Genomic DNA, 51263 nt, shown 5'->3' on the forward strand with positions numbered 1-51263 from the left:
TAAAGCAGATCACATGTACTGCACATTGTGAAGAAAAAGGAGAAAAATATGCAAAAGACTTAATTTGATGATTTTAGTTCTTTGAGCAATATAATTAAAATGTCACTTTACTTGATGGCTTAATGAAAACCAGCAATAAATTGATTCGATTGTCAAATGAAATGCATGTTAAGGTTCAGACTTCTATCACATAACAATGAGGTGCTTTGTGTGCCACGCAGAGCTGAACAGCTCAACTGTTTGTGTGGTCGTCTTCCAAACAAAAGGTCGGCAAAAGTGCCCTTTGAGACACTGAACTTGTTCAAGCAACTTGTTGATTTGTGTGTGACTGCAGAGAAAGTGCTGCTCACTGTATAAATGGTGCATCTCTCTCTCATGTATGAATCCATATATATATATATATATGATAAGAAGAGCTGTATGATTGGGTGAATGAGAAACATGTACAGTAAACTGCTTTATTGAACTTAGAGGTTTTAAAAAAAAAAGAAAAAGGCCGTGCAGGTGTGGGCCATTGACTGGGTCATAATATTGCAGGTGTTCAGTAACCTACCGCACACGAGCATTTGTCAAAACATGTATTTTATTCATTTATCTTAAAAAATTAAAATAAAGTGCTTTTTATGTACAATATAATAAAAACAACAGTCACAATCTCAATGATACAAAAAATACAGTTCACAATGTTATTTGTACACAACAAATAATTAAGAAAGAATAAATCATGCAGGCAAGACCACATTTGTCTAATAGTTATTCAGTCAACTAAGCTTATGGTATTCAGTACGCCGAGGCAATGCCGTCGTGTCCCATGGCTGAGCCGATGTGGAGGATTCTGGAGCTGTGCTTGCACCTTAAGACTATATCATGCAGCACAAATGATTCATTACTTCTATTGTGCTGTTTGTTTGTAGCTATGACCATTTCAGCTAAATCCTGAAAAGACGTTGCAGCCGACTGCCTACCGAAGCCGTTTTAGGAAAGTAGACTATAGAATATAAAGTTGGCTACGTTCATATCCAGTACAGAATGTTTCATTACTGAGGAGCTACTGAAATGACCCATTGTTTATTGTAATACCATTCGCTTTTTATTTAAAAAAAACAAAACAAAAAGCATGTCGATAATAAATACCAACGTTTCTCTTTTTGTAATATTATCCAGTGAGGTTTAACTGTATTGTATCTTTAGCTTTTTCATGTCAGATTACGGAATATTATGGTTCAACACAGACCTCTAGAGATGTCATTTCCTGTGTTTCTACAATCACTTTTTACATAATCAAAAGGCGACAGAATGCGACAACATTTTTAAGCAGCTTCCAGCCTTTTATGCAGAGAAAGTTAGTGGTGGCTTTAAGGATACTGTAAATTTACTACTGACCCGTGTTGTGATGTGGAGTAAGGTGTGCCCACTGAGGGCTACAATCACGTCATTCAACACTTTCCTGTTGGTGAGGTCACTGCTGGGTAGAGTACAACGTAGCACAAGGCTAAAGGCAAAGCAACTCGATACCTACTGTGAAGGCATTTATTTGTCTTTTTTCCTTTGTAGTGCAGTTATCCACCAAGCACTTCAACACAGGTTTCTGAGAATTTAGAAAAGCAGTCTTGGTAGAGGCGAAACGATTCTCTACACAAAGGCCTTTACAATCGAATTCGTCATCGATCTGTTGTGAAATAAAATCCTTGGGTTCATCTGTTCAGTCTCAGCTTGCAATAGGAAACATTCTTAGAAACAGCCTTTGGTTTCTTGGTGAGAGTTGAATGAGAAGTTTGATACTCATATTTGTACAGTGAAGCCCCTTGTCTGCACCCATAGAGCTCACTATATCACTCTTTAATGTACAACAACCCAAGGATGAGAATATGTTTTCAGCTAAACTATTGGCCCAAAACAATTACATCTTGGACTCTGGCTACAGCAACGTCAGGTTGCCAGAAGGCGTTAAGTGTAGCTCATCTTTGCATGCAGCAAGACTTTGTTCTCCACTAAAAAGAAAAAAGGAGAAAACAGAAATAAAAATAGAAGGAAAGAAAAAAAAAAAGAAAAGAAACAACAACAAATTGCATTCCATTTCCCTCCATTTGGAGTCTCAATAGCAAGCCAAGCTAACCAGCTATTAGCCTTAGACTCATAGAGGTGGTCTGATGGCAACGAAATGATGAAAGTTCCACCAAAAGTTTAATTTCCTACTCGATAACACGTCAGCTCTGACATCCACGTTTTCAGTCAAGCCAGGAAATGACTTGAACTCTAAAAGAGCTAATTTAATCCATTAGCTTTACTCTCCCACCAAGCTTTCACAGACTGCTAAAGCCTCCACTCCTGTGAACTTTACTTTTGCGTCCTCATTTGGTATTTGCTTTGTGCATCCGTCTATGCATTGGAATACATGGCAAAGCCAAACCTAAAGGCATCCACACTTTGTGCATCATATGCATGCAGTTTGAAAATAGAGGCCAGAATTAATGCGCAGATATGATCCGTGTCAAACATCTCATCAAACTCTCAGCAATAAGGTGACGTTTGCTTATTTTCATCCATTTCAAACCTGTTATTGAGGTGGATTAAAAAAAAAAAAAAAAAAAAAAAAACTCCTGTTTTGATGTGCTTGATAAAAAAAAGCATCAAAGTTGCTGAATTGACAGCGTGGTGAAATGTATGCTGAAGTTAGCAGTAAAGCACTATGAAAAGGTTTGAAAAAAAAAATAAAAAAACTCAGTGTTCACTCTCTAGTTTTAAGACTACCTCTACAACACATCTTGCACAAGGTCCCTTGAGAACACACAATATTAAGCACAGGTACCGTATATACACAACAAAAACTTAGACCAAATAAGGGAAACACTGACCACTGTAGCGCAGTATGCTGTGCAGTTACTTTGTCAATTTGTAGCAGTTACGATGCATTTTGTCATCTGCTCACTGTCTGATGTAGCAAAAAACGTTGATACCGGGATACATACTGTAGAGTTACTTGATCAATACAGTGAGGTGGCGACGTGGTGCCATGCTGTCCTTATGGCCGTGTAGATGGTTCTAAATCTAACTTATAGAACACGGTCAGCTTCCCACATCTTTGGAAATCTCTGCTGAAGTCTCAAAAGGTTTATGCACTGTGAATGAAAGCGTTTTGGGATGGCTGCACTGGTCCCCGTTAGAACTAATATCTAAAAATCATCATTCTTAGCAGCCACACCGCTGGTCTCTTGTCTCAGTAGTTGCATTATTAAAAATCAGCCAATGGTACTGAAAGGTGCAAACCTGTAACCCTGATTACTTGTGCTGTCACGTTAGCATCCCCTTGGCCTCTGAGTGTGGTGAATGCCGTGAAAGTAAGACATGTAACCTGGCTAGCTGGGGGTGTAGATTACACAAAGTTCTTTGTATCTACTCGATTACACCGTGGAGCTGTGGTCTGGCGACGAAGCCACACACTTTTATCTCTTCCCTACCTACAGCAATGTTTGCCATTAGTTGTTCTCCGACTTAAAGCATCTTGACTTAGATTATAAGCACTTTCCCAAACCAAAAGGTTTCTACTGTTGGTGCCAGTCAAGCTCAGCGGTCTCCAAGTGGCTGTACCTGTATGTCAGTAAGAAGGCAGAAGAAAAACTGGAATTTTAACATCCACGTGACATTCAGTCTCCACGCCATGTCCTTTGGCCACAGTTCGATTTTACACGAAGATCAAATATTTTGCCCAACACATTCTTTGAAGTTTTCTCTGAGCTAACAGTCTTGGAGAAATTCCCAACTTGAATTTCACATTTATTTACTATTAGTGCCACAATACTTTTTTTTTTTTTTTAGTGAAACCCAACCCATGGGTCCATCACCATGTGCTCTTCAACAGTGATCAATGCTAACACAAAGCATGAGATGGGCATGAGAGGATGGCACTATTGCATTTAGAGAAGACAATCAAGTTATTCCTGTTTTTTTGGCACAGTACACACAATGATTTCAGTGCTGCCCTGAACATGTTATAAGGTGTGGATGTCCCCATTTTTTTTTTTTTTTTAACCCCTCACTAGCCTCTCTGCAATCGCAGTGTCAGGTCTCTCTTTTCCATATTCGCCTCAGAAAACTGGGCACGCGTGTCTCAGTCCATTATTTACCATCATGGCACCTGCAGGTTAATACTGTAGAACAAGTCTGCCCCAGATGAGAAGAAATGCAAGAGTCGCCCTAAGCTGGTCCATGGCAGTTTTGTGTGAAACACAGTCTTCATACAGTGATGACATTTACTCAGCAAAACAGGACAAATGTGTGTCTGACTTGCTTCCATAATGTGTTGATAACAATGAAAAGGCATTACATGAATAATATTCACCTAAACCTGAACGCTTGGTCACCATATAGCTGTAGCTTGGCTCTAGTGTGCATAATAACAGAAGTGGGGGGGCCACCTCCTGCAGAAAATGTGCAAGATTACTTATACTCAAACAGGCCTGGATAACTATCAGTAATTTAGAATTATTTTCTCTTGCTGGAGTTGTGTGTGACAGACATCTAGACTGAATAATTTACTCGCGTATACCTAAGAGATACTGTGGTAACAGAAGAAGGCCTTCCGTTTATAGTTTTATTATTTGCTTTACCCCTATACTACCCGGTCCAAATGTTCACACACACATATGGTGTTAGTGCCCTGCAGAATGACTCAAAAACAACTGTTAAAATTATTTTCAGCAGCTGCCATGGTTTGTTATCCTGGTTGAAACCGGAGTGTCATGCCGCCTCCTCTTCTTCTTCTTCTTCTTGCCTTTAGCAGCAAACCGGAACAACCTCTGGCTTTGGAGTGGACATGGTTAAATGAAATGACCTCCGCATTGATCACAGAACTAAGATGACTAAAATAAAAATTGTGCTGTGATGTAGGAGGATGTCCAGTGCTCCTCTCCTTTGCTCGGTGGCCTGTATCCTCATGGAAATGCAGGGTTTCGTCGTTTAGCGAATGCTGTGCTCTCATACGATAGAGTCTTTGATCTCTGAGCCTAACCTCACTCTGGGCCGAGGGCAGGTCGGGGAGTACTCCACGTGGCTCTCCTTAACGTTAAGCGGCCGCCGGTCGGACGACTCGGAGAAGCTCTTGCTGTTGTCCGGCGAGGACTCGTGTGTGGGGGTGCTGCAGATGTAGTTGTCATTCAACGTCTGGTAGCCTTTGTGATCCGATGTAGAAACTGGGATTGTGTTGCCATTGAGGGGTAAACTTTCAGTGGGCTTTCCCACAATCCTCGGCTTCTTCTGCTGCATGTTGGGGCACTCGCCCTGCTTCAGCATGGACTTCATGTGATCTCGGTTCCTGTAGATAACGAACAAGGAGAACACCACGAGGGAGAACGCCAACAGCGCGCACACCACGATCAGTTCGTTCCAGTACGTCTTCATGTGGACCTGCTCAGAGCGAGACACGCCGGGCATGAGGATGGTTTCTTCTTGTGTGACGTGAGGCGTGCGTGAATGACCGATCAGAGTTGTGCTTTCCTGGCGGGGCTCCGCCCTCACGCAGTAGTTGGCTAACAGCTGGCGGAATCCTTCCTCCTCAGACCAGCACTCGTAGGTCTCCATCTTGTGGGACTGGGCCACCACTACCAGGTTGCCCTCTGGGGTGGCGTAGAGAAACTGGCTGGCGCTGTCACTGTAATGCCACCTTCTCTGCGCCAAGTTGGACCGTCGCTTGCAGGGTAGGACTCGAAATGTGTTAGCTGGGATCGTGATGAGTTTGCAATGGGAGCCACCTATGGAAAAAAGAAAAAATAAGAAAGAAATTGTTTTAAAACACTCAAGATCCCTTTAAAAAATGGCAGATATGTGAGGATAAACGTGGGACGGGGTGGGTCCTTTTTCCTTCATAATAATAATTCCTTTATACAATTATAATTACTATTATGCATGTAATAGGATAGAGTTAAAGCCCCTTGTCCACACTAAGGGCTTAAAATGAAATGTTTAGTAGGACCACCTTTATTCTTCAACACAGCTTGAACCCTCTTAGACAAGTTTTTTCCTTTCATTTCTTTAAGTAATCTTCAGGGATAGTTCTTCAGGGTTCTTGAAGAACATCCCAAAGCTCTTCTTTGGATGTTGGCTGCCTTTTGTTCTGTTCTCTGTCAAGATGACCCCACACTGCTTCAATAATGCTGAGGTCCGGGCTCTGGGGAGGATTCATCACCCCATAAGACCTGTTGCCACTGATTGACAGTCCAGTTATTGCATCATTTGACATAAATCAGCTTTTTCTTCCAGTTTCCCCTTCCTAAAGAGGCTTCTTGACAGCCACCCTTCCATGGAGACCATTTCTAATGAGGCTCCAGCCGGCAGTAGATGGATCAACTGAAGAGCCAGATGCTTCTCTTAGGTCCCATGTCAGGTCTTTGAAGGATTTATTTCTTACTTCTTGAGGATATTGCGTTCAGATACTATTTAGACGACAAAAGAAGTGGCAGGTACAGCAGTCACTCCAGCTTTCTCCAATTCTTAAAGTAACACATGCCGAAGATGTGAAGTCTTCAGCTAATAGCTTTTGGAAATCACTTTCATGGTACAAAAATACTATTTTATGTCCGTCATACCGTTTTTGGTATTTTCATAGATGCAACTAAAGAAAAATTTAAAATTGGCTCTTTGCTGGGTTATTTGTTATGTGTAGATACAATACCGGCTCGGATCTTCAAGTTAACTGGCTTTTTTAACGCTTGAATGACTCATAAGTCAGCGTTAAGTGGCTTAAGAAACAAAAGAGACATTCTTGTGAAAATGGTCAGATACAAGGACTGGATTGAAAATATGAAAATGCAGCCAATGCTCAAAGAAAAAAAACAAAAAAACAAAACTTTGAATGACCTTCAGAAAGCCTGGAGAATTTTCATTCACGAAAACTTAAAAAGATGGCAAGAAAGTCCGGCTGCTTGGAGGCAAAATATAAAGAAATGAGGGGTGGATCAAGACTTTTGCACAGTGCTGTATGTGTATCAAACTTTTGCATCTACTGCAACTACACAAGAAAGCAAATGTTGAATGTCCAATGTCCCATTGAACTGCTGCACAGGTTGTCATGTAAGGGTAGTATACACTACGGAGCACGGCTGCATGACAATTGTTACCCAACTTCATTTTCAGAAATGACATGTTTCATCTTGTCTTTGTGCACGTTGTTTTTGGGATGCATCAAGTAGATCGCAACACTTGAAATTAGAGACCAGTGCGCAGACTGAACACACTCACGAGAAGCCGCTGGTCTGGCAGATCTGGGGCTGGAAACAGTCCTGTTACAAATCGCTGATGTGTCAGCCTCCTCCACGTCCTGCTGCCAGTGGCTGAAACAAAACATACCAACGAAAAAACAACAGAGTGAGGGGAAGCAGCTGGAATTACAGGCACCTTAGATGGACTCACCTCCTCTTCCCAAGCCCGTTATTTCAAAATCTGTGTGCACAGCTTTATCAGCGTGACTCACAGACCAATCCTCTTTGTTAAAAGCACAAGCACAGGCACATGACTGTGAGCCAAGTGTTTATTTCATGAGTTTGTCTGGGTGAATGTTCACAACATAAAACTGTGGTCGTTAAAAGTGAAATAAAGTGCATGTCGTCCTGTACAGACAGAGTAGCAATGTTTGTGTGACTTAAAGATCAGTAATACAGGACTTACTGACATTCATCATTCCAAATAATAATAATAATAAAGAAACTTATTGACTTTGTAAAGACTGACTTTTAATCAAGAACCACCTCGAATTTTTGGCTTTGGAGGCAAAAAAATAAACAAATAAATAAATAAAATGTGTCAGCTCTTTAAATGGAAACTATTAAACACCAATATTGTGACACCTTTGGCTAATTCTAGAAGGGCAATTCCTGTCTTAGAATTCAATAGATTTCACGTCTTTGTTTTATGACCACAAGTCTGTCAAGTTAATGGCATTTCTTTGGATTTAACATGTTAAAACAAAATTAGGGAACGTGGTAATTACAATGTCTGCATTGCCAGGCTAATGCCGTCACGGTGCACTCGCAATGACGCCTAAATACCCAACATGCAGACTTTTAGCCTTGTTGTTTTCTTACATGCATGTTCAAGCTACTTGGTTGCTCCGATTTTTAAAATTCAAGGAAAAACTGGGAAATGATGAAGTTCAATTCCATACATTTTCTTAAATGTTTAACCCTTTTCAATGTAAATATAATATTCAAAAAGAAAAGAAAAAGAAAACCACAATTTTGTTATAATAGGGATATAATAATAATAAAAGTAGGGATATTAGAAATATTTGTGGCAGTACATGTCAGACAGTGCTAATGACCTTACTCTACGGGACTTCTCACCTGTCGGGGGGAGCCATCCTGACGTCCCGGCACAGCCGCCCGGTCCAGGCGCAGTACGGGTCTCTGGACAACACGCACTCGCCGCAGCTCAGGTAGTTGGAACAGTTGGCCACGGGAACCTCCACCAAGCCCGAGTACGACGACACAAACAACAGACCCTGCAGAAGACGGAAAACATCTGTGAGTGCGTGTGCAACACAAAAGGTGAATTCAGGGCAGAAGAGGCCTTCTGCTTCTGGTTATGGGTTTCTGATTTCAAAAAGGGGAAACCATGTTGAAACAATTACTTAGGAGAAACACAGGGGCACAACCTGCATAATGGGCTAACTCTGGCCAGCTGCTTTCTGTCTTCAATCCAGCCGAGTGGAATTTAAACTTTGTGATAACGTGTTCAAAATTAAAAGAGTGTTAGTTACTAAACTAATTCTATTCATTCTCTTGCAGAGCGAACACTGTTCCAGTTGACATGCGTTTAACACATGATTTTCCCACCCCATGGCGCAGTCATCCTAACACACAGTGTACCCCTTCTTCTCAAACAAAGTCTATTTTTAGGCCAGCTTATCTACTGATGCATTAGATAGACATCAAGTGGATTCCGCCTTACTCTTTCATGTCCCTATTTGGAGCCAAGAATATACTCGCAAAAAGAATCTTAGACTTTATTAGAATTACAGAATGGCAGATAAGATTACAATTTGGCAGCACTGGGTAGAGGAGAGATCTTTATGTAATAAAGGGAGAAAGGGTAATGAAATTTAGCTCTGGCTAAGATGCCAGAGAGGATAATAAATGCTACTCCAGACAGCGCTATAACTTACTGCAAAACTCAATGGATTGGCCCCAGCGGGGGAAAATAACTGCAGCCAGAGTGTGCTCTTTCACATCCTCATTGATTGAAAATTAATTAACGTTTGATAGAAACTGAGAAAAGACCGTACAATAGTAACTATCACATATGTATATTCATTTGTAGCATCTGCACTTCAATTGGTTTCTACACTAAATCGCTTTATTTACCCGTTGAGGATCGAGTTCGATGTGTTGCACAGGCTGAGGCTCAGCGAACAGAACCATCTCCTCTATGATGTGCATCTTATCATTGGCATTGATGGCCTTGTGAAGCTTTCCATCATCTATGAGAAACAGAAGTGAGTAATAATGTGGTCACGATGAAGCATATGACACCGTGTTCCTCTCCATGAAAGCGATTTGCTGTCGTTTCGTGACAAGCTGCACCTGTCCCAATGAAGAGCACGTCGTAGGCCCGCTCCATGCCCTGGATCTTGTGAACAGCGATCTGGGTGTAGTGCACGCTGCGTTTCAGCAGCAGCGGAGCGCTCCGGATCACGCTGTCCATCAGGAAATGGTCCTTGACAAAGTTGAGCACTTTATCGGGCATGTGCAGGGATGACTGGATGCCCATTTGCCTGGCATGGTTGGTCACACACTGCAGAAGAATGAGATGAGAAAAAATACATATTCAAGTTCACACATACAATAATTACTTCCAAATATTGTTTCACTGTTATTTTGCCTTACGATGTCTTTTACAGTCATACTTTGGCCTCATCTCGTCAGTCCATAGATGCCGTTAATCAATCTTAATCAAAAGGTTTTTATTGCTTGCGGTGCTTAACACTGAATCTTACTGCAGACCTGAGTTTACGTTAATCTGTACGACTCTCATTGGGAAGCCACCTTCTTACCCCACGACGGTGCTGCATTGGTACCCCCAGTCCATACCAAACTGCTTTTAGTGTCTGTGCTCTGAAAACATGGAAGTCTTTACAATGGACCCTAAAAATGGTGTCTTATGAAACCTTCGGTCATTTTTAACTCCTTATTCTGGACCTTTGAACCCAATGCTTTAAGTTAACGCTTTGTTGCATCTGGATGCATTACCTTTACAACTTTTATGTTAACTTTTATGTTAACTTCAATTTAATTGGAGTGTTCTTTTTGCTGTGTATCCCCGTTTGTAATTGAAAAAGATGGGCTATATATTGTTAGTTTGGAGGCATTTTTAATGCTCAATAAAACATTTTAGCAAAGCAGTACTTTTGGATCCCGTCTTAGAATAAAGAAAATAAAAGGACAGCATCTGCCGTCAGGCTCACAAGCTGAGGAGCCCCAGGCTATATCTTTAGGTGGTAGAAGCCTACAATACACTTTTAAAAGCATGTGATAACTAAAGCACATATCCCGGCAGTATGACAGCCTCTGATTGTAGCCGTTGTGTGAACTCTGGTTCCTCTGATGTCATTTGAATGCACAAACTGAATCAAAACAAGTTGTACTGTCGTCCTAAATGATATTTGTCACAAGATTTCGCCTTCATGACTCACCGCCCCGGGCCGTGGCTCTGGTACTTGGTGGTTGTAGGTGTACCACTGCTGGGTCTCCCTGTTGACTTCACGGTAGCGGCCGCTGAAGGCTCTTTCCACCTGCGCCATGCTGAAGGCACACACAGCTGAGCTTCCTGATGCTCCTTTATACCTGCAAACAAATGGACAAATGTAGAGTTTTAAGGATTTTGACTTCTGTGAAAATAGCATTTGGCAGTGTAAACTGTTTAGGGTGTTTTTGGGGCTCAGGAAGCCGTGTGTGACATAAAGGACAGCTGACATACAGCGCGGTCACAGTTTGAACCACTTCCTGAACTTGTGTCTTACCACTGAGAGGTGAAGACGCCATAGAAGACTGTGCTCTCCCAGCTGTCTCCCATGGGCTTCAGAACAAACATGTCCTGGATGATGTTGAAGGGGAAGCCGTCGTCAGGCAGGGAACACAGGAGCTGAGCCTTCAGGAAGGTGGTCCATTTCTTCTGCAGCACTCGCTCACCTCCCTTGTCACCCTGAGAGGAGATCAGGAGATTCAGCATGTTGCAAAAATATCAAAGAAGACCAAATGTCCCATGAATGATTTCTCTGTGGGAGGTCGAAAGGGACATAATCTTTCATTTGGACTGTGGATGCAGGCCTAATGCTGATCCAGTCGCAGGAGAGGACACGGTCAACAGGAGCGTGTTTCACAAGCAGGTGAGCAGCAGCGGTGGGTGGGAGTTTGACTCTGATACAAGTGAAAATCGGATTTCAGCCGGAGAGGTTGCAGCTGCAGTGTAAAAGATGTCATGGTCTCTGAACACACGCCAGGACTTCCAGAAACAGGAGGGAGTCAGCTAACCGTTAGTAAGCCCTCAATTGGAGTTTACATTTACCGTTTGAAGCCAACAGGAACAGCTACTTAATGAGATCGCAAACTATTTCAGATTTAGGTCACTGCCATTGACATAGTTTGTAATCAAAGCTGTTTCCAGAAAAGTATACAAGGCACACTTGTATAATGAATGGGGGCTTACGGAGCAGACTCTCAGCTTTAATTTCCATTTAAACTGGGGGAAGAATTTAGGAATTGAACATCTTTAACATTTAGAACGATGCTTTTCAGAGGCTCAAACGTAATTGAACAGTTGAGTTGAAAAGCTCCTCGTGAACAGACGCAGGCTTTTTGTTCATTATCAACCCATTTATTAAGAAGGTTAAAGCTCCAGAGATGGAAGTTGCTCTGAACCCACAATATGCAGTCAAATGCTTTCAGTGCAAATGAAACAAGTAATGTTTTGGCTAATAAACTAATTCAATAGAAAGAGTTCAGGAACATGAACCAGTGAGCTCTTCAACATAAAAAGTCCATGACAACGGTTTACAACAGCCATAGATGATCAGAGGATCTTTTCCATAGCTGAAAAGTTGCCTACAAGCTTCAATAATAGAAAGGCCAGATGAGACTAACCAGCTTAAAAATCCAGCTGAACCTACGCCAGAATTATGAGAAGAAAAATTAAACAGCGATCCAAATCATCTGTGAAATTTTTGTTTCTATTGATCATGTGACAGAAGATGGATGCATTCAAATGAATTCTGAAGTGTCCATACATTCTGATTTAACTACGCCTCTCTGTACAGATGGACAAGGACCCAATGCATAAAACGCATGTGAAAGCAAACCAGGAGCTTTTGAAGGCAAAGTAGTGGAATATTCTGCAGTGACCAAATCACCCAGTCTAACCCGGGTCTTACAGCCTGTGGTTTTGTCATGAAGTGAACTGTACGCTCAAATTCACAACTGAAGACAGCTGCAGGCCTGGAAACGTATCACAAAGGTGGAAATCCATTCTTTGGTTGCGCATGGGTTCAAGGCTTCATAAAGGAACGTGCAGCAGATTCATGAGAGGAAGCTCCTCTACTGTCAGACAGTAAAAAAAGTTAGAAACACATCACAAAGTCCCAATAAATAATGTATGTTGCAATTGATCTGTGGCTGGAAAAACCCAGAGTATTTTGAAATCATGCTGCAATCTATCCCCTTTGTGTCAGAGGGTACAGTTGAAGTCAAATAAGGAAAAAAAAATACTGGTGATAGTGACCATTCATGACCGCTTCAATAAAATAAGCCAAATAAACAGTAATCAGAAACAGGATTTTCAATGTCTTCATGAAATCTGATGCACTGAAATCCTTTCCTGTGGTGGTACAAAAGGAGTTAAAAAATATTTTACAACCAACTCCCCACATAAAAAGAGCTCAAAATATCAGTTCCTCTTTGAAGGAGAGGAAATGGAAAAGCAAAACAACAGTAAGTTATTAATTACAGCTTTGAAATCAAGATCAGTGGCTCACATCTGATGTCTCCCCCAACACACAGATGAGGTTTTCACTCCCAACAGCTTTCAGATGAGTTAGCCATTACTAGCAATTATCAAACCGCTTATAAACACGCACAGAAAGGCACTCCCCCAACACACTCCTAGCCAACGAGCAGGAAAGCGCAGGAGGAGCCGAAGGAGGACCAAAACAAGTGGTCGCGCCCAATCTCAGGGCAGTTACACTGCATCAGATCCAAACTATCCCATGAGCAACTCCTTCAAAATCCAGAAAAAAACTCTTTCATAACAGTAGAAAGAGAGAATCACCTTTGGGGAGATTAAGTTCAAAACTGGATCTACCTCCTCCTTTTGTGTGCTGTCACACACAAACAATCACTGCGCTCGGAAGTGAGTTGAACCCTTGAGGGACTGATGCAGGGCCTGGGAGCCAATTACAAGGCTGCTCTGGCAGTCTGTCTGTATAATGAGGAGCCCACATTCCTGCTCTCTCAGCTGTCCACGGCTTGTTGTTGCTGTGCTCTGCTGCGCAGCTTGTACTTTCAATCGCTGCAACCACTCCCCTCTGATAGCTGTGCCCTCCAAAACGCTTCTCTGCCCCTCATATTTTTTTTTATCCCACTTAAGATTCCTCTTGTTTATCAACTTCAGGAGTAGGTGAACACGAGGTAAGGAAAAAAAGCTGGTGAACAGGGTTCATAATCTGCCTGCTTTCCCCCCCATCCCTTAGTGAGCACACCTGAATAAACACAAGAAAGAGGGAGTGGAAGAAGGCAGGGGCACAGATAGGAAAGGAGGGAGAAAAAACAACAACTCGGAAGCAGGAATTCTTGGCAAACTCAAGTAAAGCAGTAGTTAGAATACTCCCAAAAAAAAAACAAAAAAAAAACACTCATTTTGTTATTCATTTAAAAAAAATATATATATATATATTTATCTTATCTGATGAGAAACACATTCTCCTTCTAAGTGTATGCCAAGATGAACCTACACACCGGACGTGATTCAGATATCAAATACAACCACAGTCCAGTATTACTGGACTACTTGGCCTGGGACACGGGAGGAAATAGTGTGTTCTTTCTGTCAGTTCGCACAAGTGTGTGAGATATGGAGCCTGCTGACAGGGAGGAGTCGTCATACCTCGGTTTTACCTAACCCTAATCTGAGTTCAGCCCGCTGTGCAGGCTTACTGCATGAAGTGAAAGGAAAAGCTGGATATCGTGGTCGTGATGTAGCTTTTTTTTTTTTGACCTTTACAACGGCAGCTGCAGCAACAGTCAAATAGAGCTAATAAAGGGCAGATGAAACCTGCCACAATTTGTGGCTTCTCAATATCGGACACAAATTTAAATCCGTCTGGCCAGGTAATCAATGCAAGTTTCTTTTGCACGCGGCTAGACAGTAAATGGGATTCTTGTAAGCATTCATCGACTAAATTAAGAGTACTAATGCGGCACGACTGCAGCTCCGAAACAGCGTTTGAAAAGACGCCATGAAAGAGGGAGCTGCTGCATTCCAGTGGAAAAAAAAAAGGCACTTTACAGAGGAGAAAAGCTATTCTTCTGCCTCTCTTGCACAGTTCAACTGCAGCAAGTTGCCACTGTCTGCAGGGCCTTTCTGTCAATGATTTCCATATATAGAACCCAGGAGGTGCTCTGCCGGCTGCAAGAGGTGTCGCAGCACAGAGTGCCAGAGCCTTGCAGGACTAAGTCATTAAGCTGTCGCTTGAGATTACATGCTGTCCCCACGATTACTCACATTACTGCCTCCATGAACAGGAGGCATCAGTCAGGGAGGGATGCTGAGTGCATGTACATCACAGTTTCATAGCGTTTTAATTGATCTCATAATGGGCGAAAAGGGGTAAAGTCTGCGGCTGTTTATCAAGGTTGATCGACCAAACTAAACTGTCAAGGAGGTGGGGGTCAAGGCAGCGTAGATAGTTTAAATGATCCGAGGGACATCTGCAGTTGCCACAGTTTGCATAATTTGCCTGCAACAAAAAAACAGGCTCCATTGCGGGGAGGAAAAGGCATTTCATTTTGCTGCGAAGCACCCTTGAATACTAATAATGCCTGCAAAGCTCAAAGGGCTGGTGGAGAAAGGCGAGGAGCTGGTGGGATGGACGAGTGCAGCTGACATTGTGAGGGAGATGGAAGGAGAGGGGAATATGACATTGCAGAGAAACGGGAGAGAAGGGCAGGAGGGAGGGAGGGAGGGAGGGAGGTGATGATTCAGACAAGAGGAAACAAAGTCTGCTGAAAACATGTTTGTACAGTCAAATAGAGAAACCTTTAACGCACCAGCGATGTTTTTCCATTGCAGCCAAACAGGCATGACACACAGTTTAACGTTACCAAATGTGCTTTTGACACGGGAGCGTTCCATTTTGTTTTGAGGCAATTGTATCAGGATGAATGACAGGAGGGACAAGCCCTGCTGCACCTCTTTCTTTTGCATGACCATCTGGTGTCATCACCTCACCCCATGAGTCTTACCTTACACACGCGAGCAATCCTCGACACGATGGTGTTGTCAAAGAAGTCAAACTCTTTTCCCGCCTCACTAAAGAAGAAGTAAATCTTGTCGTCGTCGCCCATCGGGTTGCCTACTGGCTGACTCTCCTCGATGTAAGCCGACCCGACAAAGACCGGATCTGTCAAGAATAGAAAACATGCTATACCTTTATCATTAACACAAAAGGTTTTGGGTTTTTTTTGCCCAGCTGTTTCGTCACTTTTGCAACTTAAACTTGGAGAGAAGTCGGAGAACTCCGTCAAACAATCCCGTGAGAGCAGAGGCGACCAGATTCTCTATATAATTGTACTCAGATGTCTCATCAGGAGCACTCTGCATGGATTACCAAGAGATAAGAAGACAAGAGAGGCCTTAATTGTGCGCAAAGTGCAGTTTACTCCGGCAGGAGCGATGGCAGCCGACTGAGGCTGTTTTGATGTACATGTGTGGCAGCTGATAGGCCCGGACTCCCGCAATCTACGAGGGCTTGTCTTTGCTCTCTGCCTGCACGCATTAGTGAATGCGCCTCACTAATGATCGCTACTTTATGGAGCTTATCTGTTTTGAGGATGCGTAGAAAGAAAGAAGGAAAAAAAAAAACACACACATGGGAGTTTACCTTGCAGCCATTTTAGGGAGTTTTCTGTCTTCAGTGCAGTTCCTTGACCCAAGCTTTTGTAAATGACTGGCTCATTACCTTGGAAGTTACTGACAGTACCAGTATACAACTCACCATCTGGAAGAAAAACAAAAGGAAAAGACGAAGATTGAAGTCAGCCTGCTATAAACAAACACTAATTATGAAGAAGTTATAAGCTGGAGATGAAGTCAGTGATAAAGAGAGCTGTTAGCGCCATAACAGAACAGCGAGTGAGGAATAAGACCACCGCCCCCTCATATCCACTTCAATTACTTACTAATTGCTTGTTAAAGAAGTTGAACACAAACAGTGTCTGTTTGTGTCCGGCTATTTATTAGAGAGTCTGATGCAGACAAACAACATTAGCAGCCACATCATGACTCATTACCGAATCAAAAATGCAGCAAACATCAAAGCGGCTTCAGAAACGTCTCTCTTCCCAAGTGGAAGCCATTCACAACAAGCGTGTGTGTTACTACATACCAACAATGATGGCCGTGGATTTGTACTGTGGATTAAAAGGACAGCGACTGCGCCCATCTTCCATCACGATCTCGCCCACCTCGTCTCTCTCCAGTGCGAAGGTTGACGTGTTCTGAAGACAATCAGCCACAGTCCAATTAAAACTCGACTTAGAGTGAAAGAGTGAAAGAGATAAAGTGAGGTCAGCGGCTACAGATAGTTCACTGACATTTTGGAAGTCTGGTCACTTCGAACATACTGTGTAATGTCGCCCTGACAGATTACCAAGCCTAAGCTTTTTGGACACTGCATGCAATTTTTCATGTTTAAATCAGAGCATCTGTAAGGATTGTTCATTTTAACGATGCACGTCTGCTCCAACAAATGCTAAAAGATTATTCCGTCTGCTACAACAAATGCTAAAAGATTATTCGGATTAGTCTTCATTTTCATTATTACCAACAAATCCAGTCATCTTTCTAATCAAAGTGTAACGCTCTTTATTCCTGCTAAAGTTGTTTCACCAAGCATTGAGCACAGCCCGAGAACATTAATTCCACTCCTTTCCTCCTGTATGCTTCTGTTGCTGTAAATGCTGGCGAATGTGTTTTAATCCCTTGCTCAAAATAGTTCCCGAAATTCTGCATCTGCTAAAAACTACAGTGACCAGCTGTTGCTACTTTAAAAAGCTCCCATGATATGCTTTTCCACGTATCTGAGGGTACACCATGGACAGGTCACCAGTCCATCACAGGGCCACACAGAGACTCACCCGCACGGCTAGGGTCAGTTCATGGACACCAGTTAACCTAACATGCATGTTTTTGGGCGGTGGGATGAAGCCAGAGTACTCAGAGAGAACATGCAAACGCCACATAGAGAGAGGATCTGAACCAGGAAGCCTCTTGCTGTGAAGCAGTGAAGCCAACCACCATGCAGTGATCTCTTTTTGGTTGTGAGGGCAAGTTGACCCTTTTCAGATTCCCCAAAGACCCAGCGATTTTGGATGAGTGGTTGCGGTTTGTGTTTCCTGGCTAGGAACATAGGCGAGAAAAGGTTTGGGTTGTTCGCTATGCTGAGAGGACGGCCGCTTTCTGAACAAGGACCGGTACGATGCTGCCTTCGTGGGGAGACTGAAAACTCTTGGCTGTGCCAACACTAAAGGGGCACGAGCGTTTACCTAAAGCGGTGAGTAAAATCATTTAAAATGCCTTTAAAAAGAGGAAAAATTGTCAGTGTTTCCTTACTAAAATAAATATTTCCTTTAAATGATATATTTCTTCAATTCCTACTGAAATTTTTTATCCCCTCCCCCAATGCAATGTCATGGGAGACTTTGTTACTCATTTAAACCAAAAGCTTCTCAATAAATGATTCCCTTTGTAGCAAATACTGACAGGAAGAACAACTCCTTAAAGTATTCAATGTACACAGTGAGTGACTAAAAACATAATGTTGAGGGTGACTTGACAAATAATATGTGGACAATTTGCACTAAGAGACAGAGCTTGCTCAATAGCCAGGGATAGTTTTGATCTGATGCAGTGGAACTGCCCTGAGATTGGGCATGGCCACTTGTTTTGGTCCTCCTCTTGTGATTTCTTTGTTTAGACTGCTGGCCAGCAGTCTAAACAGACAGGCAGTATGAAATGGCTCCGTTGCCTGGAAATTCTTCTCATGCTTCTTCGCTATAAGTGATGTTGTTTTTCTTAGAGCTTGTTTTAATACATGTCCGACCTTTCAATTGTTCAGCGTTTCTTTTAGGCCTCAGTGTCCCGTTACACGACCGCGACTGTTTTGAGAAGCACTATAAAAACAAAACATTTATCAGTCTTAATAATATACATATCCGAGTGTCTGGCTGGTAGGAAAACTCGGGCTGACATGCATACGCACAGAGTTGTGGACTCTGTCAACATGGCCAATAGGGCTCAGGTTGGAATCCCAGTTCAGGGCCCACGTCCAAACCAAGTTTCGCTCAGAGGCATCCCATGTTTTTCTTTTCACTTTGACGTCAAGGGGCCGAGTTTAATGCCCGTTTTAAGAGCCGAGCAGTCTCCGAGCTCAAATTGACCCCTCCGATCAGTGAAGTCAGCCTCGTCTTAGCTGACGGTTACCAGCACTCCAGATGTAGTCGTCAGCTAGATAAACAGATCTACTTCTTCCCTCTCTCTGGGAATCACACAGCTTGTGTACCCCCCGTTGCCATGTCTGGTTAAAAGGTCTCAGCAGGATTTGGTTACGCTTGGATCACAACAGATCCAACACAGACACAGGGGATAAAACAGGCTTGATTTGAAACCTGCTGTATTGAGTGGAGTGGAAAGAAAAAGATCAAAGATTTTGCTAAATGACGGGAGGAAAAAAGAAAAAAAACTTTGTTAACATTTAGATTGAGATGCAGTTACTTACTATGTAGGCGCAGATGGGACTGAAGGCATAGGTGCCACACACATAGAGATGAGTGCTATTCAGCCGCAGAAGAATCTTGATGTAATTGAAGCAATCAGTCTGGATGGGAACAAATCAACAGTGTCAGGTCCATAAATTCACGAGAAATTTATAGAACTGACTCATTTGCTTGAGAGCTCCTTAAAATCTCAGTCTGTAATACAATATATCATAGGTATAAATCTCTGAGAGAAAACACTGTTTGACAGAAGCCGTTTAAAAAGTATTCTCCTTTCCTCAAACACTGCTGGGAAAACCTCCCAGCATCCCACAGCAGTTGCCCTTAAGAGCTTTCTGTAATACACAGACCAGAGTTGTACGCAGCACGCGGATTACCGAGGCGCGTCGCCCAGGGATACAACAACTGGCATGACAACAAAGCAACAGACGGGCTAAAGTAGAAAGAGTAATTCCCCAGTGAGTGAGCACACTTGATGAACCAGCTTGTAACTACTGGAAAGGTTTGTCAACATGAAACTCCGCTCTTTTCATCGCCTCAAATGTGAAACAAATAGGAGACTGCAAGGGGAGTTCAAACGCGGTGCGGAAAATATCGGTGCTTTCGACGCTGTGTTCATGGAACTGATTTGGGGGAAGAAGAAAAAATAAAAAAAATCTCACCTCCAGGTTCTTCCCTTTAAAGCTGCACTCTTCTCTTTTTCCGGCAGGAGTGCCCCACGTCAGCTGAATATGAAGAGGAAAACCTGAGTAAGTCATGTGAAGTGCAGGCCAACCCATGCGGATTCTGAACTTTACCCTGAATCATCAGCGAGCCAAACCTTCCACATTTCTTGTGAACCAGCAAGTTGGGCTATAAAGCTGGATTGCAACATTGACTCCGATAACCCGTCTAGCATTTTGTCATACTAACATTCTTCTGCAGCTTGGCCTTGCTGATGTCCGACAGGCTGAGGGCGAACAGCGCCTCCCTGGCTCCGACGTACAGCATGTCGTCTTCCTGGCTCAGCAGCAGAGAGGTGTAATTGAAGACGCCGTCCACTGAGAATCTCTTGGCTGATCTCTCCTTTGCATCTGGATAGAGCAGAAAGATACACGCACAGGCAGCAGATTACCATCACATAACGGGACAGAACAGAGGAGAGCAGAACATGTCCTGATGCTCGTGGTACAAGTAAACACAGATCTGCTCAGGCTCATCTTTCTTTTTAGAGGAGAATGGATTTATTACTACAAGGAAAGAACAAGTACATTTGTACTTTGCAAACATGTCGAGATGTGAGGTGGCTTTTGTTCATGAATCTTTCACTAAGAAGGTCATCCGTTTAATCCAACCAAGTCCACTGTTCACATGAGCTCCTCGTGTATATTTCTCCTTAAAAGCATGTGCTAGATAAACAAAATGTTCCGCGCTGTTTTAGTGTTGCCATTAGTCGGTGGAAATACAGGCTGCTCTTGGCTGCGTTGGTGATGTTGTTGGTCCTGCAGCTTTGCTCTGCTGTGAGATCGGAGCCGTTGAGGAGTGAAACTAAACAACTACGACTGTCCAGCGCAGATATCGTCTGTGCTTTTTACCTTCGCTTCTTTGTTCTGCTTTGCATTCTCTGTAAATAAAATCAGATGTCGTCAGCCTGTCCTGGCATAAGACAACGAAATAATAAGCCAAAGTTACCTCTTTTTAGAGGAACGCACAGAAGCCCGTCTGCACTGGTCCAACACTATGCAATGCAGACAGATCTCGACCTGCTACTATAAATGAGCTCATAGCCATATATCATCTAAAAAAACCAAACTCTTATGTAAGTGTGTGTTGGCCATGCTTTCTCTCCAGAAGCAGACACAGTGGATCATTCAAATGATCAATTACAGGTGAAAAAAAAAATGAAGAAGCATTCACAAAAAGATATTTCCATTTCCTCTTTGATTATGTGCATAAAAACTTTTATTTCCATCAACCTGTTCACAACTTAAAATGACACTTGATGGAAACAAGACTACCGTCTCCTCCACAATGTTGCTCTCAATTTTCTCGACATGGTTTTGTAATACTGCTGAAGGCTGAAAGGTTTGAACTGGTCTTTTTTGGTCATCACAATCACATCTCACTCTCCACCATAAGCAGTTCCTGGTTCTGAACCGGCAGAGTGTTGAAGTCACTCTGGAACCAGTCTTCAACGCTCAAGAACTGGTTGGCGGTCAGACATCTCCTCAAAACCAGCGCTGGAATGGCCTTGGCTGAAAAGAGGTAAGAGAGGTAGTCAAATCAGCATTGTTCACAAGGCAGCCAGCAGCTCCATGAGATCATTTAATGTATGTCACAAGAAGACACGTCCCCACTTTCCTCAGCTGCTGAGGCCGTCTCTTCTCAACTATGTATTGGCAGCAGGGCAAAAGGCTCCTCTACTCAACACTAATCTACGTCTCTTTTCATTCTGCTGCCTCTTCAAATAGATCTTGCAAGTGCTGGGCCATAAGTCAAATGAGTTACTGTACCCTCACATCATCCCGTTCCTGCAGCTTCAAATAACTCCAGTGATGAACTGCAGACCTGATGTACATTTATTTTTTTTAAACTGGGAGCAACCAAACAACTCGGAGTCCTCTATGTCACAGCATCCTACTGTGACCGTGACATTTTGAAGAAGACTAATTTCTGTAACCAAGTATTGTACAAAATAACAACAAAAAAAAATCATTTTTCTGTTATCTGCCGTATGATGAATTCTAAAAAAAACATAAGAGGGTAACACTGGGTCAAACCAGTCCTGAGAAGCAGTTTATTGGAAAGAAACGCTGGGGTAATGTAATCATCCATCAGATAAGAGAACTCAGCAGAGACATGGAATGTAAAATCTGCACATCCACCGTTTACATACTTGCAACTTTTTGACCATCTTTGTAAATGTTTTTCTCTCGTGTCCCATTCCAAACGTTTAAACACACGCCATGTCCCTCCCACGCCAAAACACAAAGGGTCAAAGACTCCATTTGCTTATCCAAATAAGATTACAAGCTTGAAGCAGCGTCGGTAAACACCGATTTTGGCTGCAGTTAAACCATCATCAACCTCCCCCACCCCCTTGTACAAGCGGCAAACCCAGTTTTAAGTGCAGTAAATGGATAAATGAATAAACAGATAAACAAATAAAAAGACAACAGCAGTTCGTTTATCTGTAACACTCCAGGTGGCGCATTGGACCGTAATGCAAACGCTGCCAGAAAACTGCAATAAATGTTTACAACCCATGACTTAAACTTTTCAATATGCTCACAAACAAATGGTTCATCTAACACTCAAGGCACTTTGGCAGATGATCATCTTCCCCTTCTGGGAGTGAGAGCCAGCTGCACAAGCCACATCTCGTCCAGATTCGAATCTTAGGCCCTATCCAGATCAACAGACCTCATTCTCTTTAAAATGCTTTGACATCTGGAGTCAATGAAGAGGGGGGGGGGGGGGCTATCATTAAAAAAAAAAATAAAATAAAAAGGGGACGGCATTTAAAATAATAAGACTTCCTACTGTCATACATGGGTCCTTAAGGACAAGGAAAGTTTTTCTATGCAGAGAAGAGAAGAAAAAAAAACTGGTTGTGTTTAAAGGGTAAATGAAGTCCGTTAAAAAATCCTTAAACGCTCATAAAGAGGTATCCTCGGACTCAGTGGACCCTGCAATTGGCAGACAAAGGAGTGCCATCTCTCGTCTCAACAGGGAGACATATCATAGCCTGACTGTCATGGCTCCCATGGGTTCTGGACAGTCACTTGAATCAGTTGCAGCCTCTCTCCAGCATAATAAAACTGACATAAATCACAGTGACAGTCTCTTAGACAGACAAAGGAATAATGAGCAGCGCAGAGCAAACTCATGAAACTTCACTCAGAGAGCAGGCAGAGGCTAGATAGCAGGGGGGGGGGGGGGGGGGGGGGGTTAAGGTCGGGGGACTGAGAGGGAGTTGTGGTAACCGGGCAGATTGGATTGAGATGGCGACCTGTGAAGAGACACGAAGCATTCAAAGCCCTCGAAGATGGATTTTTTTTTGATAGGGGCAGAGGATCAGGCAGAAACAAATGTCAGGCTACAGGCACTTTATACAGAAAGTCAAGGCATTCTTTATTTCTTTGTCCGTGAATAGAGAGCAGTTCCTTTAGAAGTTCTGCGCCAGTGTTTCGACGTGCTTGCAGCCGAATGTCGGGCATCCACAGACAGCAGCAGCAACTGCAGGCCATTTCACAGCCAGGCTCCAGCTCCATTCATCACCCGGCTGTTTAATCAGCTGGCTGTCACCAAGTCGGGCTCTGAACCTCTGCCAACGCTCATCACATCACACCTACCATCAACATAGCCGCTTTATTGCCGGTGTTAACATGGTAAATTAGTTAGCGCCACAGGTTCTTGAAACTTCAGCCTGGAAGTCAAACTGGGTGCATTCGCCACCCTTCTCCATGGTTATGGGGAACGCAGCGGAAAAGTTCGAAAGATGCAGCGTCTGGGGACAGTTTACAGCGAAAGAAACAAGATCCGAGTTCAACAACAGCCACATACGCAGGCAGAGCGTCTCTTCCACTGGGAAATTACATGAAATTCAATTTTTAAACTCTGCTCATTCACTGCGATTTTCATTTCTTAATGAGTGGAGCTAAAGATGGCAGAAATAAGGATTTCAGACATCACAGAGCTGGAAAAAACAGTCTAATTCAGCACAAATGCACTGTAGAGAAGAAGAAATATGCAAAAGGGCCATCATCATATTAACTACTGATATCCATTTTATTAGAAACATAAGAGTTTTCTATCAATGCGCTGATCAGAGATAACATTAAAACCACCGACAGGTGAAATGAGTGACATTAACAACAAGTTGCAACATGCCCCCCCCCAGTTTTTTCTGCAGGTATTTTCCTTGTTTCTTCTTGTTTTTTTTAAACTGGGATGTTGCCAGGCTGGGCAGATGTGTAGCCACAAGCCAATAACAGCATGTGCATGTGAGGCCAAACGAAAACAGCAGAAAACACAAATCCTACTTCTTTCTCTTCTGTGACAGACTTCCTGAAAACTCTTGAGTTTGTTGTGCTGCAGTCTATGTCAACCATAAATGTTGTGTTTTCAATCTTTCCTGAATAGAATGAAAAGTAGACAGAAGGCAGCATCATTCGCAGCAAAAGCCTGACAGACGGCACCGTTTTCTTCTGTCCCAAATGAAAGATGACCAAAGTAGCAAAAAACTGAGCTTACAGAGTTAAATTATTCGGCTCATACGACCGACTTCACATTAAAATGACCCGTGGATTCGGTCTACGATGCAAGCATTTACCAGGCATCACACGTTAAGTCAAAGCCAAGCTCGTCAGATGCTCGTCACACTTATAAGATGGCTGAAAATGCAGTGTGTAGCCGTCTTAGGAAGAGAGGGAGCCGTGGTTGAGAGACCGTGTTTATAAAACAGTGGCTACTTATATTCTGCATAATGTGCCTTTAAAATGATGTGTTTTTATGGGTCTGTTGTGACAGTTGGGTAACCTGTTGGATTCACACATTTTAACATCTTGCTCAACACTATGCGTCGCGCGCCAATTTGGCAGCAAAAACCCAAGATGATGACAGATCATCTTGGGAGGCTAGTTGTGCTAAAAATCAGACCCACAAAAATAACACTGACGTCAAGTGAGATCTACAGCCTTCTAAACCCCTTTATTCACGTCACAGATGAATGTGTTCGGTGTGCGCTTAGTCAACACTGAGGTAACTAACACATCACTGCAAGGTGCAAGCTTGCAAATTCAGTGTGGCTGAGAAATACGGTTCACGCCAGCATCTTGGCAAGCGTCGTATTTCAGAGAAAACGGAGCAGAATCAACCTGTTTTTCTTCTAAAGTTTAACAGCACATGAAGGGGCGGGGTGACTGATTAGCTGCTTGGTAGGTATACGCCTGCCAGGACACTCCTAAAAGCCGAGTGTAAACATGCCCCAGATTTACTATGGCAGCATGAGCCGAGTCACAAGGCAGCGGGGCAACGGGGACAAAGGGGGTTCTTTCACAGCCAGCCTCAGAAAACCGCCCAAAAAAGAGCAGAGTGTAACACGGTGGACATCAATTTCAAACTGGCATGATCTTATCCTACAGGCAAGACACAAAAGATTTTTAAAAAATGAATAAATAAATAAAAAAAGCCATCTGTACCCTTACAGCAGTGTACAGCTTCAAGGCTCTCTTTGAGATGGTTTAACAATGGAAAAGTGCGGAAGCCAAAATAAGTCACTTTCAAGGCCATCGCAGCATTGCATCTTCTTGTTTTTAAATGCTGGTAACCGAGGGTGGCCCTGAACTCTTCCACCGCAGCCAAGTCAGAAACAGAGTTGGCACCGACCGCTGATAAGGAGTCGCTCGGGTTACATGACTGAATTACGTTCCAACTGAAGGAGTAATTCACCAGTTTTAGAGAAACATGCTTGCACTCCTCCCATGTCCAATCATTTCGTGATTTATAACTGTAGAATATGGAAGTAGCGTTGGTCGTTGCTGGCGAGAGGCCAGGACTTTAGAAAGACTGAACAAAAAAAAATCTGCGGATACAGACAAAAGCAGAAAGTAGGCAGAGAGAAATCTGGAGTGGCTGAATTGCTCTCAAAGACCAACAGTATCTCTACGGCTCTCGTGTGTTGTGCCGTTCGTCGTTATTACTGCCGCAGCGTTCTGTGCACACATATGCTGTGCACGTCACGCTACGAGGCAGCTGGACCTCGCAGATAATAAACAGAGTCTGCCGGTGTGCAGGTCCAGTGTTGGTTGAATAAAAGGATTATTCATCAAAAATGTGTTAATGGTGCCACATGGGAAAAAGGCAACAACAGAAAACCATGACATGGATGTCTGTTGGGAATGTTGTGTGTAGTCTAGAAGCTCTGCGACTCTTAAAAAAAAAAAAAAATCCTACATCCTCTAAAAGGACCAAAAAAAACCCCAAACATCTTTTCAGCACTCGAGTAACAAGGGTGAGGTCATCGCATCAAAACACAGCATACCTCTAAAAAGCAGCGAACTGGAGGTTGACACAGACATAACGCTGTGCTCTGTAATTAAAGGCTTTCAGGTGTCTTCCCTCACGCACTCTGGATTGTCATGCACCCACCCAACACTCAAAGCAGCTGTGCATTGGTCTGCTGCAGCTGAAAGCTTACACAATCCTGGATGTAAGCTCGGAGAGACAGAAAGAGCACGGACTGAGGTGCTCAAACAGAGGCAGTAAACCCCAAAGACAGGGAGACAGATAGTTGGTATAATTTCCACACTCACAACTCAAAACAAACATGCCTGCGCTTGTCACGACTGAGGCTACTCTTTCTCGGTTAAATCTCCTCCGAAAGGCTGGAAAATACCACCAAAATGCCACTTGAGGCTGAACTTTGGATAACACTGATCCTTGAAAGCAGGTTCTGGGGCGGTAGTGCCATCATTTACACAGTTAAGTGAAGCTAGGTGTATGGCTCTATCATCCATAGCTAATTGGACAACTCTCTCTTGTCCCAGTGTACATGCACGGGAGAGGAATCAAATGAACCGAGTACGTCAGTCACTGGGACACTGGACTGTAAGATGATATTAGAGACTTTTTCTGTGGGAGATCATCATACATGTAAATGTAGCCAAAAATGACTAAAATGGCCTTAATGTCTTTAAGTTACTTGAATGGCGAGTTTTGTCAGATGACGCAAAGATTACAAAAAAAAAAATCAGGATTTTATTGATGCAGAGTGAAAAAGAGTTGATATATGGTCTTAATGGGCTGATTTTCAATCTCAATGGCTGAAGTAATTTAGCAGTCTGACAAAAGAAACGGAAAAAAGCTTTACGGCTTTTACAAAATGATCCAAAAAGATGGACATTTGGGGCAGCACCATTTGGGTGTATGAATGCAGGAAGGTTTTCGACTCCGTACATCATCTGAACGGGTTAGAATGTGCCTTGAGAAGTTCGACTTCACCCAATAAACACATTTACATGTAGTTTAAAACGCCTGGTGTTAGGGAAGATCTGCACTAAAGCTCGTGGTAATCCAAACAGAGACTGTTGCGTTATTCCGCTCTCGTACTGGCATAAAACAAAGCCCAGAGGATCATTAAAGTCATCACAATTCATCTTCAGATGAACACACTTTAAATGGAATCAATCCAACAGTTTTAGACAGACGCATGTCGGGACCAAAGTGGGGGATTTACTGACATTACCATCTACAGAGAGAACAGCACCAACATGAACATGTGCACACCATGAGAGACTTGCTTAATGAATTACATGATATCTAACATCTCAGCCAAGTGGATCTGAAGAGAGGGGGGGGGGGGGGTAAAAAGCCTTATGTGTCTTCACTGCCAAAATCTAATTCCAGCTGGCTTGCACACAGTTGTAGATGGTTCCTGCTTCAATGAGGGTCCCATCGAAGCAAAAGTCGATGCATTCATTTTTGACTCTGCACACTTGTCGATTTTTAGGGCACCAGTGGAGCTGCTTGCAGTTTACAAAGTGCTCTCACTTTGGACTGGCATGTGTTGAAGGTCTTTTAAGTGCTGCCACAGCACACAAACACAGCTCTCCACCCTGTATTCCAGTGTATGCGTGTCCCTGGAGAGGCTCTCGATGAGAGGAGCGGGATGGAGTTGCATCAACTCTCCACTCATCTACCGCAGCGATCGAGGATGAGAAGTGGTCGAACACATTGGTTTACACTTTTTGCTAAAGGCTCGTCTTGTCTTACACACACACACACATCCTCAGTTGAATGCCTGCAAGCTTTTACTCTTGCTGTTCCACTCTCAAATGCATTTCCTGTAGTCATGCTGCCATGAAGGAAAAGGTGAGCTCGGGTACCGTTATCAGGATTACTGTGTTCTGACATTCAAATAAACACATCAACTGTCAATTGTTGAGGCTGACCAAGATAAGTTTGTAGAGAAAATCTGACAGATCCGTGACCTTGATGAAATCCCTGAGCTGGGTCTACTATCAGCCAGGAGTAATGGAGATGGGGACACCTCCGTCTCTTTCCTACATATGCTCCAGTAGGATGAGGAGGCATGTGGTGTTTATTAACTCACTGGAAGCGAGTCAGGAAAGTTCTGACTTGCAATAAAATATACACGAGATGGCTGCTTTTAACCCTCCCAGTTCTGCTTCGACTCGAATGGAAAAACTTTTCCTAAGAAGTAGACGCTTTATTTCCCCATTGTTGTTTCGAGAAGTGTTGCATGATAGTTAGAACAGGTTCTACGATTCTAAGGAGCGGGAAAGTCAGTATGTGGAAGGACTGCCTTTATTCTTCAACACAGCTTGAACCCTCTTGGACAAGCTTTCTTTCATTTCTTTAAGTCGTCTTCAGGAATAGTTCTGCAGGCTTCTTGAAGGACATCCCAAAGCTCTTCTTTGGATGCTGGCTGCCTTTTGTTCTGTTCCCACACTGCTTCAGTAATGTTGAGGTCTGGGCTCTAGGGAGGATTCATCCCTCCATAAGACTTGTTGCCACCGATTGTGTCATTTGGCATAGCTCAGCCTTTTCTCACTGCTTCCCTACTTAAAGAATGGCTTCTTGACAGCCACCCTTCCATGGAGACCGTTTCTGATGAGGCTTCAGTGAACAGTAGATGGATTTACATGCTCAGCTCCTGTGTCAGGTCTATGCAGGATTTTTATTTAGGATGTCTATTACAGCCCGTTAATAAGTTCTTTAAAATAGGTTCTTTGTTCTTTTATGTGTTGGCAAAACACTTCTTTCATCCTCTTGAGTTAGGAGCCCGTTTTATGATTGAATGATCCATGGGGCAGTGTTAAGTAGCCTAACCAACAAGGACTGGACTGGAATTGAGAAGAAGAAAAAAAAGCAGCCAATGTTTAAAGAAAAACCTTTCCAAAGCCTTGAGAAATACTCATCAAGACCACTTCAAAAGATCACTAGAAAATCTGGCTGCTTGGAAGCAAAACATAAAGAAATGAGCCTCAAGACTGTCGTCAAGAGTCCGTGAAAACTTCCTTTCGTCATATCACAACTCTGTGCATGTTTGACCATTATACATTCAGAGTGTAAACAGCAGCAACCGCAGAGAGGTTTTAAGGTAAAAAGTTATAGAACTCCTCTTAATGCAGTTAGTTTGCGATTTACGATCAGCTAGCAAACCTGACCTTTCATGGATGGAAGAAAGATGCATTGCCCTGGGATAAAAGCCGTGTTTTTATTCCCCTCTTAACGGTGAGTTCAGTTCGAACAAACAATGCCTTCCTGACAGCAACGTGCACATAAAAGCCCCACAAAAAGCATTTGTTTGAGTCTCAGAGCTACTCTGAACAGCGTCCACCCAGCACCACAGAAACCTCGTCAGTGCTTCATTAAGCTAGGAAAAGTCACACAACAGTTTATTATAAAAACTGTGTTTTTACAGCAATGGGAATACCGATGATCTATGCTGGAAGACTAACTGCAATGAGACTAACCACATTTATGTTTTGGACAAATCTGCTCTCCATCACTGCAATCCAGAAATCTCCCAATAACACACCCTTAAACCTCACATTCCTCTCTGTCCATCTCAATTAAAAGCCACACAATTAACTTTCACTGCTTGCCACTTTCTTCAAATCAAATGCTCCTGATCAAAATCTGCACAGACTCAACTTTTCTATACACTCCCTGGAGCGTGCAAGTCATTAAAACGTCTGAAACAGAAGGATCTGATGTGCTGTAATTATGTTCCATTGTTGCGGCTGTTGTGGCTTTACATGCAGGCACTTGTGAGTGCCACCTCTGCTGGAAGCTGCAGGCCGCTTTCCTTTCAGGATCAGTGGGTGTGTCCTCGGCGGGTTTTAGGTGGCCATCGGAGCATGTCTAAAACCCCCACTGACCCCCCTCCCCTGCTGCCCCTCCTCTTCTCCTAAACTGCGATCGACACACCCCCCGAGGTCAGTGGATTAGCATGCATGAGAGAGAGAGCGCACAATATTCACCAAACATGAACCCAACATAAACGAGGAAGGACACTGTGTACACTGAGCAGACACCGCGCGTTTGAAAAAGCTCGGCTTAAAGAGACCTCGTCATCTGATTTTCAACGAGAAGCCCGTGTGAACCAGATGGGCCACTCCCCTTCCTTTGTTTTAGATGCTGGTCACTACATCACATACAAAACCTAATGGATGTAAGCAGCCTCTCAATGCTCCGTGTGATGCTGTGCGTTTCAAATTTGATTTGTGTATCTGGGCCGTTGATGCATTTTATGCACTTGAGGATCTTATGTGTATTCCTCAGATAACGGAACTCGGCTTTCTGCCACCGAGAGACACACGTAGTGACGATGTGTGAGAAACATACATACAGGGAATATAAATTATGCATTTAAAGAGCAAGCTATTTTCCTCTAAATGCCCACCATATCTCAGGCAATTTTGATGACTGTCGTGAGACAGCTGTGGCGTTTTTGTCTGTTATGGCCCCCCAGACGCTGGTTACATGTCTTACTGTGAGATGGGGTTCAAAGAAGGTCGGTGTCATGGTGCTGTGACTTCAGGTGGCTCTAATCATTTTCTGAAAATCTCAGTTAATTTCGGATGCACATCCTGGTGTGCATCTGCTGTACAGCCCAACTGTCCTAATCAGCTTGATAGGAGCATAGCATGGAGTGATGTACTGGTAAAACATGATGCCACCGCCGTTGGGCGACAACCATAATAAAGCGGAACATCCTCCAGCTCAGACCAAGAAAATAAAGATGCAGCACGGAGGAAATAGGAGGAATTACAACTTCCATGTAAGTTTAAACCAGCAGTCATCACGCATTTGTGTCACCCTTTACAATCACAGCCTACAACAATTCAGCATCATCGTACAGTCGGACGTGATGTTATAGCTTAGGTCAGCAAAGGCTGATGAATAATGATAATAAAGAAAGGAGAAGAACTCTTCAAATGAACATTAACAGAAAAATGTCATGATATCCATTACATTGTCAGTAATGTTGTCTCAAACATATGTTTTTAGGGGTGTGAAGCTTCAGATACCAAACTATTTTATTCCGTTCCAATTCTTGGGTTCATCATTCATTTAAAAGCATTCTTAAGTCAGAAAAAAAAGAAAAAGGGCCGATTTAAATATCAGAAAAACCACCTCAAACGTAATTCTGTTCTGAAATTAAAACAGGAGACGGATTTAGTTTGTCCCGATGATAAATCACAAGGATTTTGGTCAAGTGGAGGCAAACGGTCTGCATTTCCTGCTGAGATCATGTAAGACTTGTAGAGGTCCCTTTACATTAGAAGCAACATTTCCGTTTTCAGGACCACAGCAGCTGCCACGCCGCTGCTCCTCCTCTTCTCTGCCGCTCACTGAGTAAACTGAGGTTAAGTTGGCCGCCACTAAATTTGCAGCTCACCCGTATGATGATCTTCACTCTAATCTAGAGACGCGACCTCTTCCTTTTCTGTCCCCTGCTGTGGTGGGGCAGCGTGTGAGAAAGGAGCCATTTTAAAAGGCTACTACTTTTTGCGAGATGGCATTTTTTTTGGGTTTCATTTTTAAAATAAATTTCCAAAATGGGTCATAAAATAATAATAAAAAATAAATAAATCACTAAATTTAGCAGCAGAAGAGCAGAGTTTGAAACAATTGAACCCAAGAAGAATCTGACCTTTGGATGATTAGGTTTTGATTTGGTGTGTGTGGAGAGGAGGGGATGATGTGTGAAATATAAAGAGATTGTGGCTCTTTCTCCTTTAACATTCAGATATTTTTCTTCAAAATCCATTCATGTTTTAACATTTAAAATGTTTTGGTTTTTTTTGGTCAAAAATAACTATTCTTATGTTCATCATCCAGCTTTTGTTCATGCAAGTGAAAATTAATGTATATTACTAGTTATACTATTTTACAAATTCATTCTACACCAAATAATTTTAATGGGAACTTCCAGTGAAGAATGTTTACATTTCTTTCCCTGACATTTGGACTTGTTTCCGTCAGGTTAAACCATTTGCTGCCATTTTTATTAGTGTATTTATTATTATTATATATATTAGTCAAATAGATCAAATGAAAATGATATGTTTTCTGCATTCTAAATAGTTTTTTTTAAATCAAACTTCTTAATCTAAACTCTGCAAGTCCCTTTTATTAGTGGAAGGAGAGTAATGCAGCACCTCTAAAGGAAAAAAACAACTGACCAAAAAAACTAATTCTACACATTACCATCAAATAGAAGTGTGGAAAACAACAAGAAGTTGTTTAGACCCAATGTTCTGCTTTTCCTACAGTCATGAAAAGCAATCAGAAGCCACAAACCAGAACCGAAAATGAAACAAGATTAAAAGGTCTGATCACGGACGACAGAGCCAGGCTACAGTCTCCATCTCTGTCATGGCTTTATGTTTAATAGATATGAAAATGGTATCAATCACACCATCATCCAATGTCTGACAGCTTTAAAAGATCAAAGAAACGTCAAACTCCGCACTCATCACAGCATTAGCAGGATACTATTCATCACAAGTAAATGCGATTTTAAAGCTTCAAAAAAAAAAAATAAATAAAAAAAAAATATCAGCAAATCTTGAATTTTTCTCTTTTTTTTTTATTTCTTCAATGAACAAACAAAAATCTCCACCCACTCATGACATTTCTGGAGAAAGAGAGCAACACGGGGCCTGAGAAGTTCCTGTCAAGTAGCAGCGAAACATTCTGCATGCCTAACCGACACTTTCTGCTTCAAGTCCCATGATCCTTTGTGCCGTCTCTCAGCCCAAGTGCCCTAATGAAAAACAGACAAGCTCTTCTACTCCAGCAACCACCCAAAAAAAAAAAAAAAAAAAAAAAAAAAACTTCACTCGCTACTCATGAGAGATTAGCTTGCTCATTAGGAGAGAAGGAAGGAGCAAGAGAGAGAAGGGAAAGAGGACAAAAAGGAAAAGGACGCCTTTCCAGGAGAAGGGCAAGGGTCTTTTGAGGAAAACAGCCCCCCCTCCCCTTTTCTTACAGAAAACCTACAAACCTAAAACAAAAAGGTTGTAAGAGGTGACCGATTTAACGTGTTTTATATTAGTGGTGCAGGTTGAAACAAGGTTAGCTCGTCTGTGAATCATTAAACATGTCGATGAAGCTGCAGGTCCCGTTTATGCAGGACTGTGCTCTCAAAAGAAGCTACAGTTAAGAAAATCTTACTTAAATGTCCCCATTATTTTATTTAAATTAATCTGGAGCTGAGCTCTCCAGCTGAAAACCTAAAATCATCTAACCGCTTGTGTCAAAATCTAGCAAATTTAGACTATAAATGCCAAGTGACTTAAAGCAACCTCAGCGATTGGCAAAATACTAATTTGCCACGATCCAGAGAGTCAATCCAATCCATTTAGCTCTTTAAGGAATAAGGGACGCTCAAGTATGAGAAGGGCTGCTCTCGGCTCCGAGTGATGTCAATTTAAAGGTGCTGCATGTGAACTGTGCGATGACGCCTCACCGAGTTGGCAGAAGTGTGAAGAAAACAAGCACAAGAATGTGTTTTCAGGGGGATGAAAACCTCGCTCAGGTACCCTTTACGGGAGCCAACACACGCCCCGACAGCTTTGGAAGCGTACACTGCTGGATCGGCATTTTTGTGTGGATGATTCTAGGAAGCTGGGAGCAAACAGACTGACGGAGCATCCCGTTGGCTGTGTCGAACCGCTCGCTTTGACAGCTACGCCGCAGATAATAATAATAAGTTTTCAGAGAGACTTGCTTGAAAATCTGACAATTTCCCTAGAGAGCAACATCCAAACAGGTTCCTCATTTGTCATAAGCTCCTACGGCGCAATCAATCATAACCAAAAAGCCGTCAGCTGAACAAATATTAAAAAAGCAGCGACATGTCTTTGGATTACAAAAGCTTAATCCAGATTTATTATTATTATTATTATGAGCAGAGCAGCTGTGTGTGTGTGTGTGGACTAATTATATTCAATGATGAAGTGAGGTGCAAAAAGGTCTTCATTTAATCAGTGTATTGGCCAGGAGAGACATTAGGTTCCATTTGACACATTGTTGCACTAAGCTGCACATCACCGAAAGGTCAATTGCAGCGAAAGGGAGAAAGAAGCAAATGCCTCCGAATGTGTAAAGCTGCAGAACAACTACCAGACTGTTCTATAAAGTGGCTGCAATTCATTTGCTCCACACTCATGTGTTATGCCACGGACACTTTGTCAAGGCGCCAGCTGAAAAACAACAACAACAACAACACAGGCAAACGTTCTTTCTGCAAAGTGGCATCTGATCCTTCATAGAACAACAAAAAGAAGCCCTCAGGGACCAAAACATGTCATTGCATATATTCATGAGAAGTGGAGTTTGTAGGTTTTCTTTAAAAGTTGGCACATGTGCTGCCGGGCCTGTGTCTGCTTCCCTGCACGCTGGTTGAAGGTGCGTTTGTTGTATTTGCCCAACACTGACCTGAATGTGGTTACTTTGTGTGAAACCCGGTGTTTGGTAAACCACGCCCCCTTTACTCTACACCTGTAAAACTTCAAGTCGACAGCAATGGTGAGGGATCGCAGTCCACTTTTTCCCCCAATAAGAGCTCTTGTAGCGGCATTCTCGGCTCCAGCTAATAAGCAAGTCGTCCTTTGTTAGTTTTCAAGATTTTATATTTCGGGTTACTTGTTGTGATTTAAACATTTTCGGCTCACTTTGAAGATAAAAAAAAAAAAAAAAAAAAACTATGTTTGTAGTTGAGGACATTTGCCTCTTCGTTTCCAATGTTTTTTTGCTCTTGAATGACGTTGAAAACATCCCGGCCTCGTGTGCACACTTGAATTTTTGAGGGAAAAAAAATCTCACAGCATGCTTGCCATGCCTGCATGCAACGCTCAGCTATTTTTGGACATCCAATTGTGGGAGGGGTTTAGCAGTCAATAATATTTTTGCTAAATTTGTACTGGAATTCAACATGCTTTCAGTTATGTTTGAACAGATGTGTGACGGGTGATCGTCTTTACTTACTGTATGGGAAGCTGATGCGGGGTGTCACATCATCCTCGGATGTAGTTGCCGATTTCAGGCTACTAGCCAATAGCAGGACAGCAGCCAGAAGAGAGTGGACGGTTGCAGCTAATGTGCACATGGCTGCCTGATTCTTAAAACACAGACAAATGCACTCGGATTTTAAGATTCCTCTGAACTCATTAAGTGCCTCTCGATACCAAGGTGCTTTATTTGTTCAGTCCCATCTTCCTGCAAAATGAGGGGAGGGGGGTGAACGTGTCCTTGACTGAATTCTTGTACTCCCTGTGGTCCTTAGAGATGGTTAGCAGACTCTTAGCACAGAGAAGAGGAATCCTTTCAGGCAGCTTGTTTTCGTGTACTTAGAGCCCCCTCGATGGGTCAGTGCTGAGCTCAGATGAGCGGTCGTTTAGTGAAAGTAATTCCGGATCTGTGGAGAGAAGAAAGAGTAGTGATTTCTTTGTGTCAGATCCAAAAAGATGCTTAGTGAAAGTCAACACTCGAGCGTCAGCAACAGATCCATATCTAGCTTTTTAACGTGCAACCAACAACTACAAAGGCGGAGAAGATACAGTTGGCCGAGTTCAATCTGGAAGATAGATGCTCAAAAATAAACCACCCACCTCATACGACTGCCCTGAGTCTTAAATATCGACCCGTAGCACAGCACACACGGTTTATTCTTCCTCTGCTTTACATTTTCCACTCCAGTGACAAAAAAACTCAAACAAAACAATTCGAGGAACCAGTCAGCTGATGTGAACTCGCTCATCGAGCTGTAGCTTACAGGATTTCACAAACTTTGAAGTCAAAGCCAGTGTCGAATTTGTTGTTTATGCTGCAGCCAGATAAAAAGCATGCTGGATTGTCTTTTTTTTTTTTTAAATGTCTGTGTTTAATTATGTTGTAATCAGCAACTGGTTAAAGATCCCTGACAAAATAGAATGGGAGCTTTTTGTGGCTATGTGGAGGAATAAACAAAAGAGCGGCAACACCCAAGATAACTCTTACGCAACGAACAGATCTACTGACTTCTACTGAAGATGTACGCTGATATTTTCCCTTCTATAGAATGTCAGTTCTTGCAAAGCTCTTGAAACGGTTCCAACTTGCCATCAGCTTCCTCCGGCTTTGCAGATAACACAAGCTGTAGGTTTCTTTCTAAACACCACGAACTGAAAGCTGTCATATCTTTAGATAGATTTGGGCATTTCACACGCACAGACAAACGTACACACAGTATTAATCACTGACCTTCTAAGTTAATATTATACACTTTTTAGAAAACAGTCATTTACGTGTCCAACCACGTGTGGTTATATCACTTTGGAGTCATGTTTATGGCCACTGTCTAAGTCCAATATTTACTCTCAGAGTTCTTTTTTCCACAAACATCTGAGAGAAACTGTTTAACGCTTCAGTCGGCACCTAGTTGTCAACTGTGTGTGCTCATTGTTTACTGCTGAACAGGCGGTGCACGGGGTGTTTTTTTAAGCTCTTCTGCTTGCACAAACAACCAGTGACTTTTGTCCGGTTCAGAGGACGGAGAAGCCGACTGTGCGCTGGACGTGACGCATGGAACGAGATAGAAATCACTAGATTCTGATAACAAGCCGATTGAATACATATCAAACAGTTGAAGGGTGAAGTATCTGACCAAGCAAACAACTTCTCATGAATTTTTCCATATGACGAGTAGAGGCACATCACTGCAGTGAACACAACGAAGCCCGTTTCTGCGCCAATACACAGCTCGCCGCGCCTTATTGCCCGATTCGGATGTCTCCTGAGAGCAGATTATACGAGTGGTAACGTTTATAAAGTAAACACTGAAGAGTCTCTGGCATCACTGCAACGACTCCCAGATGACCTCTTTCAAATATTTATGGTTGCTAATAAATCCAACAATAAAATTCAAGTGCGGAGCGACGGCTAGCCCCAAGTCATCTGGTGTGGTGTGCCATTTTAAACCTCTCATCATCCTGAATATATGCTAACGCAACATGGTACAAACCCAGATTTACAACCTCTCTGCTACCTGTTCATTGTTTAAAGGGAGCGGACCAACATACTGCATCTGTACCTGAATGCCACACCCATCCTTAAGGGCCTGAAGCAGTGAACAAATGTGCTCCTCTCCACTACCAGGCCTGCTTTGGCTCTCACAGCTGCACTGCAGCTAGCTGAGTCACTGCAGGCTAAACATCCACCCACAGTCCTGTTACATTCCCCTCTCCACTGGTGTTCCCTCTCATGCCTACTGGGACAGCAAGCATGGCAGCCCCATGTGTGGCGGGCAGCTACAGGTCTCAATATTCCCAGGGTGCATCCTTACGCACCTCCAAAGGTCCTTTAGATTTGAACGAAAATAGAAGGAAGCCGTTTAGAGGGTTTCCCCAACACTGATCAATGGGAAGCTATAGTACTCCTTGGTTAATAATGAATATAATATGAAGAGGCTGACAGAAGAACAAGGCATTTGAAAAGAAAATCAAAATGCATCATGACTCGAATCTTCATAGAGCTGGGCCCAGCACTGGAGCAGGATAGGATGAATGCTCTGAATGCCTGTTAAGACTGTGCTTGTCCCCATTTCTTTAATATACTTCATCCACTCGAACACCACGTCACACCAACACACATTTTAACCTGATTAATCCATTCTTGGCATGAACGGAGCACGAATGTGTAGAAAGAGTGTGCCAAATATCAATGATCATTAAATAGTATCAGACAGCCAGTGCTCAATCAGAGCATGCAATCTTTTTGATAGAAAACAATTGCAGATCTTTAAGAATTACAAGTTTTATTCAACCTGAGCCGTTACAGAACGAGAGACCAACTGAGCTCCATGCCACAGGACCCATCTGTTTCATCTAGGCGAGGGTCTGCGGCTCCTTGTATCTGAAGGCTGAATGTGGTGCCATATTGCTTAAAGCTATAGATTCATTAACCTCCCAAACCTCCCTCGAGGCTCCCCATTAATACCTGCATCTGTTCAGAGGGAGACAGGATGTGAAAGACCCACTGGACGCTGCACTCAGCCGGGTCATGGCAAGTTCACTGGATGGGGAACGGCATGAATACTCGCCATTTGGCCAGCTTCCTATAAAAAGGACTGGGCTTTGTTCCTCGAAGACCAGCTCCTGATAATTCATCTTTACAAAGTGGCTTGTCTCACATTTAGTCTTTGGCACAGATCGAGACACTTATGGAGATAATCAGCTGCCTGGCAGGACTCTGAACAGACCACTGTCACAGAGTTCAACATGAGGCAAAGTCAGGCAACCATCCAATTCATTCATTTTATCATGAATATATCGGAGAGGAAACATATTACAAAAAGGCATTTCAAAGTTTCCAATCAGTAGCTGCCCCATATAACATCTCTACTCTGTCACCTCTGACATAGTCAGACTAGTGGGTTCCTTCTGTGTAGTGTATTGTTAGCTTTTTATATAGCTTGTTATATCTTCATTTTTAAGTCGCTTTGGATAAAAGCGTCTGCTAAATACATAAACGTAACACAAATACACAAAAAAAAGACTGAATAGTTTTATTGGGTCAATTATTTTTGTTGTTTTTACAGTGAAAAATACCAATATGCGACCCTTAAGTAATACTGCATCTTTGGTTCATATCACATTTCAGTAAGAACTCAGTGGGTGATTGACAAAGCAGAGACTCCTTCCTGTGTCTGTCGTTATAACTCACACTTCTAGCAGGCTGGAGCAGGAGCGAGTGGGGGAGGGGCAGGTTTCCCGACTGTATGGCACACATGGTTTTTAAAAAAAAATTATTTATTTTAAAATGTATAATCCTTAAGAAAAGAAGAAAGAAAAAAAACTTGCATCACCTCACATTAACCTGATAATCGCCCTGCAAATAGACTTTCAGATTAAGAGCTTTAATGTAGAGTCACTGGTGCAAAATATATTAAAGGGTTTCACATGGAAAATATGAGCAATTACCCTTTGGATATACTTATATTTAAAAAAAAAAAGGACATTTTTCAACTCCCAACTAATCCATCTGCGAGCTCCTCCAGTTCGTGCATGCTTTAAGAAACTTCTGGAGTTTGCTCTCCAAGAAGCTTTAATCTAGCCGTTTTTGGACAAACTTCAGCTACACCCAGTAGAATAGTTTCAAAGTTCCCTTCAGACAACTGTAAGGTCACCAAAACTCATGGCACATCTGTGGTAGTTCACATACAAGTAAGAAAAAAATCCAATTAAATTAATACAGAAAATAAGGATGTTGTGGCTCAGTTTGCGGTCAGTCTTGTGTGAGAGTTTGGAGGTTTGCTAAGCTAAGCTAATTCGGTTTCGGACAATTTACATAATAGATGGGGGATATGTGGCTGAAGTGAAACAGGAAATGATACCTTTGTGATGCTGGAGACAAGCAAACTGAGGCCTTTACACAGCAGTTTTTTTGTGAACGGGTCTCTAAAGAAACGCTCTGCTTACTCCAAAACGTATCCATCTGCAATGCATCAATGGGCTATGCATGCGACTTAAAAAGGACTATAAATGCTCAGCTCTTAACATTTGGGCCAAGAAGTGACAAAACTTGATTGATTTCGGATTACAGAAACTGTCAGATGTTTTGTAAAGACATTGGATTTAAACTCAGTTTCTCTGAACACGGACCACCAAGAAAATATCGAAGTTAAAACTGCACCAACACGTCATGTAAGCAAACGGTCCTTCCAAATCACTCCCAGGGGACATTTTCCTTTCATGCAGTTATCAAAGGGCAATAAGGCCATTCGTACAGCATCATAGACCGCTAGATGGACAATAGTAGGCAGTACAGTACTTATGTACTTACTGAAGTATCCTCATTGGGGAGAGCATCCTGCATGCCAAGTCTCTAGCTACAGAAAAAGGTATTCCACAAATATGCATTACAAATCAAGTCAGCATATACAACATGTGGTCACAACAAATTGCTGGGAAGATAGATACCACCAAGAGTTTTGCACACTACCTCTGATGAATAATATGTCTGCTCAATGGACTCCATTGGACTCTAGTGCACTCACAGGCCTGCATGTAGTTGAGATAAAGCAGGGCAGGATACTCTCCTGTTTTTAGTTAGGGATAAAAGGTAGAGTAGTGTCATTGTCAAACATCTCGATGGTACATTCACGAGTGCAGTACTTTGAGGAAAGATGGGGCACCACATTACAATCTGTACCACAGTCCAACTGGGAACTGTATGAGGTGGGAGTGAAGTGGCAGCTTTCAGCAGGGCAGAGTGCTCCCAGCACCGAGAAAGCAGGCTGCTAAATAAATTAGGTCTGGAATAAAAATAAAACAGTAAGCACTCTATGCAGCAGACGGGACCGTAACAATTATTTCCTAAACTGGTAGAGCTCACAGTAAATTCATTATCGCGGCGACTCTTCAGTTTGCCAATGTCAAAGCATGACTCAGCATGTCTGGATGAGGAAGCTCAGGGACAAAGATGAGGAGTAGATGACTGCAGTGGATTCCCTTCTCGCTGGCACAGAGCACATACATGTTACATCTAACACGGCCTCTCAAACTGGCTGTTTCTGTACGATGTGGCTCATATCTAACCCAATCCAAGAGGGGTGTCATATCGTCACCATGCTGGTCTAATGTTATTTCAAACTGTAAAAACATCCACAACAAGTTACTACCAGGCCTGTGGAACACGTAACAAAAAAACTAAACAGGAAGAAGTCCACGCTAAGATATGGCTTAAATGTTGAGTGCAGGGGCACCAAAATGGCTCGTTGCTTTCTTTGCTGAAAAGTCTGTCAGAGACAAATCTCCAGGATATCCTCTCACAGTAGCCGTCGAGTAGTTTTTAATATGGACAACTTTCCCATAACAAGGCGAACACAATGCAAGGCTGGAGGAATAAATTCAGTCTTTCCATCAAGATATTTGATGTTTTTTGCTTCTTAAAAAAAAAAAAAAAAAAAGAAGAAGAAGAAGAAGAAGCAGGAGCAGGAAATCAAATGCAAATTTAACATAAATACTCTTAGAACTACAGATGAAAAAGAAAAATGTAAAGGCAACAACCTATTAAGTTTGAACATAGAAGGCTTTCCACTTGTGGCCGACTCCCTTTGTTACAATGTGGATGAAAAACAAAGATGCACAGATATTTCATATCCATAAAGAAAAATGTTCTGATATCGACTTTACAATATGATTTTATGCCCTGCAGGTAGCGCTTTCTCTTGGCTCTGAAATCATCTGAGGCCTCTGTGTCAGTATGCAGCCGCAGAGATTTTAACTCAGGATAGAATAAAACCTTTATGCACATGCCAACTTTTATTACTGTAATATGGAGCAGCTGCAAGCTGAAGATTCAGGATCCCCGAGGCCTGAAGATAAACTTCCTCTGGAGGAGTCAAATGTTTACAAAAGGCACAAAATACAGGTCTGACTGCAAAACCTCGCCATTTCCACCACACGTTTGGAGAAACGGGGGCGAGTGACTGATCGCGTTGAAAATCTCAAAAGCCATTTAACAGGTTTCAAACTGTAGTCTGAGATCTTTGCATTTATTTTGTAACGATGACCAGCGCTGCGTTACTAACATTAAGCCGGTCCATTCTGAGTGTCGTACTCTTTATCGGTTACTATGTTGTGGCCACAACAGGATGTGTCATCCAATATCAATAGAAAAGTCACCGAGAACTGAGAAACTCATTTAAAGACTCGATTAATAATTCATGTGCGATCCCAGATTGATTTTTAGGAGGAGAAGTAGGACTACACCACACTGCATGTGGTATTAATTATTCACACAATTATCTTTGAGTTGATGACTGACTGTAATGTATCCTGCTTTGGCTCGTCCCTGGTGCATTCAAGCACACAATCATGCCGACGTTCAAAATGATTCAAGCAAAGATGGGTTTCTATAAAGAGACAGAGCACCTACCACCATTCCACAGCTCCATGCATTCAGGTTTCCCATGAGCCCAAATATACTCAGCCAGAACAGTTCCGCACAGTTGAGTCAAGCTACGGTTAAAGTTTGGCTGTCATTTAGCTGGACCTCACTCCTTTGCCCAGTACACATGCACGGGAGGGGAAATCGAGTCATCGACTAAGCTACATCTGTCGTTTCGTTGCTGTGGAGCGTCTGAGGTACGCTCAAGACATTCAGCGGCTTCAAACTCCATTTGGAAATGCGTTTACAGCATGGACTAATCATACACAGCTCACTGAAGAGAGGAAATCAGAAATTCTTGTTGGGAAACAGGAAATCCATTTAGTGACCATTAGAGAGCATATAAATGCAATCACTCCCTGGTTCCACCGGTTTGCATCAAATTTCTTTCTCTTAAAGTAATCGGGTACCATGCTGGGAATTGAATATGCCCAACTGGGTTGACGTGACCCTGAACTACCAGAATGGTGTGTGCTAATTGTTTGACTACAGTACGCACTCTCTTTCCAACACTCTGGCATTCATAGAAATGCAGAGACGATATGAGAGATTTTCCATCTTTCTGCAGCTTCTTTAAAGCTTAGCGTGTCTTTCCATGACGTTCATGCCAGCATACTGCATCCACACTGTGCTTTGAGGAGCAAAGAGCGAGATGTGACACCACTTTCAGTGTAATTCAAGCTCCAATAGGCTCAGAGGAATATTAAAACTCCCTTTTACATTAGTGTACATACCGCTCAGCTTTGCCGTGCAGGAAGTAGCAATTATCATTTCAAACGATTGAGTGAAGCAGAACTGGCAGAAGAGATAAGTGCTTAAAGGAGAGCTTGGGTCACCTTATTGCCTCTGATACAGACTTGCCCTTGCCTCAAATTATTCGAGCCTGACGGGGGAAGCGGTGGGAGATCGCCTCTTGAAAGTGCCAATAATGAGCCATGAGTGAGTCAGAACGCAGTGTGATAGGGGGGCATAATTTCCCACCCGACACAGATCTCTTACAGAAACCTTTTAAGAAGTGAAAGTCACAGAAGAAAGTACTTTACTGTACTAACTAAAGTAATTGCAGTTCGACTACAAACTCGCTGGTAAACATTAAACCAATTCCCTTTTGTTTATTCTCTGCTTCGGAGTCAAAAATCTCACCACACTTTACAACCCGAAGACCCATTTAGACTAATGAAGTGCGCTGACCAATCAGGAAATCCTCCCGATTAGAGCTCGACATTGTGCCTTGGGTGGGAATATCCTCAAAAACATTTCCACTTGCTTTAGGATCCACAAGCTGACAGAATTCAACTCAAAGACTGTCACAAGATTTACTCCACTTTGGTCCCTGTGTGATTTCTAGCCCTCGTATACAAGGGAACACTGTTGCTGTTCAGGGCCACAAATGGCTAGAAAACAGCACAACATCTCACTGATGTGTTGGGCTGGTGATGATGTAGGTGAAGAATGGACACACTCAGTATGGCGTGACAAAGGAGACTTGAAAGATTTACAGTCATGTAATCACACAATAGAGGCCTTTGTAGGGTTTGGACCACGCTGTGTTAGCATCACAGTTCATCTGCTAATTACACCATCAAATCCAAAAGGGTTGGCTGTCCATAGCAGGCTATTCATCTCATGACTTACACATCAAGTTTGGAGGGAGGGGGGCCACGATTAATCCCTGTAGTTAAACCAACATGAGGACTCATTTCTTTACACGATTTGACAAGCAGCGCAATAGGATTTAAAAGCGTGTCAGATGACTGTATTCCACTTCTGGCCGCGCTTTCACCTTGTCAAAGCTAAAATGCAATCACTTCAGTATGTACAGGTACACATTTTGACGATTCTGACAACAAGCCTTGACCACAAGTCCATTCGCATTAGTCATTCCAGGTGGAAACGTGATACGGTTTGAGTCATTTGTCCGTTTTATCGCCTCAAGACAGTTGGCTGTTCACTCTCAATAAACGTGCCGACTTCAAAAAGGGGGCAGCTGAAGCACTTCTCCTTTGTTTACTGCCAGGTAAGGGCCCAGTCTTTGTCTGTGGGAGCAGCCAGCGACAATAAAGGAAGTAATAAGTCAACAGTGTGGTCCCTCCTGCCAACAGTTCTGTTGATAAAAGCTGATACATGGAACAGATAGGGAATAGCAGCATGATGAGTTTATTCTACGACAACTTTGTGGGGAAATAATTGGATCTTGTGCAATTATCTCCGAAGACGCTGCATGAAAAACATAAAAGGGAATCTTTCATATTTAGGGCTCTGTATTAAAATGACCTGGGTTAAGAGTGGAGAAGTAAAATCTTACAAAAATAACGTTTTCTTTGAAACGAACACATGAACCTTTATGAACATTCAAGAGAACGCAGACGTCCGCTACATTCTCACCGGACCCAAACAGACCTGAGAGTTGATGTTCAGGTCCGTTCGGGTTGATGGAGCCAGGGTCACACCATCAATGTGACACGTCACTCTTTTACCCCGTATGTTCATCAGCTGGCAAAAAGGCTGACTTTGAAGTTGGGTTTTTATTTCAGGATTAAATCCTGTCTTTCATACGAATCCAAAAGGAAGCTGGTTGCTTATGGCGCCGGTATGTATACGCACACCTCGTCTCTTGATACGGTGTATCACGGGGCTCTGAGTTCCAGCATTAATTTTACATCTCTCCCCCATCACTGTTTATTATACGAACGTGTTGGATGGTCCTCCTTGTCAATATGTAGGCTAAGACGTTGGCATATTCTTGTTTACGAGGCTGTTCTTCGTCTCCTCCCTTCCTCCCTCTCGACCTTCCTCCATCTGAAGAGTTCAAGGCCTTATAGCCTTCTTTCCCTGGACTTTTTAAAAATATATATAATCATTTTTAGTCCCAAGGGCACGGACTGAGATGGGGGGAAAAAAGGCTTTCATGTATGCTGCTCCCATTGTCTGGAACGAACTGCAAAAAGACTCCATGATCTGGTCCCATTGGAGGCTTTTTAAAAAAAAAAAAAAAAGTGCTGGATGACTTGGAGGCTGATACATCTGTTTATAGACGCTGTGCCTAATTTTCAGGTTATGATTGTAACCCGCGTGCTGCCATCTTGGCCAGGACGCTCTTTGAAAACGGAGATTTCAATATCAATGAGGCTTTTCCTGGATAAATAAATAAAAATAATTCAGTGCTACTATTTTAACTGCAATCTAAGACCGTCCAACAACTCTTTTCCAAAGGTCATGTTTTGTCCGGGATGGCTGAAAGTCACAAGGAATGGACTTTTCCCCACATGGCTGCTGGAGGTGGTTTATTTTTCAAAAAGAACAGCTTACAGTGGAGTTGTCAAAGGGGCAGGACAGTCTCATAGGTTGAAGTGTCAACACCACCTGTTGATCAGTGAAACGGGGTGACACCAAACATGGGCTGTAAACTGCTTTACCCACGTGCACCTGTCCTCTTCCTTGTGCACAAGATAAACCAAGCAACACCTAAAAAAAACCCAAAAACAAATGTGACATGTGATTTAACTATGTTGGAAAGGAGAGCCGCCAAATTACCGAACAAAAGATCTACTACCACTCTCCCAAAAACAGTCACACTACCCTTTATCAAGCCTGAAGAACAACTGAAGCATCCTCTCTGCGTTCTGCACCTTCCATCAATAGTATTTTCCATAGTTTTGAATATCAGTGAGTTTTCTCTACTTAAAGCAAAACTGCAACTCCATATCGCATGATGTAAAGTGACTTGATACTGATGAAAGTCACAGAAATATCAATCATGTTTAAAAAGGAAATCAAACTGCAGTGTTTTCCTGCAACAAATTATTTGCTTTTCTTAAGCTGCAGGCACCTAATAAATTCCCCTCGCCCGACATCTGTTGGAATATGAATTCTTTGTTTTTCCACAGCTGAATATTTCCATGAAAAACTCAATCTCAAGATGATACTGGGGCAAAGTAAAAGCAGACAGTCTCCATCACCCCCCGAATGAAATATAAGATTTGACTATCAGCAGACTCGAAAAAGGAAAAACATTCCAGTCTTTTTCCATTACAAAAGTCACAGTTTATCTTTTCCTCTGCGCTCCTTTCAAAACAGCAGAAGGAAAAAGGAGAGGACATTCATTTTTTCTCTGGAGAAGAGCGTCTTACGTAACATATTTCCACCCGAAGACAGCCATCTCAGTTAAGCCCTTATGCGAGTGACTGAAGAGGGCACTTCTTACGACCTCAGAATCAGACTGACAGACACAGCCATGTGATGCAGAACCTCCTTCACAATAAACCCGCTTCCAACGCGGTATAGTAGGATACTTTATGCTTTGCAAACAGAACTAAGAAAGCATGCAGTATGTCAACAAGGGAAAGCTGAGTGAAGAAACAGCAGGGAAACACAGAAGAAAATAAAAAATCCATTTCAGGCTCATTGGGAGAGATTCAGAGGAACATCACCTGCAGTCACAGTCCCGCTTTGGCCCAACATCTAAACTCCTGCAGGGCCTGGCCAGCTTTTCAACAGGACCTGCAGGTCATACAGAATACGAATGGGCCTGTGACTGACAGACAAAGCTAGGCAAGAGCACGGCAGAGAAAGCCGGCAAAAGGGGCTCCGGCCAAGTTTTACTGCATGCAAATGCGAACCATTAAACCTTATCGTGTAAAGCCTACGTGTGACTTTTCACAAGAATTCTTGCAGATTCCTCAACCGTAGGCGCCACACTGCCAACTCATTTAGCTGTAGCAAAACCTTCGAAAACCTAACTGGGATTTGTAGAGTCTCCTTTCTGTTTGGGACCCACAACACGCCCGACTTTAAATCTTCTGCTCGGCTGATGAAAAGTCAGCGTGACTGGCTTCATGTCTCTGGGCGTGATCTGGCTCCAGCCCAGCAAATGACCAGATATCTGCATCTCAGCACCGCATGGGAGGCTGCACGGGGACTCTAAAAACACAAGTTCCCATCAGTTTGGACTGAGCAATACTCGTCCCTCGAGCCTGTGGGATACTGCTAACCCTTTGAGGGTTAAAAAGCAGCACAGTGTCTCTTTACGACCAGTTTCCCCTCCAACTCTTCACCACAACCTTCCCACATGCTGACCATTGCTCTGAAGTTGTTACAGTGGGTGGAGTGTTGGGTGGAGACAGTGTGTTTGTTTTGAGTGCTTGAATGTGTGGGGGTCTGCGTAAGCATAATTGTGAGGGTAAGAGAGGGAGGAATGGGGGGGGTTTGCCATTACCGTGCCTTTACACTTGCTTCCAGAGTAAAGGTTTGTTTATGGTACAAAATCTACAATCTGAGGAGGCGAGCAGCAGGGAGGTCGGCTCCACAGCCTGAAACCAACAGGGCATATCAGCACAATGTAAGCAGACGGTCTTTGGCGCGTCACAGGCACCAAAACCACCAGATCTGATCCGGCAGCTCAGGACAAAACAGAGATTTCACACGGAATCAAATCCAGAGAAAAGGCGATGCCTTGTGCAGGGTCACCCTGAGCGATATGTGGATCAGGTCAGACTCAACACAGGACAGTTATTTGGAAAGAAAATATCAGAAGACTACATTTTCATAAAGTGTCTTAAATTGGAGCCATCGACTCCAAAAGGCGCTCTCTGGTGTGAAAGTACCTTTTAGAGTACAGTTTTATACGAATAAAGCCGAGACGGGCCATTTGAAGGTTTGCTGGCTGGTTTCTTTTAGATGGATGGAAAAAGCAGCTGCTTACGCACACAAATAGACAGAAAACAGAGCCCGTCAGGTTTTCTCCCCACCTGCATGCAGTGGAAAATCTCAAACAAAAGCGGCGCTGAACCTCACATTTAGTCTCATCCACACGCTGGTACTTTGTTCAGAGGTGAGTTTTGCCCCCACCGAGGGAGAGATGTGGCAGCTCTGAGGTGAGCGACGCACGCGAGAATTTTCAGGTACAAATAAAAGAGAAAAGCAGCAGCGGGCCGAGACATTTAATCTGCAATTCACCTGAACGCGTCAAACTTTTACTTCTGCGGAGCCGCAGAGATTCACAAAACGTCACTCGCTTATAGGAACTTGCTGAAAATGATCGCGTCCTTTCTCTGTTCGTGGTAAAGGTGTCACCAAGCGGACAAAAAGAAAAAAGAAAAGGAGGACCTTACCATCCACGAACTGCAGAGTAAAACCCTCCGTCACAGCCGAAGTCTTCCCAGTCTTCAAAAATGAGTTTAAAAAAAGACCGAAAATGAAAACTGAATCGGCGTTGAATCCTTTACTGCGTCCGAGAGGTGAAGTACATCCTCCGTCCATGTGAAGCCGAGCCTCCTCCACTACAAAGTAAACGTTGACCGTTTTCAAGCCCCAAACTTTGGCTCCTCCCACAGCACACGCTGCCTTCCTGCAGACACTCAAAACCTGCAGCACGCACACATCAGCATGTCAGAGTTCACGTGGGCAGCTTTGGCTTTCTGAGGAAGGAGCCCCCAATGTGGCCGAAGTAAAGAAATGACGAAACTGAATACGCTCATATTTGCTGTGTGGTGTGCTGATGTCCTACTGTGGACGAGTGCGTTGTTTAGAAAGAATTCTGTTTGGGACGTTTGTCAGACTTGTGGCCACTTCTTGTGAAAATTGAATGTCTAAATCATCTCAAATCTCCATAAATTGTTCTTCAATTTCCCAACGTCATTGTAGATCGAACACGGTTGTATTTTATGCCGATTTGTTGCAATACCCAGCCTAAAACTATAGTGATGCATGATATATAGCAAATATTTTTATTTTTTATTTTTTGTGCCTGCACCATGCTGTCTGTCACAGATCGTTTGAAACACGTTGAGCCAGAGAAAAGAGATTAATTACATGCAGCAGACACGAAGGGATCTACTTTAAGGTACGACATGATCTTTTCCTAACAACCTCATTTTTACTGCCTGAACCTAATCAGGTAGTTCAGGTGCCTAAACCTGACCAAACAGCAAGTGCATATAAATGCATGCTAACAGCAAAAGAATAGTTTAACATTTTTTGTGGAAAAAGTAAAGAAAGCAAGGGCAGGGGACATAGGGTCGACTAGGGTCACTGATGATCATTTCTGTAACTCTCCACCACACCCACGCTGCTGTTGTCTGCCACTTAAAAACAGCCCTAACAGGAAGCCGTCTCAGGACACTAATCAGTGGACAATCTGTCTGCATCTGTCCATCTTGTGCAGAGTTGATTGTCAAAAAAGTTTACGAACTGATGTGATGTCCCCACAAAGGATGCATCCCGCAAACGAGCTGTCATAATCTAGAAAGCAGGAATTAGGAAGTGTTTTTTAGGTGACTTAACCCAGGAAAACATACTGAAGAATGCATCAAATATGTTTTGCAAAGTGATGCAGAAGAAAATATAGAGACTCAGATCTGGCCGCGCCCTGCCTCATATTCTGACTGCAGCAGAATTCTTTGCAGAGTCAAAGTTTTCTTGCTCTGTTGGCTTGGGGGTATCAGAGCTCCCTTTTTATTCTGAGGGCGATACTGCAGTCATCAAACAATGAATGACAGCTGAGAGTGTCCACCACAAAGAGAATTACGGGGGATTATGTACAAAGCGAAGACCTGAGCACAGCCAGACTCAGCCATTCATGTAATCTCTTTTTTGGCTTTGAGAAAGAGAGAAGGAAAGAGAACTGTGAACTCCAAGTTATCTAGTTTCCCCTGTAAAATTTCAACTGCAGAAAGTGGTCTTTCTGTTCTGCTCAATACATCCAATCAAATCTTTATCATGTTGTCCTAACAAGAGAACACAAATAGAGCTTATACATAACACAAAACACTATTCACACCCTCAGGGGAGAAGATAACATTAATAATTAGTCTCTGGCTCACTGCATTCAGTGACATGCACCAGTTTGGGAATTTGTCAGATATTTTGGCTGCTAACACAAAGAAATGTGATAACAATAACTGAGTCTGGCACAGAACGCTTGAGGCTGCATCCTGATGGCTTGGTCTGACAGAGGCCTGACATTTATTCTGGATGTTGTCACTCTCTGACTGGTTTTGTGGGACTCTCTCTCTAAGATACAGCAAAAGCTAATGTGTCCCCTCACACACTTTCCACCCAACACTGGAAAAATCTGTGACAGGTGGAGGTTAAACTTATGCCAAGGCCTAATTTTACTCTAGCTTCTGTTCTCGTTTTACTTTTGCTTGGACAACGCATATTTCTCTGTGGTTCTTCGATAGGGTGGCACCAAATCAAAGTTTATCTTCTTTATCTGCTGAGACCTTAGTAATCCTTCTAATTCAAACAAGGATTACCTCTGAGAAGATTAAAACCATCCAATTTATGCCAAAGACAGGCTAGACACATCAGGGGGTGGATAGACTGCGCGGCAGTAAGAACTCCTCCAAGAATGTTGCAGAAACTTGTTATTCGTTCCTATTATCTCTGCAGCTATTCGTTGAAAGCAACTGCTCAGAAGAAAATTGTAGCTGAAAAAATAAGCAGTGGACAGAGGACTAAGGTCTTTGAGGAGGAGCCCTCACATTACCACTCACAAACAGAGGATTCTACAACAACATGCAGAGCAGCTCTGCACTCTGGATTGAGCACTTTGACAAGAGCAAAAGCATCTAACTAATGAGCATACTGGAGTTTATTTGGGGGCATTTTGCACTTTGAAGACTTCTGACTTTGACTAAAATTCAGTTAATCTGAACATATCACCCACAATATGTCTCAAATAACATCCCCTTATTGTTGCGTGAGAACCTGAATGCAGGGGGTGTGCAACAGCCATGCATATTAAGGTCATGGCCACCCGTGGAGCTTTTATTGGGGTTAAGTATATGACAGACAACATCAGATTTGGAAATCTGCCTTGATGTTTAGTGGGATTTACCAGCCCAGCAAAAGCCTTAGGCAACAGAAGAGCTCATGTCAATGCGACGAAATATTGCTTTGATCATGCATAAGCAGTAAAAAGAAATAGTTTTATTTTTAACCTTAAACCAGTCTTGCAGTTAAGGATCCAGCCAGTCCACCACTTTTGTATTGATTTTATGGCCATCTAATTTGTTGTTTCATATCAGCAGCATGCAAACAGGTGAGTTTTAGCATGCTAACAGGCTACGATGGTGAACATGCTAACTATCAGCATGTTGTCATGAAGGCTGTTATGAATGACGTTACTCTTGCAAGCATTGGTTCAGAAACCTATGTAGTGGACAGTAAAATATTTTTACTCATTGGTTGCGCTTAGCCAAATGATTGACAAAGTTATTCCTAGAGAGAACTAGATGTGCTTTCAAATTTCTCACTTTTAGCCTAAGCAGTTTAGTTCTT

The 51263-nt window shown here is 42.8% G+C and overlaps 1 protein-coding gene across 2 annotated transcripts; it reads right to left on the reverse strand.

The window, feature by feature from the left end:
• Positions 1–2049: 2049 nt before the first annotated feature.
• On the reverse strand, positions 2050–48296 carry sema4bb (sema domain, immunoglobulin domain (Ig), transmembrane domain (TM) and short cytoplasmic domain, (semaphorin) 4Bb). Of its 2 annotated transcripts, none has more exons than XM_072380269.1 (15): positions 48092–48296; positions 35040–35469; positions 19944–20104; positions 19694–19756; positions 19034–19132; positions 16643–16754; positions 16139–16255; positions 15501–15658; positions 11009–11190; positions 10682–10832; positions 9573–9783; positions 9354–9469; positions 8334–8491; positions 7234–7325; positions 2050–5747 (listed from the first exon to the last, which is right to left on the reverse strand). In XM_072380269.1, exons 2-15 carry the CDS (start codon positions 35158–35160, stop codon positions 4975–4977), a joined length of 2514 nt encoding a protein of 837 aa, XP_072236370.1. In that variant the 5' UTR covers positions 35161–35469; positions 48092–48296; the 3' UTR covers positions 2050–4974. The 2 variants fall into 2 exon arrangements, with proteins under 2 accessions (XP_072236370.1, XP_072236371.1); XM_072380270.1 differs by lacking the exon at positions 48092–48296 and adding an exon at positions 47683–47811.
• Between the last annotated feature and the right edge of the window lie 2967 nt (positions 48297–51263).

Source organism: Leuresthes tenuis, unplaced genomic scaffold, assembly GCF_036924035.1.
Source record: "Leuresthes tenuis unplaced genomic scaffold, fLeuTen1.0.hap1 SCAF_2, whole genome shotgun sequence".
NCBI lineage: Eukaryota > Metazoa > Chordata > Actinopteri > Atheriniformes > Atherinopsidae > Leuresthes > Leuresthes tenuis.

Excerpts from the sequence above, each read along its gene's own strand:
- sema4bb (XM_072380269.1), bottom strand. The coding sequence starts at position 35,160 with ATGTGCACATTAGCTGCAACCGTCCACTCTCTTCTGGCTGCTGTCCTG. Across the intron at positions 15,659-16,138 it reads CTCCCTAAAATGGCTGCAAG|ATCCGGTCTTTGTCGGGTCG; the intron begins GTAAACTCCCAT and ends TATTCTTGACAG. Across the intron at positions 11,191-15,500 it reads GGATTGCTCGCGTGTGTAAG|GGTGACAAGGGAGGTGAGCG; the intron begins GTAAGACTCATG and ends ATCTCCTCTCAG.